Source organism: Miscanthus floridulus, chromosome 1 (assembly GCF_019320115.1).
Source record: "Miscanthus floridulus cultivar M001 chromosome 1, ASM1932011v1, whole genome shotgun sequence".
Lineage (NCBI taxonomy): Eukaryota > Viridiplantae > Streptophyta > Magnoliopsida > Poales > Poaceae > Miscanthus > Miscanthus floridulus.
Window position 1 is genome coordinate 24,522,411 of NC_089580.1, and position 72,089 is coordinate 24,594,499.

Genomic DNA, 72,089 nt, shown 5'->3' on the forward strand with positions numbered 1-72,089 from the left:
CCTGATGAAGACATTCTAGCTTGGTCATCTCTAAGGATTTACTAGTACTCAGACTCACTAGGAAGCCTTACGTACCACTCGCCCTATATGGTGCGGGACGGCCGGACTACTTGGTAGGATATTGACACTACTGCTAGGTTGATAGCGGACAGTGCAAGGAGGTACGGGGCATGGAGGATTTCCCCCACACCCTTCCGAGACTTCATGGAGACCTTGTGGACCCAGCTCATGACTTACAGTTTCAGCCACCCCAGACTAGACTTGGGGTGTACTAGGGCTGAATGGTAGAGTGGCATTATCCTAGGCTAGCAAGCGGCCAGAATTAGCCCAGTTGACGACGGTCAGCGAAGAAGGCAGATCTTGTGGTTATGTAAAACCTCTGCAGAGTGTATGGTTGATTGATCGATACATATGCCGACTAGTCGGCTATGGACCTTTCTTGGGTTTTGCTTAAACTAGATAGCGAGATGAGTCCTTCTCTTCTTCCCCCGTGAGAGAGTGTCGGTCGTAGCCAGGGGCTATGGGCCATGAGACAGTGCCGAGAGGGAGTTGGCTTGTCGACTGAGCGATGGTATGGTGATGATATGGAGATGGTGGTATATCGATCCTAGGATCGAAACCTGGCTCTAGACAGAAATAGGGTGGAATGTGTGGGAATGGTGTTAAAACTTGACTATACAATTATATACTTGATATGCTAATACATAGGAAACCCCAGCCTTATAGGTTCCTTTTGATTATATCCAACTTGCATCCAATTTCCACAAAGCATAGCTCATAGGGTGGGAGTGGCCAGTACAAATTGTACTGATAAACTTTGGCACATAGGTTCTGCTGAGGAGTATAGCTCTGAGGAGTGTGACGGTTGAGGGGTTCGTTCCTACGCTCGAGTTTTGGCGATCTTATCTCCAAGCTATTCTGGATGAATGCTACTTTTGATTCCGCCGATGCGGCGATGTAATAATTTATGTAATTCCACACTTTATGTACTCTGATATTATCGTTGTATGAATGTGGTATTTGACTAGAATTTGGGTAATATGATCTACAACGGTCGTAATACACTTCGACTCTGTGGATTTCCCTTCGCCGAAATCAGGTCGTTTCACTGCGCCATAAGCTCCATGGCACAGGCTGACTCACGACGAGCAGCCATCAGATCTGCCATCGCCTCAGTGTGAGTCATTGGCGGTGGCGGTGGTGGAAAAGGATGAGGAGCCAGAGGTGGAACCTCCTGACCCCCCGCTGTCGTGCTCAATGGCCCGGCCACTCTCGCCCTGGCCCTCGCTAAGACCGTGAGCCGCCCTAGTACTGGTGCTTCCATGTACGGACCTTAGATTCATCTGTAGGAGATAGGAACCATCTATTAGAACACCTCCCCGATCAGAAGCAAGGGATTAGAGAATTGATGGCACATTTATTAAAGCATTCCTTTAGTTAGTCCTATCAATTTACTAACTCAATTATACATGAAGGGGGATTTCAGTTTAAGTAAGATGCTATTATCATGATGCATGCTTCGGCCTATACGCTCACTCAAGCTGAAATATAGCGGCATTCGTAAAATTTTTGGCACATCGCACACTCACTTTCCGTATACTAAACGATTTCTTACGCGACGTAAGTTAGTGTACCTGCAGAAAACTGCTTAGATTAGACCAGTGCCGCTATCCTAGATAGACCATATTGCTAGGGCTTATATTTATTTACATAATGTAATCGCATCCTACTTTTCGCAAAGCTTTTGTTGGTCAAATTTTTAAGTTTTACAAAAAAAGTGATGAAACTCATAATCATTATTGGCTCTGATACCAACTGTGGCAGAACCGCCCAAATAGCACACTTACGCAGGCACTCGTCTTCTACCAGACACTAAGCACCCCGAAAGCAAGCTACAGCGGGCGGTATCCATCGGGCACACCCTAAGGGAGAACCCGAAAGATCCACATTTTTCCCAAGGATCTAATAATAAGAACGAGTTACAATACTTATCCATTTCATACATCAGAGTTTCTTAAAAGTACATTATTACAATACTAAATGTCAGAGTGTGGAATGATAAACAACGGAATTTAAAATAAACATCTAGCGATAAGAACGAGGATCCGTCTGAGCCCACCAGAAGAATCCTCCACACAAAGGTACTTCTCATGCATCACCTGCAACAAGGGTAAATAAACCCTGAGTACACAATGTACTCGCAAGACTTATCCGACTAGTGGGAATAATTTCCCGACTCCAAGGAATATGAGAAGTTTTATGGTTTGCTGGTTTATTTTAGCAGAAAGCAATACTAATAGTGAGTCCTTATTTATGTTGTTATTATTGGCCGCATTAAGTTAGTATCTATCCAGTCTATATCTATCCAGTCTATATAAGCGCCTGTTCTACTTTCAAGCAAGAGTTAAGCAATCAGTTTCATTTCATCATCTTTCATCTTTCAGTTCTTACTAGGATGCTAGAGTTAAGACAAGTCCTACCGACTTGATGGCGATTCATGAACCAATGTGCCTAGCTGGGTGCCCCAAAAACACATACCCCACTTGTACCCCAGGCACAAGCAGGACCAACCCATCACTCTCCTGTCTCGGGTGTCCAGATCCCCGTCCAAACTTGGACTCCAAGCCCCCACTCCTGAGTCCCGGACTCAGTGTGGTGCAAGGACCTCCACCATCTCCACCTCCAATCAGTCGGTCCGGAAAGAGCCAGATCCGCGACAAGAGAGCAACAAGTCTTCCCTACGCCCATACCCAAGTATACGCTCGGAACAATAGATCTATGATTTGCCTAGCGTCCATTGCAACGACCGGTCCTTAATCGATACGGACAGGGAAAAAGTGTAACCAAGTCAGGCCCTGTTGGCCACAGGACACAACCCCTTACACCCACCAGTACCCAAACCATATCCCTGCTCGGTCACTATTTTCCTTTCCACCATTTTATCATGAGTGATCATATTTATCACCTATTTGCGAGTAACGGCAGGTTACTCACGCTACCGATATCCTAAGCATAGCAGCTACTCGACCTATACTAGTTGGACTCATAGGTAGATATATTTATGCATGTAGTTTTCATAAAATGCCTGTAACGTAAATGCACATCATAGATATATATTCAATGATCATTTAACATAGGGGTTATGCACCGGGGCTTGCCTTGGGCAGGCGACGGGTCAGCAAAGTCAGCACTAGTAGGCTCCAGGGCTCCCTCCTGCACGAGGATCTCCTCCTCGTACTCCTCGATGACCTCCTCGTACTCCTGTTCATCGACGGGCACAAACTCTACCAATTCGTGATCTACATGCATGAAATGATGATGCAACACTTAGTATTACGACAACAACTCTTAAAATAAGAATAAATCTATCAAACTAATAAGTGAGTTCTACCAACTAAACTGCTAAGCTACCTACTTTTACCATTAACATGTATGAAGCATGACATACATCATCACAACAACTAAAAGTATTCTTACTCCTAATACCGATTTAATCTATATACGATAAAACAAGAACGATAGCTACTCTATTTATCAACTTACTCTAAGTCTACAAAATTTATAGCAAGTACCTAATAATCTAGTGAGCCTTCTGTAAAAATTTTATGGCTATAGATATCATCAATTTACCATAAAAATTTCTACAAATATTCATCTACATAATTCTAAGCTCTCTAGTTTGAATTTATGAATCTATTATCATAATAGCTAACTATGAACTAACAACACTAATAGATATATGGCATTTTTGTGAACCTAACAAACTTGGTTTCACTATTTTTGGACATCTACAAAATTTACTATAATTTATCAAAGTTCAGCTAGAAACTATATTGAATAAACATTTACAATTTACTGGAAATTGGAAAACGCAATTCACAGCGTGGCCCAACACACGACGCGGCTAGGCCCAGCAAGGCAGGGCGCACGCGCGAGCGGCCCGCACACAACCGGCCTAGGCGGGAGTGGCGCATGGCCGGCCCAAGCGAGAGCGGCGGTGGCCCAACGTGGGGCAGACAGCCCGATCACGGTCGGGGCACGCGCGCGACCACAGGTGAGGCCGGCGGCCCACGTAGACGGCGCGCATGGCCTAGCACGGCGGCATGGATGCGAGCGGCCCAGCACGACGAGCTGGCCCAGCAGTGGTGGGCGGACGCTGCCCAACACTAAAGGTGGCGTATTTCTAATGTATTTAGGGATTTATTTTCCTACAAGAAAGCGGCCCTAAAATGGGTGTTACGCAGGAATGACATAGAGATGATGTCAACAAGCTAAGAGCAACAGCACGTACCGTCGGCTGCTAGCTTGCTTTGCTCGAGCGCGGCGTGGTGGTGGTCACCGGCAAACAGAGCACACCGGTGTGCTGGTCGCGGCGCTGCAACTGGCCCAGCGTAGAAGGGCGCGAGGGTGAGGATGAACCGGTAGACCCCACAGACCCCGTGCTGGAGGTCGCCCGGAGCCACGAGGAGAACGCCCCGCACAAGCTCACAGCAGGACGACGCTCGTCGGGACGACTTCCAAACGAAAGCTAACTATCCGAGCTCGCAGTGCGTATGATTAATTGGAAAGATGTGGAGTATTGTGGGACCAATTTGCCAAGGCGACGCCGTTTGAAACTTAAAGCGGCCGACGAGGATGAAAACTTGAATTGATGCCCCGACATCGTACTACCGCACAGTGGCAGGTTAGGCACCGAGCTGTACTCCCATCCGTCCTCCACACGTGCGCGATAACAAGGATGGGCCAGCTCAGTGGTTTGGCCATAGCGCGGAGCGGCCGGCCGGCCACCGTCCAAGACAACGTGACAACAAACTTTGCATAGCCTTGCGTGCAAACGTGAAAGCAAGAGCAAGTCCACACGCGTGCGGCGAACACGTGGTTTCAGCAGTGGCATACATGCAAGTTCGTAGCATGATAATCCAAGGCCGTGGTAAATACGGAAAGAAAGCAAATGAAGGCTACGGTACCATACAAGCCTGTACGTGCAAAGCCGACATATACACATGTCACAAGCTAGTTCAAAAGTATTGCTCGGCTAATTGATGGCCCAAAATGACTCTCGGCCCATTCACGCCACGGGCTCAAGAAGGCCCGAAATCCAAGTACAACACCAGCAAATAATTCTAAATCCCGTCAAAGCGCTCGAGTACACGCGAGTCGCGTGCCAGGCGCGACAACAGCGGTGTGATCTAGGCAGCGGTGCGTGTGGGCGTGCGTTCTATAGCCTTTTCGTTTAATAAAAATTCATTTAGGACACCAAGATACAACGTGACATGCAATGTAACATCCATTTCGTGTTTCAAATGAACATTTCAAGTTCCATATATTGATTTATACCCTATATTACATACATATACACACAAGTAAAATGTTCATGCAGTATTTTAGCAAAAAGCTATACAATGTAACACTGAGGGTGTTACATCGACCAATAGAAAGGTATGATTTTGGATCTTGTTTTGTTAATGCTCAGCGTTGTGAGACGTCTAGCTATGATGTGCAGCGCTGGAGATGGAGCTCGGTCTTTCTCAGGAGGCCGTCATGCAACTGACTGCGGGGAATGAGGAGGCAGAGGAGAAGGCTAAGAGGGTCGCTGAAGATCTTCAATGTGAGTGCTTGCCTCTTTATTTTTACTTGTGCAGCGTTGGACGCAAGCTTACCATACGGCTGCTTTTTTGCAGAGTATCGGCACCAGGCGTACACGCAGTTCAAGGTCTTTGGAGACTAGGTTAAAGTGCGGGATGACACCATTGAAGCGATGACTACAGGGATCAAGCCCGTGCTCGACTGCTTTGGCTTTGAACCATCTGAAGAGAGAGAGAGAGAGCAGTTGCTTGGAGACCCGCAACCCCGGTTAATCGTGGACCGGTGTCGGATAGCGTGGTCGGACTTCCAAGAGTTCACACATAGCGCTGCCCATGGATCCATCATCCACGCACTTGCACAGCTGCGGTCGCACAACCCTCGGTGGATCTCCAGCGGGTGGTGACTGGGTATGCCTGAGGGATGGATGTGACGAAGATCGCTAGGCTAGAGGACGAGGCAGAAGAAACAACGAAGAGGTTGGCTAGAGACGTCGACCTGTTTGGTGAAGGAGAGAACAGTACCCAGTAGGTTAGGAAAAACTAATGTTGCAAAGTTATGTAAAAGTGCTTAGTAGCTTTTGAAGAACACTTAGTGTTATGGTGGATTTTGTGTTTATATTTAATATAAACCATCCGAGCAGTTTGTGTGTAGCTGAGCCTCCAGCCTTAGTTAGCCTGTTAACCGTAACGTGGAGCGCGGAGCCCATGTGCGTGTAGGAAGAACAAAGCGTCATCAAGAAGCCACTGCCAGACACCCATAACGCAGAGGGCAGATGCTCATGCATGTGTAGGGAGAAGCTGGAGACATGGCCGTCTCAGGAAACATTCGAGCATCAACATGACTGTTCGGGGATTTGCCTTAGCCATAGTTTGCATGTCATCTTCAAGATGTTGTACGCAGAAAAAGATTCGCTTAGCGAAAAAGCATGGAGAAAACAATATGGAGAAACATCAGGGTACAAAACTTTACTGAATACTCAAATATGGAAGGTACATATCTTTGAAATGAATGCTTCAAGGGTAGAAACGCCTAAGCAGATTGATGTGCCAAGAGTTTGGGACATCTCTTTCGATCATGTCTCATAATCAATAGGATCCTGGTCGGGTGACCGCCTTGATGATGAAGGGGCCCTCCCTAGGTGAGGAAAGCTTGTGCATCCCGTCAGTCTTCTGCTTCTTGCGGAGTTCTAAGTCTCCAACCATGAAAAATCTATCGTTGATGTTGTAGTTATAGTACCTTCGCATGCTGTCTAGGTACTTCGCCATCTGAACACATGAAACCAGGTGCTCTTCTTCTAAGCTGTCCACTTCAATGAGCCAAGCTTCGTCAGAGTTCTCCTTGTTGTAGTTCTCTACCCTAGGTCTTGGAAGGCGATGTCGGTAGGTAAAATAGCCCTAGAGCCGAAAACCATGAAGTACAGAGAGACACCGATGTTGCGACTGGGCTAGGTCCTTAGTCCCAAGACCACAGCTGGCAGTTCCTTGAGCCTTTTGCTCCGGTGTTTCTGCTCCCTCTCATAGAGCCTCTTCTTCAACGCGTCTAAGATCATACCATTGGCGCGCTCGACCTGGCCATTAGCCCTAGGGTGTGCCACCGAGACGTACTTGACCGAGATGCACCTTTCATCATAGAAGTCCTAGAAATCAGCGTCGGTGAACATGGACCCTAGGTCGGTGATGATGTTGTTTGAAAGGCCGAAACGATGAATAATGTTGTCAAGCAGCTCGGCTGCCTTTTTTGTTGTAGCCTGGACTAGGGGTTTGTACTCGATCCACTTGAAAAATTTGTCGATGTAGACGTAGACCCAGCAGAATCCTCCTAGGGCGGGCTTGAAGGGCTCGATCATATCCAGTTCCCACCATGCAAAGGGACACGACGCTAGAATCATTTGCAAGGCCCGAGCCAGGACGTGGATTTGCTTAGCAAAAAACTGACAGTTCTCACACCGGCGAACAAGTGTGTCAGCGTCAGCGACAGCTGAAGGCCAATAGAAACTAAGCTCGGAAGGCTTTGCTGACTAGTGTTCTAGAGGCTGCGTGATTGCCACAAGTGCCGACGTGGATCTCCTTGAGTATCTTCTTGCCCTCTTCCATGGAGACATACTTCTGGAATAGCTCCCCATTGGCGTTCTTACGATATAGCTTTCCTTCAACTAGGACGTAATGCTTGCTGTGGTGGGTGACGCGTTCTCTCTATGTTGTCATCCAAGACATTTGTAGTGGTGAGGTATTTGATGAAGGGTTCCCTCCAATCACTGTTTGGCCCAAGAACCGCTGCGATTAACTGCTCGGTAGGTGGCTTTTCTTCAATGCCTTCTTGCCCCTGCTTGATGGATGGTGTCACAAGATCCTAGACGAACACTCCGGCCAGAACTTCGGCCCAGGTTGACCCTAACTTTGACAGCTCATCGGCTGCTTGGTTGTCAGTTGGGACCACGTGGTGGTACTCGATGTCGTAGGAGTAAGCGTCCATCTTCTCGTTGGTGCAGTTCCAATCCCTGTTGAGCTAATTGATTATGAGTGTGGAGTAACCATACACCTAGAGGCGTTTAACGCCAAGCTCGACAGCTATATGGAGACCATGAAGTGCCGCCTCGTATTCAGCGGTATTATTGGATGCTCGGAAGTGTAAGCGAAGGACATAGCGAAGCTTATCCCCTGACATAGAGATGAAATATACGCCTGCCCCAGTGCCATCGAGATTGAGAGACCCGTCAAAGTACATGGTCCAGTGCTCGGGGTGGTCGACTAGGATGGGAGTCTACATATCTGTCCACTCAGCGATGAAATCGGCGAGCGCCAGCGACTTGATCGTGTGGCGAGGCCTGAAGTGGATGGTATAGGTGCCGAGCTCGACCGTCCATTTAATGATGCGACCGTTGGCTTCCATGTTGCGAAGGATGTCGCTGAGTGGGTACTCAGTGACTACTACTATGTGGTAGGCATCGGCGTAATGATATAGCTTCCGGGATGTGATCAGGATGGCATACAGCAGCTTCTAGATCTGGGGGTAGCGAGTCTTAGACTCATTTAGGACCTTGGCGTAATGACAGAGCTTCTGGGATGTGATCAGGATGGCGTACAACAGCTTCTGGATCTAGGGGTAGCAAGTCTTAGACTCGTTTAGGACCTCACTGATGAAGTAGACTAGGCGCTAGACTTTGTATGCTTGTCTAGTCTCTTCACGTTCAACAATGATGGCGGTGCTAACTACCTGGTTGGTCGCTACGATGTAGATTAGCAGGGTTTCATCCTTTTGGGGAGCGGTCATGATTGAAGGTGTGGTGAGGAACCGCTTGAGCTCGGTGAATGCCTTGTCAGCGTCCTCCGACCAGATGAATTTCTCTTGAGCCTTAAGTAGCTTGAAGAAGGGGAGTCCCTTTTCGCCTAGACGGATATGAAACGACTTAAAGCCGCCATGCACCATGTTTCCTTCTAGATGTCCTTAACGTAGGTCAGCGGCTTCATGTTGGTCATCGCCACTATCTTCTCTGGGTTGGCTTCGATGCCACGGTGGCTGACGATGTTGCTTAGGAGGATACTGGAGGGAACGCCGAAAATGCACATAGTAGGATTCAGCTTCCATCAATATACTTCTAGGGCTTTAAAAACTTCAGTGAGGTCGACGATGAGGGTGTCAGTAGTCTTAGACTTAACCACCACGTCATCGACATAAGCCTCGATGTTCTTCCCAATCTGGTCCTTGAGGCAACGCTGGATGGCTCTTTGATGAGTCTCACCCGCGTTCTTAAGCCCGAAGGACATGGTCATGTAGCAGTAGGCGCCGCAGGGCGTGATGAACGACGTCTTGATCTAATCTTCTTCCTTCAGCGCGGTCTGGTGATATCCAGAGTAGCAATCTAAAAAGCACAGGAGCTCATAATCGGTTTTGGAATCTATGACCTCATCAATGCGAGGTAGGCCGAAGGGATCTTTAGGGCAGTGTTTGTTGAGATCGGTGTAATCAACACACATTCTCCATTCTTTATTCTTTATTCTTATAAGAACTGGGTTGGCTAACCACTCCGGATGATACACCTCTTTGATAAAACTGGCAGCTAAGAGCCAGGTTATTTCTACCCTAATGACCTCCTTTTTTTCCTGCACGAATCATCGAAGCTTTTGCTTGATTGACTTGGTGGTCGCCAAGACATTCAAGGAGTGCTCGATTAGCTCCCAAGGCACGCCGGGCATGTCAGTAGGTTTCCATGAGAACACGTCAGCATGCCCCCTTATGAAGCAGACGAGCATGCCTTCCTATTTAGGATCAAGGTCGGCCCCAATTCGAGCAGTCTTAGACTGGTCGCCGGGGACGAGGACCACTTCCTTTACCTCCTTGGAGTTGGTTGATGCTCGAGCGACCTCCATGGTTGGGATCTCCAGGTCTTCCGTGAAAATCTGCTACGAAGTCACGAGGAAGTCCTGCATGTGGATGGAGATGTCGATAGCCTCGGCGAGCATGAAGCTTTCCTTCTCGTAGGAGTAGACGATGTTGAGGTTGGCGCGTAGGGAGAGGACCCCCTGCTTCGTCGGCATCTTCAGCACCAGGTTCATGTAGTCCGGCATGGCCATAAACTTAGTGAGCGCTGGTCAGCCAAGGATGGCATCATACGCCGTGTTGAAGTCGGCAACCAGGAAGTTGACGTAGTCGATGCGAAAGTGCTTGGCAGTGCCGAACTGTACCGGCAGTGTAATCTAATCCAAAGGTAGGGACGCTTTTCTGGGAACGATCCCCTAGAACGAAGAGTCCATGGGGGTGAGATCTTCCTTCTTGAGTCCTAACCCCTCTAGGGACCCGATGAACAGGATGTTAAGGGCGCTCCCACCGTCGATGAGGACCTTGTGGAAGCGCACGTCCTTGATGATGGGATCTAGGATGAGCGGGAAATGATCTGGATATGGGATGTCTGACCACTGGTCAGCCCTAGAGAAGGTGATCGGGTGTTCCGACCAGTTGAGGTACTTGGGATTAGCAATGGGGTTGTCATATGTAGCGACCGACATGATGCATCGGGCTACAAGCTTTTGCTCATGCTTGTCCTTGGAGATAGCTCTCCCACCAAAGATTGTGGCGACAGTCTTGGTGGGGTCCTAGTAGACAGGGCCTTTGCACTTATCTCGATCTCCGCGTTAGTGGTCTTCGGTCTCGTTGTCGTTGCACCGTGGCCTTTTCGATGGTTCGTCGCGGAACGCTTTATTTAGGCCTCTACACTCCCCCATGGTGTGCTTAGCGTCCTTGTGAATAGGACATAGACCATCCATGAGCTTGGCGTAGTCAACGTCATAGGTGCGATTAGCGCGGGCGTTGACGGAGTTGTCAGGTCGATGGCGGCGATGTTGCCTGTCTCTCGAGCCGTCTAGGCAGTCGTCACGTCGGTGCTCAGGGTCATCTTGGCGACATTCACGATCATCATGGCGGTAGTCACGATCGTCGTAGCGCCTCTCGTCGCGTCGATCATCGTTGCGGCGTTGGTGGCGATCAGGACGAGTAGCCCGTTTGGCTTCCTCGGCATCGGCATAGCTGTTAGCTATTTATATAAGTTCACCGATGGTCATGGCCTCTTGCGATACAGCTTTCCGTGGAGCTTTTCATGCTAGAGCCCTTTGGTGAATGTGGCGATGGCCTCGGCGTCGCTGATATTGGGGACGGAGTTCCTTGTCTCTAAGAAGCGCCTGATGAAGTTGCATAGGGATTGTGGCAGATCCGCCTAAAATAACATACCTTCAGAGGCGCTCGTCTTCCACCACACACTAAGCACCTCGAAAGCAGGCCACATCAGACGGATTTCATCGAGCATACCCTAAGGGAGAACTCGAAAGAATCCACGTTTTTCCTTCAGGATCCAATAATGAGAACGAGTTTACAATACTTAGTCCATTTCATACAACCAGAGTTCTTAGAAATACATTATTACAGTACTAAGTTCAGAGTACGGAATTTAAACAACGGAATTACAATAAACATCTAACGGTAAAATACAAGGATCCGTCTATGCCCACCAGAAGAATCCTCCACACAACAGCTACCCTTCAAGCAGCACCTACAACAGGGGTAAATAAACCCTGAGTACACAAGGTACTCGCAAGACTTACCCGACTAGTGGGAAATAATTTTCTGACTCCAAAGGAGATGACAAGCTTTATGGTTTACTGGGTTTCTTTTTTACGAAAAGCAATACTAGTAGTGAATCCTTATGTATGTTTCTTATTACCAGTCATGATTAGTTCATTATCTAACCTTTCTAGGTAAGCACATGTTCTACTTTCAAGCAAGAGTTGAGCAAACAGATCCATTTCACCATCTTTCATCTTCAAGTTCTTACTGTGGTGCTAGATTATAGACAAGTCGTACCGGATTACCCGGCGATTCATGAATCAATGTGCCCAGCTGGGTACCTCGAAACACATGCCCCGCTTGAACTCCAGGCACAAGCAGGACCAACCCACCACTCTCCTATCAAGGGGTCTATGTCCCCGTCCAAACTTGGACTCCGAGCCCCCACACCTGAGTCCTAGACTCAGTGTGGTGCTTAGACCTCCACCACCCCCGCCTCTAATTAGTCGGTCCGAAAAGAGCCGAAACCCACGACAAGAGAGCAATGAGCCTTCCCTACTTCCATAAACAAGTATGTGCTCAAGATAATAAGTCTATGACCAGACTAGAATCCAATGCAACGGTCGGTCCTTAACCGACACGGACAAGAAAAACAGTGTAACCAAGCTATGCCCCGTTGGCCGTGGGACACAACCCCCTACACCCACCAATACCTGTACCATATCCCTGCCCGGTCTCTATTTCTTTTCACCATTTTATCATGAGGGATACTAATAATCACCTATTGTGAGTAACAGCAAGTTACTCACGCTACCGATAGACTAAGCATAGCAGCTACTCGACCTATGCTAGTAGGACTCATAGGTAGGTTATCTATGTATGTAGTTTCCATAAAATGTTTGTAACGTAAATGCACATCATATATATATATCCAGTGATTATTCAAAACAAGGGGTATGCACCGAGGCTTGCCTTGAGTAGGAGCGGTGTTAGCTCAGTCAGTCCATGGTGGCGGGTAGGGCAGCGGGTGAGCAATGACAACTCATCAGTGACCTTACCAAGAAGCTGGCTTGGCCGGAGACGACCCGAGTGAGGCTGGCCACGTGCGCACAGCGAGGCGAACAGTGGACCGCTAAGGCACGGCCGCGTCAGCGGCGAGGAGGCGGCAAAAAAGCTACGACTAGCGTGCACACGATGAAGAGGAAGCCAAGACGAGCTAACGGTGCAAAGGAATTGTCGTGGGGTAAAGGGGTGGAGACTGGCCACGACGCGGGCGGCGACGAACCTTAATGGCACGACGGCAGCAAGATTCCAAAATTAGAGCTTGGCGTGACGCAAGTCAAGGCGGGGTGGGGTTGGATGGAGAGGGGGCGTGAAGGCGGAGACGCGAGCATGAGGAATTGATGAGAGGTGCTCGCTCTCTGGCTTCACCGTGACGCGACACGACGACGGTGGAAAGCAGAGGGAGGGAGAGACGAGCGCGGCAGTGGGTTTAGCTTGTCCACGCCTTGGCGGGACACGAGCGGTGGGACCGGGAGGCCCCCGCGCCGGCGCTAGCCGATGGGTGTGCGCTCCCGACCGACGTGGCCCACGCGACCGTAGTGCCATAAATGGCAAAGCGATGGCGGCGCGCACGGCCACATGCGGACGGCACCCAACCGGGCCAGGGAGGGGCAACGCAATGCAGCACGCATACTGGAGCGACACGACGGTAGTGGCAGCGTCGCGACGCGAGTCAGCAGTGGCAAACGCGACTACAGCGCAGCGCGGGATGGGGCAGGGCAACAACAGCGTGACGGCGCATGGCTAGGAGCTAGCGGCGGGGTAGTAGCGTGGTAGTGAGGTGGGGCAACCGTGTGCCAGGGTTGTTGGCCACAGCGGCCAGCCGAGCACAGCCAGGCACCACGCGAGGCGACCGACGCATTGACAGTCCTTGCTTAGGGGCGCGGATGACCGCGCCTATGCGAGGAAACAGGACCGAGGACGTGTCATGCACGCTTTTTAAAGCGTCCAAAACAACTAATCGGTTGGCCAAACACCCAAACCATCTTCACCATACTTTATAGGGTACATTAAGCTACTAAAACAGGGCCATGACACTACTCTGCTTCTTAACTAAATTTTTCTACAAAAATTGATGCAGCAAAGCAATGTCTACCCTTTCCCAAGTTCTAGAAAATTTGTAAGTTTTGAGTTGAACTCTATTTCAATTGCATTTCTAAACTATTGGAAATCTTAGCTAGTATATAATTTTCGACCGTAGGTATTTCATTATGCATCTATAAAGTTTGTACTTCAAACTTTATTCAAGTATCATATATGTTCTATAGCATTTTTGCTTAATAAAAATTGATTCTAAACCCTAAGTGATATAACATGACTATTGAATTAACTTTCATTTTGTATTTTCGTTGATCATTTTGAGTTACGAAAAATGATCTACACTCTTTATTACATGCATTAACACATAAACATGATGCTTATGACATATTTTAGTAAATGATTTACAGTGTAACACCGAAGGTGTTACAAATCTACCCCCTTAAAGAAAATCTCGTCCCGAGATTTTCATGTGCCTAGTGTGAAAAAAGAGATAAGAAATAAACCCACTGTCACTGTAGCAAACCCCGTTGTTACTGTAGCAAACCCGCTGTTACTGTAGTAAAACCGCCTCTGAAAACCGCCCAGGGGGTAAAATAGACGGTTTTGGAAAGTTCAGGGGGTAAAACAGACGGTTTCATAGTTGGGGGGTGAATTAGACTAAGTATGAAAGGTGGGGGGCGATGTAGACTTTTTCCAGTCGGAGCGCGACCAGTGGCTTCTTAGACTTTTTCGGTCGACGAGAGGACTAACACGAACCACTTGTGTTGTAGCCCATCAACAACAATACAGCCCTGTTGCAAAAAAAAAAAATACAGCCCAAGTCCAGTTAGCCTGCGTTTATCATCAACTCAATCCCGTCTCAGGAGCCAGGAACGCTGCCTACCCCTGTCCTATCCTATCCCCAGTTCGGCCACTCCCCCAGTCCGCGCAAGGGTGCCGGACGGCGAGGCCAGTGTGCGAGGTGCTCGGCAAGACGGCGGCAACCCCGTCGATTCGAGGCGCGGGCACCGGCAAGTGCCACTCGACGAGGCACGAACGCCAGCAGGGCTGACGCGGTTTCCACAGCCGCCGCCAGCCTTCAGAGAGCTCAGAGTCCAAAATCCAAGCTCTAAACAGGCTCGTCCATGAGCAGATAAGGCGCGCGCCACGCCACGCCACGCCGCGGCCACCGCGAGTACGTAAGGAGTCCCAACCCCCCACGTAAACTCCCATCGGCGGGCGGGCATGGGGGCGCTACCCGTCGCCCACAAGCTCGCTCTCACGGCCCCATTCTTCCCGTGCCACCGCCGGCCCGCGGCCCACGGCCGGCGCGGCCGGCGCCGGCGGTACGGGGCTGTGGTGGCGTACATGGAGCCGAACCCCAACTCGCCGGCGGCCATCGCGGGGCGGCTCATCGGCGCCCTCCCCGTCGTGGGCCTCGTGGCGCGCATCCTCAGCGACGAGGGCGGCGTCGGCGGCGACATCATCGACTTCGCCGAGTTCCGCCGCCGCGTCAGCAAGAAGTGCACCGTCATGGACTCCAAGGCCTTCTACGACTTCAACCAGCGCCGCGGGAAGGTACCTTTGCTCCGTTGCTCTGGTTATGTATCTATAGTGCGCACAGCTTCTGAATGGAATGGAATGATAAAATCTTTTCGTCGCGTCGTTGGGCAGCCGGGAGATCCGTTCTACGTTCTACTATGCTGCTGGCTGGCCGCCATTGGCGCCGGGCTGCTCAAAACGGAGGAGATCTTGGAAGGCGTGGCGCGGCTCCGCATCTCCAACGATATCGAGTTCGAGGAGGAGACGTTCATCGACATGATGAGGGCGGCAAGGGAGGTATGTAAACAGCTACCCTCCTGCTCTTGCTCTTGCTCTTGCTGACGATGTAACATTATATTATTCTACTATCTGCAAATTGCAACGGTGTATGCTAGAATCAGAGAAGATGAATCGTGTGTGATGATTGATTGATGCAGAAAAGGGCGAAGCTGAAGGCTCCAGCTCCGCAGATACCGATGGAAACGCGGGCGGAGAAGGCCCTGGAAGCCATCTACGTGTGCTGCTTCGGGCAGGACATGGTGGAGGAAGAGGACGAGAAGCTTCTCCGGACGATACTGAACGCGGTCTTCCCCTCCGTCGGGAGGCCGGCGGTCGAGAGGATGGTGGCGTCCATGGCCAAGCAGGTGGCCTCCGGTGAGAGGAAGCGGGACGAGAGGACCGTGTCCAAGGAAGTGCAGCAGCGGCAGCTCAAGGACCTGGAGTTTCTCAAACAGAATAAGCTGGAGTCATCGTGAAGCAGCCGCGAGCAGAAACTTGTCGTGGACACTGTGTAGTCCAACAAACATAAATCACGAGACGTGCTTCGCCGGTTGTAGCCTTGCTCGGTTCCTTTTGGAACAACGGATTCATGAAGGAATTTTGTAGCATTAGAATGGAATTCTATATATATGAATTTGTCCTTTGGAAGTTGGAACAAGGAAGTGGCCATACTGAAATCCTACAGGTCCTACGAAATGCCTCAATCCGTAGAAATTTGTGCGCTAATCTAACATGACATCCAACCTCCTTTGTGGTTGTGGCTCTCTCCCTCTTGCAATTCCTGTACTGTTCTTTTTTCCTATATTGCTTCCAAACACTATATTAGAAACTTCCCTAGTTTCTTAATCTCTGCAGGACAATTGACATTCAACTATAATCCTATGTTTTTCCTATAGTATGTTCTATAAATCGTGCGCTCTAATTCATGAGGTGTGCCAAGTGCGATAGGGAAGCAAGTGGAGTCGATGCAGCTCACTGTCACATTGTGAATGGTAATTCTAAAAACAAGATCTACAACGAAGCAACAGGCGTTTCCGTTTTACTATGCATCTATATATAATAATATGTCTAGATACATAGCATAATGGATGAACTAAAAAAAAGTCAAAACAACTTATAATTTGGAACAGAGAGTAGAAATTAAGAGCATGAAAAAAAGTATACAAGCTTGCTGATTGCAGAAAGTGGCAACTGGTAGTATTTGTTTTGTGTACGAGCGACAAGTGTCTGTTCACGATTGCAGAGAGGACAGAAAGAGAGGCAAGGGTATGAAGTATGTATGCGCAGCGCACCTGAATGCCGTACTGGTTGTGACTGTCTATGCACCTGAATGCGCAGCGCACCGCACCTGAATGCCGATCGATGTGCCCAAAGGGAAAAAGTGAAACTGTCACAGCATGATCTAACCATCATTCGCAAGCCTCGCGCAGCAACCCACACCATGACATGTGTGTTCCACTCCATGGTGGATGCCCGCCGCCCGCCCATATGGAAATCCAGCAAGCGAAGCTTTGCCGCTGTCTTCTCCATGGAGACAAGCACAGGGCGCTACACGAGGAGCAATGCCGTCGTTAGATCATGCTGGCAGCTTCACTCTTTCTCTTGCGCACTCAACTCACACAATTCCTCCGATCCGGTCGGGTCCAATCCGCCGTGCAGACTGCAGAGGGCTCGCGCTCACGGCCCCCATGCCCCATGGCGCGGCAGCTCAACACACCACATGGCCACCCCACCGCTGCTTATATAGACGGACCGACGGACGGACGGATCGCCGGGCAGAGAGCCAGAGACCGGCCCGGTTGGGGGTCACATGGGGACGGCTGCCGGTCAAGGTGGCGCCCGTGCATAAACAATCCCCGCCCTGTCGCTGACCCGGCGAGCGCGAAGGGGATCCGATTCCGAGGCCGGCGAACTGCCAATCAGCGCCGAGTCAAACGCGGGGGCAGCACATGCGCGTCGCGGCGCGTCGCGCGGAGGAGGCGAACGTGGCCTCGTCGCCCTTGCGCTGCCGCCGCGGGAATTAACTGCACGCCCCCGCCCTGTCCTCGCACGCAAACAAATTCCGTCTCGAGAATGCAAACCCTCGACTTTTAAAAACGGTTTTTTTTGGACGAAATAGAACTATAGAAGTGCAGAGGCTGGTCCATTCAGTTCAGAGATGCAGGATAGTCAAACATATCCGAGTGCGTTGCTTAAAATATTCAACCAACCAAACAAAAATATGTAGTAAGGTTGATAGGTCGGAGTAATATACACAAAGCCAAGTTTTCCAGATCCGTGCAGAATGCTACAAGTTTTCCAGATCTGTGCAGCATGCTTACAAGAATCAGCAGGAGATCGAGCATAGCCCAGCTCACATTTACCTCTGGAAGATGCCAAAGGCAACGGTCTAAATACGACGATCAGTGACAATGAAATCACGACACGATACTGCATTACTGCACACAATACGAAGAGCCAGCTGCCTAATTGTTCTGCAGTCTCTGACTGTCAAGAAATGGCACACGATACAGGTTTCCGAAGAGCCCATGCCCCAAAAACCTCTGGTGAAATCAGCATAAATAACCTCACGAAAACACAACTCAAATGTCATCAATTGTTACAAGTACACGGGCGACAGTCTCTAGCTGGCTCAGTTTTTCTAATAAAAAATAAAATAAATAATACAATACACGTACAGAAGCGAATGCAGCGGTCTAGCAGACAAATGCCTTGGGGCACCAATGACCTAAGTTGATAACTTAAACCCCCATCAAGTGATGATGGCAACAATGAAAAGGGGAAAAGGGGGATGGGGTTAACACATACATGATCAGATGACAACTACTACAAGTGGAAGGACCCAGATGCGGTGCCGCTACAAAACTGACTGACTCAGGAGGAGCTCTGGCGACCAAAGCCGCTAGCCTTGGTCCCACTTCTCATGTTCTGCCTGGCTGCACCTGAAGACCAACTTGCTGAGAGCTGTGAAAAGGTTGGGTTAGAGCATCAAACCTCTGAGGCCGGCCAGATGTCATGCCTGCAGAAACCACCTGCCTTGGCCTTCCAATGCGCTTTACTAATGTCGGTCACGACTTCACCACCAAGTTCCTCGTTCATTCAGTATCCAAATGTTCATCTCATGTCGTAACATGTGGGTAAGGAGCACAGTGAGTTGTAAATTTGCTCAGCTTTGGGCCGCTTGGATGCATGTCCTCTGGTACACTGGTAGAAGAGATCTATCAGATGTCTCAGTTTATCTGCATGAGCATCAGATGTGATCCCTAAGTTTAGCCTCGTAGCTGGCTCATCCATTGTCCAGAATGCTTCTAATTCCTGAGTTAGCCTTGGCCTCTGTTTCTTCCTCTGAAGAGACGGGATTAGGAAGATGGTTATACATTCATATGTAACCACTAGAGCAACTACAAAAACAGTTATTTGCTTCTGGTATGACAGGGTCTTACCAGTATCAGATCATATATTTCTGAGTCAGGAAGTCCCTGGTAAGGCATCCGAAGCGTAAGCATCTCCAATAGAAAACATCCAAATGACCAGATATCTACTTCCTGCATCCAAGAAACATCTAATCAGACAACCGAACCTCTTGGGGATTTGGTTGGGACAGGGTAGATCTGTAGATGTTTGACTAAATAGTTTTGTACAGTGTACTCCCTCCATGTTGGTAAAAGAAGTCGTTTTGAACAAGGCTTGGGTCAAACATTGGGAATATAAATCATGAATAACTTTTAAGTTGTTGAGTGACATATATCACTTTCAATAAATATTTTTATAAACATTAGAAGTCAAAGTTATGCTTTGGTGACCGTGTCGCTGTCCAAAACGGCTTCTTTTAGCAACCTGGAGGGAGTACATACCTAGGGGGGCTAAGTATTAATACTAACACAGTTCTTCAGTTCAAATGGATCTCAATTTACTAAAATCGAAGTGGATTTGCAATGTGAATCCAACAGACATGCATTCACACAGGTTGCATGATAGTTACAGTGGTCAGAGTAATGTTTGAAGTATGTCTCCACAAGATCAGGGCTAAATTTGTTACTGCAATATAATTGATTCCCAGATCAGAACATATTTCAAATAGATGCCACATTCAAAACATTGGTGTACATATATACTTAACGAAACCATATAATATTTCACAATGCAGGTTGCTGAGAACAAAATAACCACCAAACTCACCAACAAGCATGCACAATAACTGAACAAATATAATAATGAATAAACAACAAAACAATAATTATCTAACAAATTCTTACCAGTCCATAGTGGTGTTTTTCATGCATGGCCTTAACAATCTCTGGAGCCATCCAACAAGGTGTTCCAACACAAACATTGGGTGGGTGTGTACCAAGGTGAGATATACAGCATGTATGGGATAAAGAATGCAAAGGAACGGATCTGTCAAAATCAGAGAGTTTGACAATGGGTGCACCAGCATTCCTCTTGGAATCCAGATCAACCAAAACATTCTCACTTTTTATGTCCCTGTGAATAACGAGCTTCTTGTGCATCTCCAACAATGCACAAACAACTTCCCGAGCAATGTAAACTGCCAGATCAATGGGGACACACTTCTTGCCCTCCTTCAGTAGCTTTGTCAAATATCCCTGACGAGTAATTAACAGGTACGGTACCAAAAATGAACATCTGAATTAATGTTGAAACAATACAGGAGAAAGTCATAAACATGATAAATGATTTTTACCTTAAGAGAACCTCCATTTACATATTCCATTAAAATTATAGACTGCAATATCCTATATTCTTTATCACCTTCGACTTGAACCCATTTAGATGAAAGTTGGTGTCCATATATGTCCACTATGGATCTGTGCTTCCTTAACAGCACCCAGCATTCTTACTTCTCCCAGAAGCTTGTATTCAAAAAGTTTAACTTCATCATTTGAGGCACTGCGAGTATCCAGATATCGTATCTGCAATTGCAACAAAGTCAAGCACATACACCCAAAAATACCACACAGAAGGCACAAAGAATAAAAGGTAAAAGAACAAAAACCTTTGCAGCAGCATCAACAGCACCAATTTTACAGTGATAAACAGAATTAGAAGCTGTAACTTCAATTTCTTTGCATGATGAGACAGATGGGAAGGAACACCGAGGAGTATAGTCCTCATCATCAAGTGCAATTTGAAGTCGACTGAGCGGTACATACCTGAAACAGCACGGAGATAATGGGTTAATCAAGCATAAGATGATGATCTTGGATTCAGAAATAAACTGTATGTAGCATGTAATACTTGTGTCAGCGCCTCCCTGAAACAGCAAGACTAATGTGCATGGAACACTAGATCAGCAGACAAGATCCCCTACCATCAGGTGAACAAAATAATAAAGGATTAAAAGAGTATCTACCAGCAATAACCAAATCAAGAATTGAAAATATAAAAATGGGCTCAATCCCTGCCACAAAGTGACGATATTTTCTTAACTGTCATAAATTTTCCAAATGAAAATTGTACCAGGCAGACGAACAGCTGCACAGGAGAAATTTGTAAAGATAGGACTGCCAACTTGTTGGCAGCATCATGGACCATCTCATAAATAGAATGTGACAAAAGGTAGTGAATACAATACAATGTTTTACAATACTGTTCTTTTCAGAATATGATATAAACAGAACCTAAAAACTGGAAATTAGCTGTTTAAGAAATGTGTGATGTGGCATTTTGTAGGTCCTTTATGCCAGACACAATATTAGCATCCGACGAAACAGTGCTAACGCAATATTGACCATAATAGGGGCAAGCATGGTACAGTTTTTATTGCAGGTGCTCTCCATGTAAATGTAAGACATAATCTGCTGCTCCCGTTTCTCCATTGTTGGAGAATGGTCGGCTCGGCCTACCACTCCATGTTGGGAGTTGAAAACTGATCGGCTCTGCCGACCAGCTCCTGTAGCTGTAGCAGTAAGGCAGTAGACCATAATAGTAGTGGCTTACTTCAGCCATGTAGGGTGGAAATGGCTGAGCTAAGCTTTGTACCTTAGGAGTAGGTAGTTGGTGTACCCTTGTACCTTAGGAGTAGGTAGTTGGTGTACCCTTGTACCTTAGGAGTAGGAAGTTGGTGTACCCTGTACCTTAGGAGTAGGTAGTTGGTGCTCTTGTACTCCGGTAGTAGGTAGTTGGTGTACTCACCAACAACTATGTACCTGGTAGAGGTACAGCTAGAGTTGTATATATTCTATCCAAAGGCAATACAGCAAATCAGTTCAGTTTGCCACATCCAGAGGCAGAGCTTTCGGCCAACGCTGGGCTTGTGTGTGTGAGCTGTTCTCAATATCTTCTTCTACCGCGCAAAGAAGGCGACGGACCAGCTGCTGAAACAGGAGTACGCCAACCTCAAGTTCAAGGATGGTGAGTCGGTGGAGGACTTCTCCCTCCGCCTACAAACGCTCATCAGCAAGCTGAGGAGCCACGGTGTCACCATCGACGAAGAAGAGGCGGTCGCCATGTACCTCCACTCTGTGCCGGCGAAGTACATCCAGATTGCTCTCTCCATAGAAACGATGTTGGACTTGTCCACCCTCACCATTGAGGATGTGACAGGCCGTCTGCGGGCGGTGGACTGAGCGCATGGAGCAGGCCACAACAACGACGGACAACGGCAAGCTGCTGCTGACAGAGGAGTTGGCTGCCCAGATGAAGGAGAAGTCCGGGGAAGCCTCCTCCAGCCGCGGTGGCAATGGCAAGCGCCGTGGCAAGGCTTCTTCGGAGACGACGAAGAAGGTCGACCCCAACGCCTGTCGATGCTACGAGAAGACGGGCCATTGGGCAAAGGAATGCCCAAATCACAAGCAAGAGAAGAAGGTTGAGGCTCATCTGGCGCAGGTTGATGATGATGATGAGGCCACTCTCCTGATGGCGACGTTCTGTGCACTGCACAACGTTGAGGCCAAGGAGAAGGGAGAGGTGATAGCAGTGGAAGGGCCTGTAAGGCCCTGAAGGCTGTCAACCTCGACGAACTACGCGCCGAAGTCCACCTCGGACGTGTGGGCGGCTGAGGAGCGACGGTGGTACCTGGATTCCGGCGCCAGCAACCACATGACGGGCTCCACGGAAGCCTTCTCCGAGCTCGACAGCAATGTGACCGGCACGGTGAAGTTCGGTGACGGCTCAAGGGTGACGATCCAAGGGCGCGGCACCATCATCTTCAGGTGCCAGAACGGCGAGCACCGAGCGCTGACGGATGTATATTACATCCCGCAGCTGCGTTTAAGCATCATCAGCATTGGCCAGCTAGATGAGCGCGGCAGCAAGACACTGATCAAGGACGGCGACCTCAGGATCAAGGACCAGGGGCAGCGGCTTCTTGCCAAGGTAAAGAGGTCCCGGAACCGGTTGTACCTGCTCGACCTGAAGGTGGAGCAACCCATCTGCCTGGCTGCACGGCGCACAGAGGAGCCGTGGCTATGGCATGCCCGGTATGGACACCTCAGCTTCAACGCTCTTGGTCGGCTGGAGAAGATGGTGCTGGGCTGCCTCACATCGAGCACGCAGGCTAGCTGTGTGACAGCTGCCTGGCCGGGAAGCAAAGAAGACTGCCGTTCCCGAGGACGGCGAAGTACCGCGCGGCAGAGGCCCTCGAGCTAGTCCATGGTGACCTCTGCGGGCCGATAGCGCCGTCGACGCCCGGCGGGCGCAAGTACTTCATCTTGCTGGTAGATGACTGTAGCCGGTACATGTGGCTGCAGCTTCTGACCAGCAAGACCGAGGCGGCAAAAGCGGTCAAGAAGTTCAATGCGCGCGCGGAGGCGGAGAGCGGCAAGAAGTTGCGCGTGCTGCGGACTGATCACGGCAGCGAATTCACTTCGATGGAATTCGTTGCGTACTGCACGGATCAAGACGTGGTGCGACATCACACCGCGCCGTACTCGCTACAGCAGAATGGCGTGGTGGAGCGGCGGAACCAGACGGTGGTCGGCATGGCTCAATCCATGATGAAGGCCAAGAAGATGTTGGTGGAGTTCTGGGGAGAGGCGGTGACCACGGGGGTGTTTATCCTCAACCGCGCGCCCACCAAGGCCCTGAAGGGCAAGACGTCGTTCGAGGCTTGGCATGGACGCAAGCCAAATGTGTCCTTCCTCAGGACATTTGGCTACGTCGGCCATGTGAAGAACACCAAGCCTCACCTCGGCAAGCTGGAAGACAGGAGCACATCCGATGGTGCTCCTGGGCTACGAGGACGGCAGCAAGGCCTATCGGCTTTATGATCCCAAGAGAGGCAAGGTGGTGATCTCTAGGGATGTGGTGTTCGATGAGATGGCGGCCTGGGACTGGGAGGGTCCGAGGCACGGGGGAAGCTGGCAGCTTGAGCAGCACCTTCGTCGTCGAACACTTAGTCATCCACGGTGGTGGAGACGCTAGAGAAGAGGTGCCGACCACCCTAGAAGTGGTGCCGAGCGGTCCAGCAGCAATGCCGACCACTCCTAGAGGGGGCTGCCGAGCACTTCAGCAGCAGTGCCGAGCACTCCAGCAGTGGAGCCGAACCACTCCAGGAGTGGTGCCGACCGCTCCGGCAGTGGATCCGACCACTCCGGCAGTGGTGACGAGCTGTCCAGCAGCGAAGCCGGCCACTCCGGCAGAACAAGGAGGCAAGGGGACACCACTCGAGTTCACCTCCCCTCCGAGCGACATCAGCGAGTTCGTGGATGCCTTCCACTATGGCAAAGAGGTGCGGTTTCGCAGGTTGGACAACATCGTCGGCAATGCAGGGGCCTCAGGCCTGGCGAGTCAGCTGCTCAACAACCCAGAGCTGCTCCTTGTTAGTGTCGAGGAGCCACCGACGTTTGCAGTGGCTGAACACGACGCCAATTGGCGACGGACGATGTTGGAAGAGATGAAGGCCATCGAGGACAATGGCACATGGGAGCTGGTAGATCCACCGGTGGGCTACAGGCCAATCGGTTTGAAGTGGGTCTACAAGGTAAAGCGGGACGAGCGCAGCGCCATTGTCAAGTACAAGGCTCGGCTCGTCGCCCGCGGCTTCGTGCAGCGTGAGAGCATCAACTTCGAGGAAGTCTTTGCTCCGGTGGCACGAATGGAGTCCGTTCGCTTGCTGTTGGCCATGGCAGCAACGAAGGATTGGCGCGTCCACCACGTCGACGTCAAGTCAGCATTCCTCAACGGCGAGCTCACGGAGACGGTCTTCGTCAAGCAAGCTCCGGGCTTCGCCGTCAAGGGCGCTGAGCACAAGGCGCTCTACGGGATGCGGCAGGCCCCTCGGGCGTGGAACGCCAAGCTCGATGCCACCTTAGGCAAGCTTGGGTTCATTCGCTGCGCTATAAAGCACGCGCTCTACACGCGGCGACGGGGAAGGAGGAGCTCGTCATCATCGTGTACGTGGATGACTTAATCGTCATCGGAGCGTGAGCAGAGGACGTCGACGGTTTCAAGCGCGAGATGACGGCTCGTTTCAAGATGAGCGATCTCGGCGCACTCTCCTACTACCTCGGCATCGAGGTGAGGCAAGGGAAGCAAAGCATCTCCCTGGGTCAGCGCGCCTATGCAGAGAAGCTGCTGGAGCGCGACGGCATGGCAGGAGTGCAAGCCGTGCGCGACTCCGATGGAGGAGCAGGCTGAAGCTGAGCAAGCACAGCACTGCTGCGAAGGTGGACGCGACGCGCTACCGGAGCATCATCGGCAGGGCTGCGCTACCTCACTCATACCCTGACCGGACATTGCGTTCGCGATTAGGGTACGTCAGCCGTTTCATGGAGGACCCGCGCGAAGATCACTAGTCGGCAGTGAAAAGATTGTTGCGCTACGTCAAGAGGACGCTCGATCAAGCGATCATCTTCCCCAAGAGTGGCGTCAAGGGTGGGTTGCGGCTCACGGTCTTCAGTGAGGCACCCCCCAAGGCAAAGGAAGGTGAGCCAGGAGCTCACTGTCTTCAGCGATGCGGACATGGCGGGCGACATTGTTGGGCGACGGAAGCACCTCCGGCCGTGCTCATCTTTGGAGCAGCCCCAATTGCTTGGCAGTCGCTGAAGCAAAAGATCGTGGCGCTGTCGACGTGTGAGGCGGAGTACGTCGCAGCGGCCACGACGGCGTGCCAAGCTGTCTGGCTGCACCGGCTGCTGGGCGACCTGACCGGCGAAGAAGCTCACCCGCCAGCTCTGATGGTGGACAACCAGCCCGCCATCGCCCTCGCCAAGAACCCTGTCCTCCACGACCGGAGCAAGCACATTGACATCGAGTTCCACTTCCTCTGGGACTGCATCGATAGAGAGCAGATCGTCATCGAGTTCGTTGAGACTGGCAGACAGCTCGCTGACATCCTCACCAAGTCACTCGGGCGCTTGCGGTTCATGGAGCTGAGGAAGATGACTGGCATGGATGAGGTCAAGGCATCAGGTTAGCAGCAGGATTAGGAGAAGAATTGTAAGACATAATATGCTGCTCTCGTTTCTCCATTGTTGGAGAATGGTCGGCTTGGCCGACCACTCCCTGTTGGGAGTTGGAAACTGATCGGCTCTGCCGACCAGCTCCTATAGCTGTAGCAGTAAGGCAGTAGGCCATAGTAGTAGTGGTTTACTTCGGCCATGTAGGGTGGAGATGGTTGAGCTAAGCTTTGTACCTTAGGAGTAGGTAGTTAGTGTACCCTTGTACCTTAGAAGTAGGAAGTTGGTGTACTCTGTACCTTAGGAGTAGGTAGTTGGTGCTCTTGTACTCCGACAGTAGGTAGTTGGTGTACTCACCAACAACTATGTACCTGGTAGAGTTACAGCTAGAGTTGTATATATTCTATCCAAAGGCAATACAACAAATTAGTTAAGTTTGCCACATCCAGAGGCAGAGCTTTCGGCCAGCGCTGGACTTGTGTGTGTGAGCTGTTCTCAATATCTTCTTCTACCTCTAGCCATAGTGGGTGAGTGTGCCGGTAAGCTTACTGCTTGCTTGAGCAGGGCAGCCGAGGGACCAACAGTAAATACAACAGGGAAAAAGAATGGAACAAGGGAATTTACAATGATTTCTGCTTACAAAGAGTATAGGAATGTAAGATCACAAGCTGCTCACCTGCAGAAGTACTCTGGATCTGTCTCTTCCTTTATGTTGGTCGGGTAACAAGCATCAACAATCATCCTTACCCAGCCATTCCCTTTTCTAACAGGAACAACGTTCCAAGCATGAGGTGTATAGTCAAGATGGCCCCTCACAAGCTCACAAGGAATTGGAGGGTCCGCCCGGTCACACAAATACTGCAAAGCATATGGTTACAGTGTTCAAACTTCAAAGTACAAATACAGAATGTCAAAGTACAATACAGAACGGAAGCTGGTACAGGGAACAGGGTTACTACCTTCATTAGGACAGCTCGGTGCCTACAAACACCAATTTGCAGTGAACCTATAGGTACAATACCCGAATTTCTTCTTTCCTTGATGAGATGTATTGATCTATTACACAGACCAGTAAAATCAAAGTGCCCAGAAAGAGTATTGGTCTGCTTAGAAGCTTCATTGTTGTCACCTAAGTTCCCAGCAGAACAAGTACAAACAAAAGGCTGCTCCTTCCTCAAGCTAACAATAGCTCTCCGTGTTCTCCCAAGAGAAGCGCTTCGGTCACAACCACCAAAGCAGTCAGAAACAAACAAAGCGAGCACTGATGCCCTCAGTAAATCATGGCCTGCATCTTCCTCCATTTCAAAAGAGCTTGGCCTTGTCAAACTAGATAGCAGCAATTGTGCTGAAGAGGCAATTGTATCCAATTCTTCATCTTGTTCTCTAAGAAAAACAAAAGAATATTAGAACATACAGCGTGGAAAAAGAATGTAGACGGCCCCATATGGATAAGAATGGACACTAACCTGTCCAAGAGAATAACCTCCCGTGCATACAGCCCAAGACTCCTTTCGTACTCCTCTAATGACATGAAGGGCATATCTCGGCCTGCGTCATAAAAACCATCTGGTAGATGGTCATCTATGCTGCAAAATGATTCCACACTGTATTTATATGAAAGTTTTGAGCGTTCATCAATTGGTCGAGGGCATTTGCTTGGTTTAGGATTGCTGTCCATATCAGGGTGCCTTTTAGATTTTAAAGTACACTTGGATGTCACCTGAAGGATTGTCACGAGCAATCTCACCAACATCATGGGCAGATGAAGCAGTATCATCTAGTTCATTTTCAACACTGTAGATCCTGCCTCTGCTGAAACTAGCAGGCTCCCCACTGATACAAGAATTGTCATCATCGTAACCTCTCATATTGAATCCAGGTTTCTCCTCGTCATAGTGATCCTGTACCATCATGCCACTATCCTTTGTAAGCCCATCCAAATCATCATCGACTATTGAAGATACATCTTCAGATATAGAACTCGTTTCTTTCAACAAGTCCTGTACTGAGGTTTCTTCGTCAATTGTTCTGATGCCTAGCTTGTTTTCCATATCTTGCAAACTAGAAGGACAATCATCTTCAGCCATGGTCACGGCCATTTCATCTATGTATTTTTCATGGAGCTTGCTCCTGCTCGACTCCAAACGCTCCTGGCGAGCTCGTTGTTGCAGGCAATCCCGTCTCCTCCAGCCCTTCTTCATTTTCTGTGGGGTATGGTGTTTCAAATTTGGGGAAGCTTCTGGTTGTAAGCATAAAAGGGCACTGTCGCAAGCACGACTTGAAGTACTAGATTCTGCTAAACTACTCATGTCTGCTACACCTGTGTACTTCAGCTTGCAACCCTTCATAGCATTTTCAACATTTCCCCTCATATCACAGCATATCCATGAAGGAATTACATAGGAATGGGAGAGCCTATTAAACTTGAAACAGAAAACAAAATGTCAATGTATGATATTTAATATTTAAATTTATAAAAAGAGCATCCACGATATAAAAAAAATAGCACCAATGAGTAATAAGTTATAAAATCATTAGCACAAAACAAGTGACCCCTCCTGCCCCCCATAAAATCAACACATGCTTTATTTTTGGGCTAAATACATCCTAACACATCTGCCCTTAAATTTTCAACACATTTAAATGGAATACATACTGTTATATTGAACCACATGAAACAAATATAGCAGAAACACTAGTATAGACAGTGGAATAGAAGTTAGAACAATTCGAATATAGCAAATAAAGAAGAAACATGTAATTTTACTCATGAGAAGAGGCATAATAGATAGAGAAAATACCTGAAGGTTTAAATACTGCAGCGTAAGCATAGAAATAAGTTTAACCGAACCAATAGAAGTCAATCTGTTGTTTGATAAGTCAAGGCTTTCAAGACATCTCAAAGAGGAGATTCCTGAGGGTACATCTACCAACTTATTATTGGTCACTTTGAGGAACTTCAGCGCACTCAACTCAATTATACAGTTAGGCAAGTTCTTCAGTTTGTTGAAAGAGAGGTCAAGCTCTTGGAGCTTCCTGAGGGAACCAATCTCAGGAGGGAGGTACCTGTACATTGTGAGTTTGTGACAAGGATAACAATCAGTCAAAACTCAAAAGAGTAGCTCATACAACAAGGCAATTCAGTTAACTACTCCAATCATTAAAGCAGCACACATCTGACACAATCACGGTCCCCAAAGACATCAGCTATGTCCACTGATTTGTAACCTACAAAACTTTAATGCAGTGGAAGTAATTTCAAATTGAATCTACCAATAAAATTTTCATGTATCCATTCTAAATATTCATCAATGACCAAAGTTTGACTGAAGATATCACAAAATGGCACTATAGAAAGAAAAAAGGGGAAAACCTCAACAAAACTTGGTTCCAACAAAAAAAAGTATCAGAAAAGCTACATGTAAGTATAATGCATCACAGAATCAAAAGTTTAGCAAAAGCAATTCTACCATTGTGTTCATATCACATAGCACTGGTGCTCATTTAGTAAAGGTGCTGCCTAAATGGCCTGAAACATCAATGTGTTCATAAAACATATCACTGGCATTCAATTAGTAAGGTTGCATTTGTTTTGGGATGAGGTGGGACAGAACGGTGTCGCCCCAGTTTTCTGGGATGGGATGATCTCATCTCCATGTTTGGTTGTGGGGAAGGAGTCAACCATGTTTTGTGTTTGGTATGAGGGATGAAAAAGGTGGATGACCGTTTTGCATCCGTTCGCAACCGTCAAGGTGGGCCCACGTGTGATACTCATTTTCCCCTTTCTTCCTCCTTTCCTCTCTCAAAACAGAGCACATTCATATATATAAAAAAAACAGAGCAAATCCATGGCCGGAGCAGCATCTGTGCCCACCGCTGCCTGCCCTGCTTGGTGAGGCAGCTCCGCCTGGCCCAGCTGCCCTCCCTCACTGGCACGGAGGCATGGGTACCACAGAGGCCACCCTCCTTCGCAAGTGCGGCTTCGCCCACTGCGTCTGTCCCTGCGCTGTTGTCACAGCGGTGGGGACGTGCGTGCGCACGTGTGGAGGGGAGCATGGGGGTGGCGCACGGCTGGCCCACCGATGGTGTGCACGGAGGAAGAATGGCGCGAAGCAGGAGAGCAGCGTCGACAGGGAATGGATTGGTACCTCTGTTTTTGAGGGATGACGGTTGAGAAGAATAGTCTCTCCTGGGGAAGGCTCCCTGGACTGCCCCCCCCCCCCCCCCCCCCCCCCCCCCCCCCCCCCCCGCCACCCCCCACCCCCCCCCAAATAAAAAAAAAACACCAAACAAACCCTTATTAAAAGTTGTACCCAACTGGTCTGAAACATCAGCACATCAGTAATTACACTCCAGAAACTAAGAGAACCTATGTCCACATCCCACAGATGGATCAAATTCATGGAGCCATTTGATGACCCTAACAGTGATTCAGCAATTTAAAGGTTGCACACCGAACATGGTTGCCATTATATTTTCAGCAATAAGAGTTATGGTTATTCTACAGAAAGCAACCATCTTAATTAAACTCCAACGCAAAGCCAATGGGTGCACCACCACCACTGAAGCAATGAAGCACAATAAATAATAATGCACATGCATTCTAGTGTATTTGAAATACAAATAGCAGCTATCCACTATTCAGGAATTTTGTACTGTGATGGATTGAACAATAAACAAATGAATTAAAATCATGACAGAAGCAAAGTAAAAAAACATATACACGACAATATTCAGTCAACCTAAATTAACACTTGACAAAAGAAATCGCGGTTACCAGAAGCTACCTAGCACAGAGAAATTCAGCCTAACCAACAGGCATTGCTAATCATGGTTACCCATCCAAGCTTAGTGACACACACCATTTCCCCTACCGTCATGCTACCTGAATTGAATTGAATAATTAGTAGGAAAAAAAAACAGCTGAGAACACAATAAAGCAACCACATTTAAGCTTGAAAACGCCAAAAAAAAGAAGAAGGCAGGCACGGGGAATTGAATTTGCGGTTTTGCACAAACCTTATTGAGAAGTGGCAAATGGTGAGCTTCGTAAGGCACTTCAGCCCGGCAACCTCCGCCAGTATGGAGCACGAGGACGGCCTTGGCGGCACCATTGAGAGCTCGAGCTGCCTTGAGAGCCTGCATCCGACGGAGCGGCGCCCCTGAGACCCTGGGCGCGGACACCTTGACCTGGAGGCTCTCGAGCCCGTCCAGCTCGCCCCCGGCATCCGCGGGTAGCACCTCCACATCGTTGCCGAAGAACTTGAGCGACCTGAGGCCTCCGGCTCCACCGCCGATGGAGCGCGGGACGAGGTTAAACGTGTTGCGGTAGATGTATATATCGCGGCCGCCGCCGGCGGGGGGCGTGGGGAGGGTCGCGAGGTCCCAGACGTTGCCTGCGACGTCGGAGGCGTCGGATCTGCGGGCCGGGAGGTCTTCTGCGTCAGGGATGGAGAAGGCCGGGGCCATGGGGCGCCGCCGGACGGCGGCGCGGCGGCGAGGTTTTGGGCGGCGGAGCCTAGGGTTTCGTACGGGCGAGAGAAAGGGAGGAAGAGAGAGAGAGAGAACGGAGGTGGGAATAAAAAGTTTTTGTTTGTAAAAAGAAAAAAAAAAGGAAAGGAGAGGCGGAGCGCGTGGTGGGACGCGCCGACGCGGAGCCCGAGAAGGGGAAGACGAACCACGAAGACGAGCCTGGCGGGTTCGCGCTTCGCAGTCTTCAGACTTGGGACGCGTTTACTAGTTCGGCACCGCGGTCTGGTGTGCGCTGGACCGCTGGTCCGGTTCGGGAAGTGATACGGGCCGAGCAAACTGGCTGGGCCAGACTCTCAGCCCAAGTCCACTCTTAAGGGCTCCACGCTGTTGACACTCGAAAATACGTAGCTCAGAACAAAACTGAAAGAAGAGACATGAAGAACTGCTTGAACCAAGAGGAGGATGAAGCCAGACTATTGATTTGAGTTCACCGAGCTCTCAACCAAACGATCGAAATAGACATGGTTGGTCCGATTTAGAGCTCGGATGTGAATGTTACAATGAAAATTTTAAAGCAGCAGTCCATGTCAGACATGTAGATGTTCAGACTAGGAGGAATGAAACAGCTTAAAATGATGCATTTCTATACTAGGGTCGAGTTACATGCACCGGCTGACTGAAGCACCTCCCCCCAATACTTGAGTGTTTGCAACTTAGGGTGAATTTCTACTGTGTCTTTGGTTTGTTAGATATCTTTGAGCACATGCACATGCAAACAAGCTTACAAAGTAAACATACTACCTGGAAATTCAATTAATGAGCCGAGCCTAATATCCCCTAACTAGGCAGAGTCCATGCAGTATTGTCCAATGGTTGTCACGGACCGAGCTGATTCCAACAGTCGTATGCCCAGTGCCCCACGGTAACGGTAACCGCCAGGCGCCAGGCAGAGAGAGCCCAACGTGACGATTTCTGCCTTTCTGGTAATGAAATGCACTACAGGAGAACGAGAAGAAGAAGAAAAGGATGCGATAAAAAAACGACTCAAAAGTACTCTTATTAGCATCACAAATCCACAGAACGTCAGAACCAAATCGAGCCTCTTATTCAGCTTTATTGAAACACACGGGAGATAGATTCTGCAGTACATCTACCACCACCTGGAACACTCCGTATGATTAGTATACCAGTTACACGATAGCGTAGATAAACGCGATGTGAGAATCTCACGGCGTTCGACAAGTGTGCGAGAAACGTAGCAGAAATCGTATCATGGATTCATCAGATACACAGCTCGGCACCTCGTAGTAGGCAGCCGGGGTAATGGGTACCAAGAAGATGGTGAACAAAGCCAGACGATCAGAACTGGTTGGACCAGTCGGCGGCACTGCCGACGCGGGGGATGCTAGCGTCCTGCTTCTTCTTGCTCTCGCTGTCGACCTTGAAGGTGGAGCCGCACATCTGGCCTTGGCTGTCCACGCGTGGCACCGCCTTGACCTCGTGCAGTGGGTGCTCGAAGCTCTGCAGCCCACCGGAGGTGGTGTAGAAGCAACCTGAGGGGTGGACATGTATGAATTATGGTAAGTAGATGATTGTGCACAAAGGGTGGAAACTGGTGTTCTGTTGTTGTAGTTACCTTTGGGGAATGGCGCGTGCGAGTTGCCGCAGCCTGTCTTGAGGAGCCCTGCATCGTCAGAGAACACAAGGTGGTTCTCGGAGTCGACACCCCAGAAGAAAGGGATGCTACCATCAGCGTCCTGCATTTAAACATGGCATTGCAACTCAAGGCTCAAGCCAGTCAACAAGGTAAGGTTGAGGAAAGAAGTGATGGCTGAATTACAGTCGGTGAACTTACAGCAGCAACAAAGGTGGACTTCGACAGGGTGTCATACAGGATGAACGCAAACTTCCCACTGAGGTCTCTCACAACCTGGCTGGCTGGGACCGGACCCCTGTCCCTCAGGGTCCTGTAGGCCTCTATGAGGATAGTCACCTCGTTCGCAGTCTTGCTCAGGCCATAATGCTGCTTCAGGTTGGCAATGTTCTCAATGTGCCCTTGGAACAGGCAGAAGATGTCATTCACAGCACCAAACAACCTGGACAGGAGAACAAGGCACAGAGTCAGCTAAATGTAATTCGGTCACCTGTATGGATATACCAGATAATAAAAGAACTCTCAGGATCAATCATGATTCAAGGCGATACAAACAGCATGTAGAAGAAGGTGGCAACATAGGTTCGGAAGGTTGCTTCAGAGGTGCTTGGAGTGACCAAAGAGAGCGGATGCGACTCGAAAGACACTTGGTGGTGGAATGGAGATGTGCAAAAGGCTATTAAGGAAAAGGAGTGCTATAAGCGCTTGTATCATGACAGGTGTGCAAACAACATAGAGAAGTACAAGGTGGCAAAGAATACTGCAAAACAAGCGGTGAGTGAGGCAAAGGGGCGGGCCTATGAGGACCTTTACCGACGCTTAAGTACGAAGGAAGAAGAGAAGGATATTTATAGGATGACTAGGGCTCGCGATAGGAAGACAAGGGACTTCAACCAAGTCAAGTGCATAAACGATGAGAGGGAGAAGCTCTTAGTGAAGAAGGATGAGATCAGACATAGATGGCAAGAGTATTTTGATAAATTGTTCAATGGTGAGAACGAGAACACCACCGTTCAGCTGAACGACTCGTTTGATGACACTAACAGGCGCTTTGTGCGGAGAATTCAAGAATCGGAGGTCAGAGAAGCCTTAAAAAATATAAAAGTGAGCAAAGCGATAGGCCCTGATGTATCCCAATCAAGGTGTGGAGATGGCTCGGAGATATAGCTATAGTATGGCTAACCAAGATGTTCAACAATATCTTTCGATCGAACAAGATGCCTGAGGTAACCTCATCCATTACCAAAGCAAAGAGATACGGGCTTAAGGCTGACCCTTGATGAAGTCCAATTTTAATCGGGAAGTAATCTGTGTTACCATCGTTTGTTCGAACACTAGTCACAACATTGTTGTACATGTCCTTGATGAGAGTCACGTACTTTGATGGAAGACCACCACATAACATTTCTTGGTATCTTATCATAAGCATTCTCCAAGTCAATGAAAACTAAATGGAGGTCCTTCTTCTGCTCTCTAAACCGCCCCATAACATGTCTTATTAAGAAGATTGCTTCTGTGGTTGACCTTTCAGGCATGAAACCAAATTGGTTTGTTGATATCTGCGTCGTTCCTCGCAGGCGCTGCTCGATGGCTCTCTTCCATAACTTCATAGTGTGGCTCATCAACTTAATTCCCCGATAATTAGTACAACTTTGAATATCTCCCTTGTTCTTATAGATTGGTATCAATATGCTTCTTCTTCACTACTCAGGCATCTTGTTCGATCGAAAGATATTGTTGAACATCTTGGTTAGCCATACTATAGCTATATCCCCGAGACATGGCTCAGGATAAGGTTAAAAAACATTAATCCCTCGACAAATCTAAGAGAACCACAAACTAATAGAAGTACATGTACAACCTAAATATGTATAATGTGTAAATGACCGTGTCATGTGACTGTAAATGTACTGAGAACTAGGAATATGCTCTTTCTTCCTTCCCTAGTTGCTGTAGAGATAGATTGTCAAACACTCATTCTTCATTTTAGAACCAAAAGGCTACTGCAAATATTACCTGATAAACAGCACTACTGTAAATACAAGCAGACTTAAAAATGGAGGACACTAAATCAGGTGTGGCGTGCGGCCGTGTAGGTGGGTGTGAATCAATGCATTCATGAATCCACAAACTAAACTTGCAGAGAATTCGACTGATCAAATAGTTTATAGTCATGAACCAACAATACATCTAACAACCCCAATGTTCAAATTCGTACAAAGCACCGCGTTCATCACAAACATGTGTTGATTTGGCCCGGAAAAAAATCGCGAAGGTGCTGACTCCACAAACTTTTGGAGCAGATCTAGACAACTAGAAGAGCATGACCAACAAGTACGCCACAAAAACGCCCCAAGTTTATACCCACAAGACAAGACCATCACGAAAACAAAAATCTGTACATAAAAAATGGAAGAAATCTCTCCTCGAATCGGCGTGGAAAGCACCTGCAGCCCTGATCGAAGCCCACATCGTTCGCTAGCCTAAAAAAACTAAAGAAAAAATAAGATCACACATCGGGAACCTCAAAAAGTTTCACCCCGTTCCAATCCAACCTCCAGGAAGCGATCACATAACCGAATCTCAGCCCAAGCACACAAACACGAACCATTTTCGCATCACGCAGAGGCGTCACATCACACAAGCACATATTCGGCAAGCGAGCGAGCACGGGCCGGGGAGCGCAACAGCACCTTGGGACGAGGGGGTTCTGGTTGGCCGCCGAATAGGCCAGCGCCCCGGAGGGGCCCAGGCTGACGGTGACGGCGCCGTCGTGCGAGTCGGAGAAGCCCTTCATCAGCGCGCCCGCGCCGGCTCCGCCTGCGGCAGCGGCCGCTCCGGCGACCGGCGGGCTGCGGAGGCCCTCCGGACACTTGGCCACCGTGGGATCGAACACCGCCAGCATCTCGCCGCCGTCCGATGCGACCTCTCTGTCTCTCCTCTCCTCGCTTTCCGTGCGCTGTCCTCTTGCGCTAGTCTCCCCACTCTCCCTTGTCTGTTTGCTACGGCAAAGGAAACGCTCTGAATGCCACAAGCCCACACAAGTCAACATATATAGGCTTTTTCGTTTCCCATTTTACCCTTCGGTCGGTCGGTGGATAAAGCCATATTTGCGATTATTTATTTCCGGGGAGATTACGGAGGAATTTGGATAAGCTGCATCATAAAAGGCAACAGATGTTGTACGGTTTATGACTCGTCAAAAGAGATTCGACCGGCTATTGTGAACTAGAGGTGTATATGTATCACATGGAATATTTTTTTTTAATCAAAGTATCATGGAATATTTTGATGCAAGCCAACGCGTCCAGAATTCCAGATCTATCGTGGAAGAATTGTCATCGAGTTCTCAAACTAGACGACGTCCACTGGATTGATGCTTTACCTAGTTGATTATCTCTCCTAATCATCATGCTGGCGCTGTCCTTAATATATACTACTAGTAGTAGTTGCTAATCAGCGTTTGTTTGGAACCAGTAGTTTTGGATAAGTTTTGCTAAAATTTTGTATGATAATCATGCGATCTAAGAGAATTTGACCATGTTTCTAATAACGGGCCTAGTAATTTTCAAGTTTTTTAACAAATAAATTATACACAGTGAGAGCTTAGAAATACTAGAGGTGTGTACTGAACTATGATCCCTCGGGTTACGAAATTACTAATTACGCATTGGATCACGGACGGATCGAGGTTTGATGAATCTAGTGGTAACATCCAGCGGATACAACTGCCGTTTTATTCTGTTTCAGAAAGTTGCTGTATGATTATTCGCTTTTTCACATGATTCATAAGCCACAAAAAGTCAGAAAATATCACAGGAGATTCGGGCGAGTTAGGTCTTGAGGAATCTGGATAAGATATAGCAATAGTCTTATCTGGTTTACGTTTAACGTTCCACCGCACGCTGACGTGTAAGAAGGGTAGGACTCGCGTATTATCATGTACGGAGTACACCAAACTACGCTACGCATAACAAGCTGTGCAAGTTTTAATAAGCAGATGCAGAGGGAAGTACTACTCGTATGTTATACTTAGTCAATGTCCGGACCGGACGCGTGTGGATGGCTGGAGGGCCTTTCATACTTTGACTGATCATGCCTTCTCAGGCAATCCAGATTCTGACTTTAGGCATGCCCGATGCCGTCCGTTCACGATCCGACGACTGCTGGACATCTCTGCTCTCCTAGTAGAAGCCTCGACAGCCCAGACGAGAACAGCCCAGCTGAGGCCCATTTATGGACGGGAAAGTAACACATTTTAGCGCTTGGTGCTTGGTTTTGTCGGGGGATGTGCGGGCCGCAGGAATATTTTGGCGCCGATTGTGTCGCTGCGCGCCGCCGCCGTCAGGTCGCGCTCGCGGCGCAGCTAGGTCACGCTCGCGCCGCCTGCAGTCGTCGTGCAATGCATTGTCGTCCTCGTCCGAGAGAGCAACGCAATCGACGTCCTCGTCCGAGATGCAAGGCAACCGGCTGCAGCCTGCAGTCCTCATGCACTGAAGTTCGTTCTTGCCGATGAGCTGCGAACTGTGTGATGATCAACGTATTATCTTCTTCTTTCTTCTCTATTTCGCTCTTATTTGTTCACAAGTGAAAGTTCACTCATATCTGCTTATTTGCCCTTTTCAGCTGGCTGGAAAAACGGTCGATGCTAATGCTGATTTGTTGCGAAAGAAAAACACTGTTATTTCGCTAAAACGGTATAACTGATAAGTTCAAGCGAACAGGGCAAATATTACGAATGAATCTCGGCTACACTTGTTGTGATCACAAAAATTACTTACAGGGTAGGCGCCAAAGGGAGTTGGCATATGGTCAGGCAGGAAGCATGTTAAAGTATTTTCAAGACAAGATGTCCGAGAACCCTTCTTTCCACTATGCAGTGCAATTGGATGCAGAAGAACACATAACCAATATATTTTGGGCTAATGCTAAGATGTTAATTGATTATGCTCATTTTGGTGATGTAGTGACATTTGACACTACTTTTGGCACAAACAAAGAATACATGCCTTTTGGTGCATTTGTTGGATTCAATCAGTTCAGGGAGACTGTCATTTTTTGAGCTGCTCTTCTATTTGATGAAACATGTGCCTCTTTCAAATGGCTATTTAAGCCTTCAATTTAGTAGTTGCTGTCTCATAGCAGGGCATTTTGTTCTTTTGAGATGATTGATGAGCATCTGCGTGCTAATTGAATGCTTGGGTGGAGATTATTTTGATTTTTATATGTTGTACTGGTGGTTATTGGTGGAGATTATCTATTAGCATGGAACTATTAAAAATACTTAAGTGAAATCCTCACAGCGACAGTATACTGCACTGCTCTGTAAAATGCATATGTGTTCTCTGTTCTATGTCCTCTGTCCATGAAGTGGGCCTGAGCTGGGCTGCAGTTTCTCGTTTGGGCTGTGCAATCTAGCACTAGGAGAGCAGAGATGTCCAGCCGCTGTCGGATCGTGAACGGACGGCATCGGGCATGCCTAAAGTCACCTGAAGAACTGCAGAGAATCTGGATTGCCTCTCCGGCTCTCACCGAAACGTGAAGCCCGGACCCGGTTGTCGGTTGAAGCGATGCTTTCAACAGCTGGCCATTGCACCTCGTGCCTCTCTAGCCTTTGCCACCTGTCCAGCTGAAAAACAGTGGCAGTGCGATTGGGATTTGGGACCTCCATCTCCACCTGTTTAACTGTTTTGGTGCGAAGAGCGAAGAACTGAGTCGAGACATCTGCGACTTTGTGCCAAGAACAGAGTTGAGACATCTGCGATTTTGTGCCTCGCAAGTCTTGTACCCCATCCGTTCCAAGTTCTAAATTATGTCTAGATAAGTAATAAAATCTATTTACCAAAAAAATCAAAGCGACTTAAAATCTAAAATGAAGAGAGTAGATGGCTACAAAATTATCACGGGATCATAGGCAAATTCTAGATACATTTACCAGTTACCAGTCAATGGAGAATCCTAGAGGCAACATCGAGAGGATACGACTGCCGGCGCAGTCAGTCAGATCCGAGGTGTCGGTCCTCAAAAGCGACGAAACGATTGGGAAGGTATCTTATCCGCTTGTTAATCTGTGATGAAAAAGGAGCGCGGCTACACTTAATTAGTGTTGCATCACGAATGTGCGAAATGGTGGCTGGATGTACACACATTAAACCTTCCCCAAGTTCCAGACACTTGACTTCAAATAAGACTTCCAATCGAATCATGGAACTATGGAAGGTGGCTCGTCGCTTTGTTCAGCAAAACTCTTGCATGTATGTGCAAATAGACTTACTGAACACAAGGGTGCTCAAATTACACCCAGTCAAAGAATGAACAACACTTCTAGGGGGGGAGGAGAGAAAATGAACCTAACACCTCTTTCCTTACTTCCGCAACCCCAAACGAAACATCGAGACAGTACATCATCATCGTCCACCTCAACCGGCACCACCAAAATTACCCTGTACAGACTTTACAAACACTGGCACCTACAGCCCACATGAATCCTTTTCTCCTCAAAAAAACAAGAAGAGAAGGTACAACCATCTGATAATTCACAGTATAAGATTATGATGTCAGTGCAGCGACACCTCGATTGCCTCGTCCACTTCATCCTTTCAATGTGTCTGTTGTATTCTTTCTCCTGCCCGGACTGCTGTATGGCCCAGGCATGGGGCATCCAGGGAACATTTCATATACCATGTAGAAGCTTGCTGATCTGAGCTCTTGTCAATGCACGCCAATGCTCAGTTCTGGACGAGGAAGAAATCAGTGGTATAATTCAATCAGTGTTCTCTATATGTGCAGCTGAATCCCTATATTCCTCTGCGCTATGAACCCTTGAAACTGTCGTCTTTCAATGACCATGAGAGCAAGTGACCACTGGCATCCCCACTCAGAAGCTGCTTCAAGTCCGGTGGTATACAAAGCGCAGTGACAGGGTGTTTATGTGACTTGAGCACCTTCTGCAGAAGTAGCCTATACTCTGGTGTTTGGCCGTTCAGGCTAAGCCCACCAGAAGATACCGCAGGCGATTTGCTCTTGTTATTTACTGCTTCATCAGACGAGCAGTGCACCATCTTCCATACCTTTACTGCACCGCTTTGATGACCTGTCACGTACCAGTTTGTGTCCTGCCAGTCTGAGTGTATCGTGCTTGTCACAGACAAGATGAGGTCAGAAGGAAGCTGGGAGGTGTTCACCACAGCAAGGCAGTCCCCATTGATGCTCCAAACAGCAAAAAGAACACCAGCACCAGTCAGAATCTCACCAGTGAGGTTGTTCACATGTAGCGCAGATACTGAGGCTGGGAACCTTGGTAGCTGCTTCACAAAGACTAGGCTTGTCAGGTCCCACAAGATAACAGAACAGTCATCAGAGCCCGAGACAATTAGTGAGTAAGGTTGGCTGACAGAGACGCAAGTTATCTTGCCCGTGTGAGCACACAAAGCCTTCTCCATTCTCAGGAGACGGCGGATGCCATCCTTCACAAATCTCCACACTGCAACAACTCCATCATCACCACCAGTGGTGAGAATGTTGCCATCATGGCTCACTCCAGTGCACTGAATTTGACTACCACCATGAAGGTTTTCATGTGTAGACAAAAGTCTATCCTGATCATATGTTAATATTCTCAAGCTTCGGTCAGGGAATCCCCAGGAAATGTATTCATTGTAAGTTAGCGGCTTGAGCAAGCAGTTAACTGCAGCAATTAGGATTTTATCATTGTAGGAGACAATCTGGGACACCGAAGATGCAGTCTTGCGAATCTCCTGCTGTGTTAGATAGGGGCTGTACCGTAGAGGATGAGGAGGGACTTTCCTGTCAGTCCGCCTCTGTGGATGTGGTTTCTGGAATAACTGTTTTGGGGTCTGACCAAAATGGTTGATTTGTGCTAGTATTGAAGCCTTCATGGTAGGATCTGATACTGCGTCTATGTCAACATTGCCTTCGTATGTGTAGTGATAGAAAACATTGACGGCATCTTCAGCTGCCTACCATATATAATAAATAATAAAAGGAAATAAATATCAGAAATCACGTTAATAAATGAGAGATACTACCAAACGAAGTACTCCCTCCATTCAAAAGTATAAGTCACTTTGACTTTTTCGGTACATCAATTTTGTTATGTATCTAGATATAACATATGTGATACATAGCAAAATCTATGTACCAAAAAAGTCAAAGCGACTTATAATTTGGAACTTAGGGAGCTCACAAAAGCTAAAAAAATATTCCCAGCATAATATATAGAAATCGTTGGTCAAGATTACATCTGAGATGTGAAGTAAAATGGAGAACATAATAAGAAGCAGACTGGTTCATTAACTCATAATCCTGCTCTCCCAAGGATGAAAGCAAAACTATGCATTATTTAATAACTAGTCAGATGACACAAAATAATGAATCAGTAGAAGACTAGAAGAAACTTTAATAAAAAAGCAAATTAATAGCTCACTTTGTGCTCAGAAATCCTGTCTGTTCAAGAGTAAAAAGAAGACACTATCCTTATTTCAAACCGAAACATATTTGTGCTATGATGATTACACATTACAGCAACACTGCTAGGGATAAAATGCAAATGTAGAGATAGAGAAATGCTTAATACCTTTCCTCTCTGCTTATATCCAAAAATAAGATCAATCCAATGATGCAGATTCTCAGATACGTAATCTGATTCCAGTGCTTCCCGATGCTTCCTAATGAATTCTCTGGCACTGCCTTTAGCCCAAGGTGGCAAAACAACATCACCAACCTGAAAGCATCATTTAAAGAAGTTACATGTTTGCCCCCAACTGAAGACTTTCTAGACTAGTGCAAAGATTTGCACGCAATTTAAAAGTATACCTTCTCTCCTGATTGTTTCTCGCCCAGGTCCAGATTAAAACGGTTCTCCAAAAATTCAGGCAAATAATAGAACTCAGGAATTAGTTCTTTCACATCTGATGTGTTACTTTTGCCCGCAGCGCTTGCCCATGTATCCCCCACACTGTTGAATAAACGGTCTGCATGGTCAAATTGTCCACCCTGCAATTTCTGATTTTCTGTGCTAAAAGGAGGCAACCTTAAGAGATAGAAAAGGACAATTCCAGCACTTGAATAATGAGAGCCATAATGGAACTTTGGTACATCAGGGTCATCCCAGCTATCGTATCTGAAAGGAACAAAACAAAGAATTCCAACTCAGTTATATGGACCCTAGCGTTTAGCAAAACTAAAGATGTTAGTTTTTCTAGTTGAAAGTTGAAAGAGAAACAAAAGCATACAAATGGATGCTAAATGAACCAACCTCTTACGGAATTCCTCTTCTCCTTCCTCCGTTTGGCATCCCATGGGTTTATCAAGCCTGCGAAATGTCTGTGGATTCCTCAGATCTAAAGCATCGCTCTCATAATCTGCGAGAACCCATGGAAATACTGGGTACTGTGTGAGATCACTGTACCCTCGACCGGCAAGTGTATTTAGATGCATGAGATATTGGAAGTTCGTAATTTCTCCACTTTGCCATCTTTTAGAAAATGATTTTGCCATGCCTTTAAAAAGACGGCTCCCCTCACCACTCTCCTGTTTAGAGGATGCTGATATGGTTGTGTCCAACCTGTGGAAAGGCATATTTTCTTCAATTGTTAACAAAGGCACAAAGCTCCTATGCCAAATCTAATGATAAGTAATAGCAAGAAAATGCCAGGTCCTACAAGTTCAAATAGTTCATAGAATGCACAAGATAAAGAAAACATCCTAAACTATTAACTGAACGAGGCAAGAAGGAAGAATAGATAGCAAACGTAACAATACAGCGCTAGTAAAAAGGCATAATCGATATCTTAGTTTCTCGTGAAAATAGACAGCTCTTCCCAGCAATATCAAGCTTGATAATTCTAGTAAAAAAACTACCAGGCAAAGAAAAAAAAGGTGTGAGACATGAACCTTCTGGGAATTAGGACAATATACTTGTGGTTTCGAAACTATAGATCCTAAATACCAGAACTTATGACAATAAAAAATTGACAGTCGCATGTTTAACATGCAATCTGCTGACAAAAAAGTAACTTCCCTCAGAATGAAACACGAATGTTAATTCCACTGAAGCACAAAGTCATGAATTGGTACATATTACTCCCTCCATTCCAAATTATAAGACGTTTTGGCTTTTCTAGCTACATAGATTTTGCTATGCACTTAGATTTACACTATGTCTAGATACATAGTAAAAGAAGTGTATCTAGAAAAGGCAAAACGTCTTATCATTTGGAATGGAGGGAGTACCTTTCATGACACGATAATTATATAGACAGGTAGTTAAGTGTTTTGAATTCATTTTAATTCTAGTAAGAAGTCTTAATGCTACGCATGCACATGGTAACTACGAGGCATCTAGAGTTGCAAAGGATTAAGAATCCATACATGCTATTCCGCGGGAGATTCATGGCGATCAGATTTTTGAAAACTTCCTCTCTCTCCTTTTTGTGGAAAACTAGAAGCTCATTGCAACCATCCATGCTGAAAATTTCAATTGCAACAGGGCGGAGCTGGTAATCACGTTTCAGCAACTCATGAACACTATCAAGCTTCCACATATGCCATGGATGAGGCAGGTTGCTGCTGCTGCAAAGCTTCTCCTTTCCCCAAGCACCTCCGTTATATGCCCATGCTCTGCCACCAAGCAAGACCTTTGCTGTCCCACCCCAAGTGGAAGGTGATTTCAACTGAGATTCACTGCTTCCCATTATATCCTTGTTCACACCTAAAGCTTGATCGATGACAGAGAGCTCATCTTCACTGCCCTTTTCACAAATGCAATTGGAATCATCAATGTAGAAGTTCTCGATAATGTATAAGCAAAGTTCTCCAATTAGAAATATTCCATCGAGCTTATCAAGACCAGCAACCCGTTCACAGTTGTATTTATGCCTTATTTTCTCATAGGGCTCCAGATAAGGCCTGATAAGATACTCACCATTGTCAAGCAATTCCTTTTCTGATTTATCCTCTGAGGTTCTTGCATCAGTACCTTTGACTGAAGGTGCCCTCCTTGGTGAACTAAGTTCAGATTTACCCTGGTGACTCTCGGTCATGTGAAAAGAAAGGGAACTTGATTTTGCTCCAAATTCCGTCGCAGAATGAAGGCTTTGTTCATTAATGCTGCTTTTATCATCAGTCCAGCCAATTGGAGCTGAAATTGTGCTTCCTCCTTTGAATATGTCATCTTCATCTTTGAATGACGAAAACTCAACAGCATCAAGATCCTTCTGCTCAGTGTCATAGGTCAAAAGATTCAAGCCTGACATTGTATCTGACCCAGATGTCATCAACAATTCTCCATCCTCTTTATTGATCATCTTAGCACCATTTGATCCAAGGTTGCTGGTTAGAACATTCTGAATAGTATCTATCTTAAATTTGGAGTGCTCAAGTTTCTTCCTCATTCTATATGGTCCTTCAACAGCACACAGCTGCCACTCAGGTTCTGTGGATGATTGCCGCATGGGAAAAATACCTCTCTCATGAACAAGTTCTTGGAGCTGGCTTTGCCACTCACTTTCTCCGTGCAGTATCCATCCATATTTGTCTTGACGAATTGCTCTTAGCTCTGTAGACATCACATCACGAACCAAATCAAGATTATACCTCCGCTCATTTATCTGCTCCCAGTGCCTGGCATCTAGTTTTGCAGATTCGCGAAATTTCCGTCCCATCTCTTTCTTGCGCCTGACCTCCATTCCTTTTATTCTCACGCCAGGAAATTTTGCTGAGCCGGTAATATATTGAACCCACATTATTAGAGCACACTGGTCCAACACTTTACTTATTGTTTGCTGGGAACTTTGGAGCCATTCAAAAAACACTGATGTACTTCCAGTGAGCAATTTATCAAGTCCTCCATGCAGGATGTCCAGTTGCTGTCCTTGATTAGGCTTGCAAACTAGCAGGTCCTCAAGAGATTGGCGACGATGCACTACCAAGTATTTAAGTAAATCAACCACCAAGTTTTGAGCAGTTACTCTCTTGTCATGGAGAAGTGCCATTAAATTTATGCAGAAACAACACATTAGATCTGTATCAACATTGCTTGGGCAGAGCACCAATCTCTTGTTAGCAATTAGTAGCTGGAGAACTGTACAAATATCAATAGAATAATCTTCCTGATAAGGTTTAGAAGCTAAACTCCTCCCAGTTTCCGTCAGGAATGCAAGATTTGCAAGTAGATCATCTTCCCCCATACTTTTAAGGAATGTTGGGAGGAAGCAGTACATTATCATCCGGTTTGTGTTCTTCAATATTGCGTGGATGTAAGGATCAAGTTGCTTGCTTCCTCGAGCAATGGACAAGATACCTTTACCTGGAGGCACAGCATCTTCAACACGGCCATCTTTATTAGCAAGCTGTAACATGGACATTAAGAATTCTAGTGTTTGTAGTACCCTGAGTGGGGTTGGAAAGCAGCCCATGTACACACGATCAACAATCATCCAGCAAAGTGGGTCCAAATTGACAGACCAGCGGCTCTTGTCAAGTTTCTTCCCATCTTCTTCATCGTCAAGCAAGAGCTTTCTTTCAAGGAAGTTCATCAATCTGCTTAGGCACAAGCCTTGAAAAACCAGAGCAGAGTCAATATCAACAAACAAAGGCACGGACTCCAAAATGTTCTCAACAAAGAGTGCTGCTTTAAGCTGATCTGAGATAGTGTCAGCAAGGATTTGAGCAACAAAATCTAGAACAGCAGTAGCTCCTGCAGAGCATGGGCCACCCCCATAACCTAAATCATCTATGTCAAGCAAAAGCTTGGAATTGATTGGGAAAAGGGTATTCGCAGCAGATGATCCCTGAATATTTGTCCTCAGATCAGGGGACGAGTCCAGGTCTATCCCAGATATAGATGAAGCCATGGATGGAGAAGCTGTCAGGTGTCTACCATCACTATACGATCCTGCACTGCCAGGCCAAGATGTGAATGGGGCCATTGGAGATGCGGTAGGGGTACTAGCTGCTCTGTGGGTTGACCTCTCGGATAAAACAGGAGATCCAGCATTATTCATAGCAACCGAGTTGGGTGAATCAGTTGCATGGTGGGATTCAGCAATGCCATTTGCACTGGAAGCTGTGATCCGCCCTTGATCATGAGCATTATTAAACATTTGGTTTGCTTCTCCATTTAAAATCTTAGTGCTGAGCTCCTGATTCGAAAGAATCATCTGCTTTGGCTTCAGCAGTTTCAAAAGAGTTTGGCATGCCAGTACTTTCTGAACTGGAACTTTTCTGCTCCTGAGGAAAACTTGTGACACTCAACGTTTTGGTAGATTGCTCCTGATCATGTGGTAAACTTGAAAAGGCATCCTTTGAACTTCCATTATCATCATCATGTACATTCCTCTCATCAGTTGTAGCAGTTGTAAGATCTTTTGCCATCCTCAGGGCACAATCAGACCTACATAACCAAAACAAGGTTTAATATAAACATTTAACGCACCAAGTAACATGATATATGCACATTGATACATTGTACAAACCTCACACAAGAGAAATAGAGATCAACACAGCTCTCTAGGAAATCATGCCGCCTGCAAACAGCAGAGAATGGTGGGCACATCTTTGCCAGATCAACCATGAACCTCAATATTGAAGTAGCAACAGCAGGTGCTGCTGCTTCACCACCCATTAACCTTGCTGCATATGTCTTATGCATCAGAGCTTCTCCTTGAAGATCACCTCCCATGTCCGATGTCGCCTCAACGAGATCCGCGACCAAGGTGCCGTTAAGATGTGAAAGATTGTTATTCTCATGTGCAAGCATAGATTTCATAATCAAGGAATCAAATGTAGCTTTTGCCATTGCAATTATAGTATCCAATAGATCCACAAACTTCAATTCTCCATAGTTTCCATCGCTAGGCATGAGAGCATGGAAATCAAGCATGCGGACCTCTGGCACTCGAGGATAAACAGGCTTCCCAAACACCAAACAGAACAATATATAGTATATTTCTGGAGAATCGTGAAAGCTTGGAAGCACATGATTCAATCCTTGAAAACCTCCACTTGTACGGAACTTCAATGCAAATGTAGTTGATGACGTAAGGCAAACTCCTAAAAGAGTCGTGATCCATCTCATACTAGTTGGATGTACCGCTTCATCAAGGAAATATGTGACTAATCTGGATGAAACAACTTTATGCCATTGTTCCAGCAATTCTTCAGCATTTATGGTTACTTGTAGATCAATAAGCATTTCCAATAACATGTTCCTCACAATAACATGCTTTCCCATAGCCTCCCGCACAATCTGGCGGTTCGGTGTAAGCTCTGGAGGATCAAATGTCATGATTATGAATCTTACAACAAGCTCCAGCTCAGAAGCTAGAAAACCATCCTCCAGGATGACACCTAGAAGCACAACTAGCTTCTCCAGCACGGGAATTTCAACATCACCACGTTGTAAAGTAACAAGAAGATGTTGAACAAGATTAATTCGGCGCAGTATTGTAAGGTTGTGATTTCTGAACCAATGCATGGACACCATCCTCTCAAGAAACCCAAGAAGAGTTATTTGCACTGATATAGGAGCAGCAACCCATATAGTCCAGTCCAAAAGAATGTGTTCAACCATATCGGCATTTGACAAGACTATAAATTCAGAAGTCTCACCAGCTAGGTCAGCATTCTCCAGCTCAGACAAGTGGCTAAATGAATCCTTTTGAGCTGAAAAGTCATCTAGATCCCCATGTGATCCCCCAGAAGACATATCATCGCCAAACTTGGGTAAGGTAAGATCATCAAGGCTGGCCTCTGGGGACATTCCAGATGCATAGCTTGCTGTTCGATTTATCTTTGATTTCTGTGGCTCAGGAAAGGAAGCCTCACAGGCAGCAATACGAAAGAAAATGTCAAGAGATTGCATATCAAATAGTGACATTCTCCTATGAAGAAAAAGCGCAAGAAGATGATAACCCCTCAAGGCCTGCATGTTTTTTACATTTTGATGACTCTGCTGAAGAGATAGTGCAAGCAGCTCCAGTGCCATATGCAGCATATCCCTACTTTCAGCAGCTTCAACAAGGGCAAGTACAACAGGCATCCCACCGACTGTTTGAACAGTGTCACCAATTGTGCATTGATTACAAATGTAAACATCACCGCTTAGACGCCCATATCTTGGTATACCTGTTAACATAACTAGTTGAATTCTGGCATATCCAATTCAAAAACAGAAAATGTAAATTCAATAGCTAGATGACATTACACACCTCCTATAGGGGATGCAGCAGCAGAAGTTGGATCGACAAGGTTCAGCAGCGAAAGAGTCCCAGATGCTCGAAAAGCATCTGATGAAGTCCCATCAAATGCAAATATAAGCTTCTTCCCAGACAATTGTAAGGAGAGATTTCTTAAGCGTTCCATGTCCCAAACAATTCCACTGCTCTCAAGTCTAGAGCTCCCTTGTTTCATTGAACTGTCAACACGCTGGCTGCTTGAAGGTGCAGGAACTTCCACTTCTAATGAATCCAGAATTGCCATTACCTCCCCACCACAGGCCCAGTTTGGGACAAATCTCAGAAGGTCAGTGTCCTGGAACAACCCCCGATACCCTTGTCCAAGAATGTACATAAAACAAATGCTCCCTGGTGTCAAGACCTCTTCAAAAAGATAGCAACACCGGAGCCGCCATGACAAGTCAGAAACTTTCCCACGGATAGTAGGCGTACCAAGTGTTACTTGCAAAGATTTACCAAATGGGGATGGCGAGTATCCAAGCTTGCCAGTGTGCCTCAGCTTTCCATCAAGATACAGGCTAGCCACACTTGCTTGGAAAAGGCCAGCTAGTGCATTTGGCTTACTATGAACAACAGCAAGATGATGCCATTTTCCTTCTTCCATTTCAATGCCTGGAAATGACAATGAACTTGAACTGCCCGTAGATATAGTAAAAACACCATTGTCATGGAGATAAAGTTCAGCAAACAGAGTGTTAGCATCGTCCACTGCACCCACAGAAAATATGCGCAAAACATGCCCACTCTTCTTGCTATATGCCCCTTTTGATGCTTTTTCTGCTTCCTTTGGTTGGCATTTAAAGAAGTCCTGAAATTGGAACCAGCAAACAAAGGAGTACCCAGAAACAGGCGGCCATGTTCTTTCTCCTAATGAAACCTGAATAGATGCATGACCGGCTTTGCTCATGTCCATCTCAATGAAAGGAGCTAGAGAAACATGTCCTTGTCTGACATCTTCCATTTGAATTAACTTGTCCATCATATTAACAAAAAGATGACCTGAACGCTTCACTTTCAGCTGAAGAATATATCTCACAAGAAGCCTTAGCTCAGATGAAGACAACCTGGACAGGACAAGAGTAACCATGTACTGTGAAACAATGAAACAAAATTGTTGCAACGGAACGCATGGAATTTTATGAGATATGACGAACCTGTAAGAACCTAGCAGTTCAACAATTCTCAAGGCATAATTAAGAATAGGAGAGGAACCCTCCAAAAATGGGCTGATTGTCTCAAGTAGAAGGCCAACACATCCTATGTAATAAAAGAGTAACAAAAACATAAAGTGCCATGTCAAAATAAGTCAAAAGAAAAGAGTAGCAAGAATATCTTTTGCCCATACCAACAGAAGTTAAATTCTCCTGGTTGAAGGGACCAGCAATTGCTAGCTTCTCAATGAATCTCAGCAACTCAAGTTGAACTTTAGGTGTAAATACCAGCAAAGAACGGATCAGCACAACAACTGCACTAGCATTGTACACACGCTCCTTGTCAAGCCTTGAAAGTCCAAACGATGTTGCAGACAAGAAGCTCGATTCATCCTCTGAGGTTTCAGAACAAATGCTCTCTACCTGCAGGTTACTAGTGGGCGGGAGAACAATCTCAAGTGCAAGCTCAAGCAAAAGCAAGATAACTTGTTTTTCACAATCCACACAAAGCAACCCAGACTCAGAGAGGAGATCATAGAAAGTGTTCGACGACAGGATTGTATGCAGCCTTATCCTATTGACAGAATTGTTGCATACTGCAGCTGTCATTGCTCGCAATAGAAAACCAAAGATCTTCATATGAGTATGCAAAGATGATTCAGTCCCTTCATTTTCACTGTCATTCTGGAAACTATGCAGCGTCGTCAGCAGCAGGGAAAATCCAGTGGCTTCTCCAAATATTCTTTGTGCTGAGCTGTTTGCCCCAAGAATCCGCCACAAAGCACCAAATGTATCACACTTTGCATCATTTTCAAGCTTAAATTGAGAACCAGATGAGGTTGATACCATCCCACTCTTCAAGATTTCAATCAATGACCCTATTTCTTCTGGATGAGCCTGAAAACAGTACTCATGTCAAAATTAAGTCAAGTTCGCAAGCATGACAATAGTTCGTATTTACAGAAGAAAAATGGTTTGTATTTTCATGGAATAGTCAGCTACAAACACAAACCTGAAGAGAATCTTCAATTATTAGGCATGACAATAGTCGCAATACACCAGATCTGTGGCTTTCAGATACCAAGAAAGGAAGAATGATGTTGACACCATTGGATGATCGAAATGATTGTTGGTTAGGCTCAGCTCTTTTCAGCAGATAAAAAAGACAATCCCAAGCATCAGTAATTGTCCCTTCATCTTCAAACATGGGAAATTTTGCAGAACTAGAAGCCATTAACTTTGGCGAAAGAATTGCATCTTTGTTGTCCGCCGTCCTCTGAAAGTTAGTTGCATTAGACATCCTCTCTGTAGAGTCAAAGGCCTTATTTTGCTGCTCATCTCCAAAGAAAAGCTTGTTTTGCTTCAAGTCATCTAACAATACCCCCAGGACACCAACTTCTCTAAGAACTTTCTTGTACTGCTGATCAAAGGAAAGTAGCTTTACAAAGAACGAAAGCACTGTATGCTTAAGACTGGTAGAAATTGGTTGTTGCAATAAGCAACAAAGTGACAACAACTCCTGCTCTGGAATGCAGTTTACTACAGTGACAGCATATTCCAATATTTTTAAGATGACCTCTTGTAGTGCTGCAGGGAAGCTGCCCATGTTTAGGATAAAAAGAGGAACAGTACGTAGTTGTTGGCATAGCTTGTAATTTTCAAGATGGCTCGAGAAAATCTTGAACATTCTATTGAGAACTTCGGCTTGCACTTCCAAATTGTCTGCCTTCAGAAAAATATCTTGTAGCATCTGAATGGCGTCAAGATCTTTTACCTTGGGGCTACTAACTTCCATCATGTCGTCAAATTTGTCAGCAGAAGGAGTTCGGCTTCTGCTGTGCCCCATTCCTTTCGCATGAGAAGATTTTAAACTCTTACCACCACCATTTTCTGAGGGGCCAATTTGTGACAAATTTACAAGAACATCAAGCAACCTAGACAACTGAGGTGAAAGGTCACATGAGAATATATCCTGTTCTAATCTGTGAGAAGGAACGGATGCATCCTCTTCAGATGCTAACTTGGATGAGGATTGGAGAGTCTGATTTTTGTGTAAGCTACAAAGCGTAAGAGCAAACTGAACAAGGAACTGGTAACCATGAGCATTATGCATGTCTTCCCTGAGCCTTATGGACCCAGACTCTGTAAAGTAAAGTAAACCAGATATTAAGATATTAGGCGCACGACAATAGTGATCATTCAATTTGTATGGCAACAAAGTATTTAATCCCAAGCAAGAATAAGCTAGAGGTGGAAACACGACCAGAACCACACAAACAAAGGAAGTTATTTAATAATTTGTAAACATTGAAAAATATTGAATCAAAGCATCTTACTCAGAAGAAATACATGAGTGGCAAAGGTCATCAATACTAACCAGGCCTGTAAGACAGCTCAACACATTCCAGTAATAAATCCACAATGCCCATGGTGTAAGCAGCATCACCACTCTGAGGATTGAAATCTTTCACAGCCATAAGGAGTACTTTAATCTAAAAGACATGGTGGAGAAAGGGTTAACAAGATTGAATAGAAATATATGCAAAAGAATAGGTGTTCCAGTAAATAATACAAGGAAACTGCTACAAGATGCCCAACACCCCAGCAGGATGGGGTTGAACCCTGCATGCCACCAGTGACTCTTCTAAAAAAAGATGAGCAAAGGGAGAGAAAACAGAACTTTGGTAAATGGTAGCACAGTTACCAGGATTTAGCTGGGGCCCAAAAAGGATGTCTATGTCAGAAGAAAATGCCTAAATGAAATACCAAGATGCTTCAGTGAAGATTTTCCCACTCTTCAAAAGTTTATGTTCTAAACTTCTAATGTTAGCCAAGTGAAAGCAGATATTCTTTGTGAAGATTGAATAACTAAGAACACGTTGCTATGTGCTGTTTAGTACTTCAGTGTGACGAAATCCTAACTAGACCCAAGAACAGGACAACATTTCATCCACAATAAAGAACAGATAGTAATGTACCAGCTGGTGCTTCCTGATGTACTTTGCAGAAGTCCCATTGTCATTTGCAAGAAGAAGACCAAGGACCTGTTCAGTAATGAACTCAATATATTTAGCAACTATTGGTGCAGCAGAAACATGACCCTCCAAAACATAATGTTACATAGTTTCAAATTACCTGCATCGCATGGCGATGGAGCTGAATTGTGTGAAGGGGAACAATACCATCCCTGAACTGTGAAAACACAGATAGTGAACCATTTGCAACCATGTGGAAAAGAACTTGTAAGGCATCATCTTCAATTAAACTTGGTGCAGCAGATTGATGGCTCGCCAGTGCTTTCATTATATGTATTACGCTTCCCTCAATCTCCATAGAACAGAAAAAAGAATAAAAATCAAAACCAAGTTGACCAAGAGAAAATGAAGGGAAGAAATATAGTCACCATATAACATATATGAACAAAAAGAAAAATACATGTAATAATACAGACAAAGCAGCAACCCTATGTTAAACAATTTCCAATTTTGTGTATGTCAACAGTAGTCTTGCAAATAAGGCCCTGTTTCTATGAGAACCAGAAGATTGAGATTACCTCAAGCCGTCGTGATTGAATAGGATCCAAATTTTTGTTTTTCTCAATTCTGGATCCTTCTTGGTGAGCAGGCGAGGTATTTGTGGAGTTCTCATTGGGACTCAATAGAGAATTGAGGATATATATCAGGCAGCACAAAATACCAGAGTCCAACAGAGGCTGCTTATCATTTGTCTGTAACCATGAAATTAAACATGACAAGAGATGCATGTTAGTTTAAACATTTGGCAAACTGTGTAATTGTGTTTCATATTGGATACGAAATATAATATCAGCAAGCAAGTCCATAGCTAAGTAAATTTTTATCGATGAACCACCCGACACCCCCAATACACTTGGATATTAATTGTGTAGAACTCAGAAAATAGATGCCTCTTGCTTCTTTGTACTATTAGTTGCATGTTTTAATAAACGTTGCAATAACAGACAGTATACTGCATGAAAAATACTCCTTTTTGTCATATCATAGCAATTTCACTAACCTCTGTCACAAGAACTTCGACTGCGTACAACAAATTTGATCCTGGACATATACCAAGCTGGATCATGGAACCAATGAGTCAAGAGAGTGTATGGCCACCTGGAATCCAGAAATTGCACTAGATAAACAATATAAGAACAAACCTCTGTGATATCTGAAAAGAAGCCAATAACATCAGCCACATGCAGTGATCTTCCTTTGCTGTGGATTCTTAGTTTCTCCACATCAGTAACAAAAGCTCTTCCAATAACAAAAGAAAAAACATGTCCTTCTACTAACCTGTAGAAATTATGAAGGGAAGAAACAGAAGACCATTATTCAGTTTTCTAAAATAGAGAGTAGACATGAACTCACTGAAATAAATGCAATGTAACAGCATAATTTACTGAAAGTAGTGTGTGCAATTGTAAAGAGTCATACTTTGTAACTAATTGAGCTACACTAGAATATTGCTTCACTAGGCTACAGAAGACATCTACAGCCAAATTTAAGGCCCTTTCTTTCTCCTGCAGAGGGAAAAAAACAGAATACAATGTCAAGGCAAGAACCAGCTCACAATGTCTTACTATTGATTTGCGGTGAAAAAAATAAAACAAGTGTCAGGGTACCTTTTCAGAGCTGGAAGAGCGAAATTCTTCCCATAATCTCCTAAAGTCCGACTCCAATTCATTTTTCCCCCTGAGTACAAGAGAAATAATGTTAAGATTAGGGATGTAAGTCCCACATGTTTTGGGTCATTGGGTTAACCCAAACTTGCTAAAATGAACTAGAATCGCATGCCACATAATTAATTTAAGGGGAGACATGAACTCAGCTAGCTGACCCACAAAACATCATTGGAGACCCACTTGCATCCTTGGTTAAGATGGAGAACATGAAGATTTTTTGCAGAAGCATATATCATTCACTTAAACTAGCAGAACCAAATTCCCAATCAATATTTGAAATGGACATAAATTCTTGATTTAATTGTTCAAAGCTAGAATACAGGAACTTAACCTGTGGTGCATATACTACCATGTGACTATGTGAGAATGCAATCCATACACGTACATTAGTTAGCTTGAAGAGATTGGCAGAAAAAAAAAGTAAATAGAAACTTATAAGAGGTACAGACTCTTGTTATCAGGTCCCAGTGCTATACAGTGTTAAAGAAAAGATAGCTGGTAACATACTTAACGAACAATCATGACCATAGTATTTGTTCCTTTACCAAGTGATTATATAGTTAGTTAGGCAAAGGATAGTATAATGGCAAGTGCATGAATAAGTCACTGTTCTTTCATGGTGCTGTAATGCTATTTAACAAACACTGCAGCAATGGCAAACCTTAATTTCCAGACCAAAAGCTAAGCATGTATGGCTTACAAGTCTCCATTCCCCAGTAAACTAGATATCTTCTCTTTTATATATAGAATCTCTGCGATAAGGGTCCAAAAGCGCTAAATCATGTTTAATCACAGATTGATGACATAGCAACCCTCTTCAGCTACTGTCCAGCCAATACGAGTGACTGTGCAGCAGAAGGGGGGTCACAGAGAATATGACAGTAGTAGTAGCAACCATCATTAGAAGTATCTAACACAGGAAATCTAACCAAAAAAAATCAATGAAGGAGCATATCCCTAGCAGCGCGGTAACAGTCAACCGAACTTCACACCACCTTAGAATGGCATGTGCCACAATAATCTTACAACATCCGAGTTCAAACATAAACCGACAAACTAAGCAAACCAGACTATAAGTTAACCCCAATAAAGATTCTACGAGAAATGCAAAAACACATTAGCCCCGTTGTTCTACAGAAGCACAACAAACAAAAGGACAAGGGCCGTAGCCTTCAGGCATGGCATACAGATCATAAAATTGACTATGCAGCTACCGACTCGCCCAACCACCGTCCTAGTCCGGCATCATTTCTCTGCAAGGCACCACCATCCTAGTCCAGCATCATTTCCTCTGAAGACACCGTCGTCGTCTATGATCAACATAAGAGCAAAACCAAAATAACTGCAGCACTATCACCAAGCTCGAGCTAAAAAAAACATTCACTGATATCAGCCCTATGAGTCAAAACGTTAATACAACACATAGTCCCGCATCTTGCCAACTAAATCACCAAACAGCCAAAGACGGGAAGATGAAACGGAAAAGCAAGCATCTACGATCGAAACCTCTCCGAATCTAAATCCGATTGTCATTGCTAAACCCGGAAAACGGGAGTAACGGGATCACATCGGAGCTAGCCATGCATCACCAGACACGGGATTTGATTCAGGCAACGCGAGACCAGTAGAGAGGCGTTTGACTCGGCTGGGGGACCCACCTGGCAGGAGACGCGGCGGCAGAGGGCGAGCTCCCGGCCGCCGCGTCGAAGCCGCCCTCGTCCCCGCCGGTGGAGGCGGAGCTGAGCCTCGGGGTGGCGAGGTCCTGGACCGCCTGCTGGCGGTGGAACGGCGACCCCGGCGGCGGCGGCGGCGGGGGCGGCGGCTGCTGCTCCTGCTGCTGGCCGGCGGCGAAGACGACCTTACTGAGCAATGTGGACCATTTCATGGTGCCGACCCCTCATCCGGCGCGCAGATCCCGGCCGGATCCCGCCGATTCGCCGGAATTCCGACGCGATTCCCCGGCTTCCCTTGTTTCTCCGAATAAAATTTTATTCACGTTGTTCCTCGCCTCCGCCTCCCGCTCGTCGCCTCCGACCTCCTATTTTTGTTGTCGTCTGTTTGCTTGTGTTTTCTCTGCCTCGCTCGTTTTCTTTTTTGTTTCCTCTTTTTTACCCACGCACCTTCACCCCCCGGTCCCTCTCTCCTCTCTTCCACCTCGCCGCGACGCCGCCTCTCTCCTCTAGCTGCTCTGCTGCGTCTATGCGGCCTTGCGCCTGTGAGTGTGTCCTCTGCTCTCTCGATTCGGTTGTTGGCTTGAGCCCCTCTTGCCTGGTTGCTTGCTACGCTTCCCTAGTATTTTCTTTTTCTCCTTTTTATCTTTATTTTTTTGTTTCTGGTAGGTAACAATACTATGACCTTGTCTTTGTTCGTGCGTGTTTATATTCTATCTTTACGACTTTTGACAGAGGAGAGCTGCTGGTTATTTGGTTCCTGTCTCTAAGGTCTTGTTTAGTTTAAAAAAATTTCTTAAAAAGTGCTACAATAGCTATCATATCGAATCTTGCGATACGTGCATAGAGCATTAAATGTAGACGAAAAAAAACTAATTGCACAGTTTGGTTGAAAATCGCGAGACGAACATTTTGAGCCTAATTAGTCCATAATTGAATACTAATTGCCAAATAAAAACGAAAGTGCTACAGTAGCCAAATTCCTAAAAACCGCCCAACTAAACAAGGCCTAAAGCGTGATGAAATTTCCCTTTTAGTCGGGATGCCTATTTGGTCTTTGGTGAATGACAATTGAGGGGAACTTTCGATGGACAAGATAGTTTATTTCCCTTTTGCTCTTCTATATATTATAAGGACTTCCTCACGAATAAATGTCATGTTTAGTATATATGGTCGAAATAGATAAATATTTATTTACAAAATAAATAGACTTTTGGAGGGTGATTCAATTATACCTTTTTGTCGGGTCCAATCATAGCAAAATAATCTGGCTGTAATGCCAAAAAAGAGGCAAGATCGTAGAGACCTTACATTTTCACCATCGTCTTAAACCTTAGATCAGTAGAGGGTTGTCAAACATGGACGGTAGAAAAGCAAGACATTCGTTACCTAGCCTTGTACTAGCGCTCTTTCAACATTAGATCTAGATTGGCTAGAATTGCTCTTTGATCTTAAACCTAGTTGGGGATTCAGTCACCTAAGACAAGAATTGAGTAATAGTAGCACCGTAAATCACAAGAGGAAAGGAGTTGTTTGATGGTACTCCAAGACAGGAATCATATATTAGATTGTTGTAGATCCATGAGGCATGAAGTGGAGTTGAAGCAATAAGGTCGGCGTTTAACATTGGCATAGGAATATATGGAGCTCGGTAGCAAAGATGGGAAATGATTGACGTCAAACCCTAGCATAGTAAGGCACATGTATAGGAAAGGGTTTCAAAAGTTACGTAAGATGACGTGGTACATGATAGATATTGATGCTAGGAGACATAAGGTAGTGGTGTGATTAGGTAAATATAAGATTGATGATCTACGCATATTCCTAGAAAATATGAAAGAGTAGCATTGTACGCCTATTAGGACAAGAGACGTCATACAAATAGACAAGCACGCTTGTTTCCTTGGGTTGCCTAAAAATACAGTTACAAATATGACACTATTCATGTATGATTCTTGAGTGACCATTCTTAATATTATTATTCAAATAATGTTATTACAAAGACTTTGAAGAAAGCTTTCCCACGTAGATGGTTGATCTTGAGATTAACAAAGTTAGCATAGATGTTTGTTGTTGACAACTGTTTACACCAAAATTTGGAAAGAAGAACGTGGGAACTCGAAGCTTCTAGGATTGTATCATCAAGAAATCGATCAGGTGTGAATCGATATCGGCTGGTTTTGATGCAGTGTCGGAATCGATTATTTTATAGATGACGTCAACAGATAACGTCAATGGACTACGTACAGATGGCGTCAGAGAAAAATGTGTCGGACTCTACAAAAAAAGATTAGGGTCCAAGTTATTTTTAAGTTAAGAATGTTTTCTTTTATTCCAAGAATTGTAATGAGTCGTATTTAAGTAGAATTCATGTTTAGGTTCCGGATATAAATATTAGACCCCGGTTATTGTAAGAATCAATCAATACAATTACTTTTTTCGGCTTCACGCCAACCCTTAGGATTAGAAGTACTGTAGATCTCGACGAGTTCTTCAACAAGCAGGGCCGCATCGACTGATCGACCTCCAGCTTGTCTATGAGTACCGTCACGACTTGTATCATACTTGTAAAGCTACATCAGCCGATTAATCTTTTATGAGTATAATATAAGTTAGTTATCGATTTGTATCATTATTTGTAAGGCTGCATCAGTTGATTGATCTCTTACGAATCATAATATAGATCAAAGTTATCGATCTTGTGTTAAATAACTTGTTGTTTAATACAATATCACCTGTTATCGAATCTGCTAAGATTAGTAAGATTTTCCTTACTGTTTTTTGTCGATTCAACAACTATCGATCTTGTTATAATTAATGTTTTATTAATTATAACAAATCATCTGATTGATATAGAGATAGATCAGCATCATATCATCTTAATTAGTCATCCTTTGATCTGGTCACGCTTTAAATCTCATAATTGACTACTTAATTCTGCTAGATCGGCTGTTTTATCTCTATTCCAATCAAATATAGTATGCATCTAAAGGCATGTTTCAATCTTGAATAAACTCACTAGTTAATGAGATCTAATCTAATGACACTACCATATCTACATCAATCCGGTCGAACCTCACTGGTAAGACTTTAGATTAAAAATTATCAATTAGTGGTTTTGTTCGTGATCGAGATATGTACTCTGTTTGTTTGCTATGCATGCATTGTCTATTTTAGCCGATTCGCCTGTGTGTTCACACATATAGCATGTTTTCATGAACCTGTCAATATATAGATGGTTTTATATATTCTTTGACTTTAGTTTATTACTATTATCATAGTTGTATCAATTCAGTCAAACCTCACTGTTGATGGTAACAGATTAGATCCAGAGCGTTTGTAGATTCATTTGTATTAGACAGTCGATTTATTCGTATGTTATATTTTTTTCTCGTTAAACTTATCGGCTCAATGCTTTACACTGGTTTTATCTATCTAGCTGATGATGCTTTCTTTATACTACTTATATCTGGGTGCGTCGTACTTGCTATCATAAATCAATCATGACCCACGAGCATCACAGTCCTTAACAGTCGATCCCCCTATTTGGCTACTCTCGAAGCAGCATACTTGAAATTGTTGGGGCAATACCGGTATATTCCATCCTAAATTACTGATAAGCTTTCTCTTCTTGTCAATTGTAAATTAAATTGACTGGCACGTCTTCGAGATTTTCAAGATCGACTGGTCCTGTGTTGAAGCCAAGCAAGATATACGGGTTGACCTTGCTCAGATCGTCCAGCTTGCAGTGTGTCAGGCGCATTCGCCATGTTTTTATGCCGACAACAACAATATCCACTGCAAATCTACAATTAATATTGGCATTGATGTCCTTAATCATCGTCTATTGAAATATATCTTCATGTGCCACAGTTTAAGATAAGTTATTTTTCATCATACATGCGTTGTTTTGTCTTGACCGTTGAAGTTAACTCCCTTAAAAGGCAATGGCACACATGGAATGAACGACCATGGAATGAACGAATAAAATTTATAGGGCATGAGGGATGAGAAAAATTTTCGATGACAAAGAGTAATAATCTTGGTAACTTTCAAGGACATATAGGAAGCTCACCCAAATATTTAGTGGAGCCCGCGTTGTCTCCCTCAGGGGTGACTCGGGGGCGACACCAGCCGCCGCCGCTGGAGGCTTCTCGCAGAAGAACTCCATGGCCGCCGCCGCTACTTGTCCACAAGTGGTGGCGGTGTCCCATGGTCAAAGGCTCAAAAAGGTTGCTCCTGCAATATAGCTCTCGTCCTCCTCACCTCCTCTCCTCTTCCCCAAACTGCCCCTCTGTTCCCTTGCTCCATTGGTGGCCGGAGAGCTATAGGGAAGCCAGATCCGCGAACTCCAAGGCCGGATCTGGTGCCTCTCGACCTAGATAGGCTGGGGCTACAGTTGAAAGCATCGACACTGAGGCTACAACTGGTGGTGGTTGGGTAGCACGGCGCGCGCTAGCTCCTGCAGGTTACGACAACAACGTCGTTCTTCTAGCAGCAGCACGACTCGGCGTCGTCGGTGCCGATGCCAGTTCTAGCACCAGTGGCGCTGCCGCAGAGCACCTGCTGTAGCTCACCACAGAGCGAGCTAGGTCACATGACGCCTATGCCTCGCGTGTAGAGGCTCACTAATGCATCCTGCAGTGGCAACTAGGTCCCCACGTCGGCGTACTTGCCTCCTACAGCAGCAACCGGTCGCTTGGGTGTGCGGGGCAACTACCGATCGGGCTAGTTCAGCCTGCGGCCGTGGGTGCTACAGCAGCGCCCTATCCCTACCCCTGGCTCACGTGCTGGCAAGGCGAGGCTAGGCAGCGCCTGGCTGTGACCTATGGTCACTGCGATGGCAGCGGTTGTGTAGCAACGATCCATCGGGCTACGAACTTGGCCAGACCACGGCTAGCCGGGGCCAGCCCATAGTCACTAGCACGTGCATGCCTAACCACTATCGCTGGAGCTACTGCTCTAGAACTATGCCAGGACACGGTGGGCGCCAACGGCACGGTAGGCAAGGGCGAGCTATATCCAGCGGTTGCTGCTGTAGGCTGCTGCTCCTAGTGGTCCTCCCCCTCATACTATCACGAATGATGCAGGCTAGATCTGGCGGATACGGCGTCTTCAAGGCTGGTAGCGTGTCTACAAAGCTCTACCGCCGCTGGTCGACTTCGGCTTCGACTCATCGTGTACAGGTTTGGTTTGGCGTGTTGTGCTCTGGATGGGCTTATGCAGGCATTTGGAATATGGGTGAAAACCCTGCCTGGTTGTTGCTCTAGGCCAGCATCGATGGCGCAAACGGTGTCATATTCCTCCCTAGAGGCTGTAACACCTCTAGTGTTACGAACTTGCTTAGCGCCTAGGTTAAGGCCTCGAAGAAATCAAGCCAAACGAGTTTTCAAACTTTAAAAAGTTAAAACACACATGAAACAATTTCTGCAAAGAAAAACAAGATATAACTTGTGTATAGTGTTTATGTAAAAATGGTGAGCAAATAGTGTACATAAGAATACAACTTTAATTTTGGGAAAGTGGGTATTGTTAACCAGGGTTTTTGGGAGCTAAAAAATCAAATCTAAAATTCAAACTAGAACATTTCGTTGAATCGATGAGAAATTGAACTTATGTTTCAAATGCCATTTTTGGTGATTTATATTAAGCAAAATAGTAAAAGGGTGCTTAAATGTTTTGCTCCTATGGTTTAGTATAAAGTATGGACTATTGCGTGAAATGTTTATTGGATGAAATTAATAAGGTTTAGACATATTAAAAATTATGACAAAAGCATAAATGGTTGTTAGTCCTAACCGGGCCTTGCCCTTTTCTAAATCTAAAAATGATAGTAGACAATGCCGTTTTGATATTCAAAATCTAACAAAATTGTTTAAACACCGACTTCGTGTTCTTATACTGTTGGCTGCCTCTAGGAGAGTACTTGAGCATGGATTAAGTGGTAGTGGTGTTGGGTGTCACAATACCTTCGTAAAATTTCCCAAACTTTGTTAAAACATGTCAAAGTTGTGTCGTTGGCGCTCTGTTCGCGAACTGACGTTCAACACGATGAGCTCATGTTGGCATTCCTCTCACTCCCTCTCTGGTTGCTACCTGGTTATGACGATTGATTTGCTAGCTAGCTGGTAGTGTTGACCTTAGGTTCATGGAATTGGTTGAGCCTTCGTCGAATCAGTGAGCAGTTTTTGGCCCACTGTAAAAAGCGTGTGTGGCATCATTCCCAGTTTCTTGACCTGAGGCAGCGGTCATGACACGTGCGAGTGTGCTGCCGGTGATGAGCTCGGGTCATGGTCGGGTGGCTATCGCTGATCAGTCCGCGTGTCGCTTGGTGCTGCGCAACACCTTAGCCTCATAGTAGTCGAGTCCCGTGGGCTAGCCCTAGTGGTCGGCCGGTTGCACGCCAGGCTAGGCTATGTAAGGCTATCTGGCTTGTGGGTTATTATATCTATAGGAAGCATTACTAAACGTGTGTCCTTATATTCTATTTTATTAGCAGTCATCATTAGTTCATTAACTAACCATTCTATATAAGCACATATGCTACTTTTCAAGCATGTGGTAAGCAATCAGAACTATTTTATCATCTTTCATATTCTAGTTCTTACTATGGTGCTAGACCATAGCCAAGTCGTACTATCTCATAGAAATGACGATTCATGAATCAATATATCATAGCTGGGTACCCCAAAACACACGTCTCGCTTGTACCCTAGGCACAAACAAGACCAACCCGTTCCACTCCTATCAAGGGTCTAGGTCCCCGTCCAAACTTGATCTCCAAGCCCCCAACACCTAAGACCCAATCTCAATATGCTGCTTAGACCTCCACCTAATACCCACCCCTAAACATCAGTCCGGAAAGAGCCAAAACCCATGGTAAGAGAGTAACAAGTCTTCTCGCTCCCATAAGCAAGTATGTGCTCATGATAATAAGTCTGTGACCTGACTACCATCCAGAGCAACATACACTCCTTAATCGACACAGGCGGAACGAGTGCAACTAGAGCCACGCTCGATTGCCCAACTGAAAGCTCTAGTTTGGTTTTGGTTAATTGATGAAACCCTAAGTGCTAACCTAGTTTATCAAGATGATTATGAGATAGGTAGCACTACTCCAAGTGATGAAGCAATGGTGAAGATCATGACAATGGTGATGGCATGGTGATGGTCAAATGCTTAAACTTGGAAAAGAAGAAAGAGAAAAACAAAAGGCTCAAGGCAAAGGTATAAAATGTAGGAGTCATTTTGTTTTGGTGATCAAGACACTTAGCGAGTGTGATCACATTTAGGATTGATAGCCATACTATTAAGAGGGGTGAAACTTGTATCGGAATGCAGTTATCAAAGTGCCACTAGATGCTCTAATTCATTGCATATGCATTTAGGATCTAGTGGAGTACTAACACCTTTGTAAATGTTTGTTAAAAAATGCTAACACATGTGCACAAAGTGATACACTTGGTGGTTGGCACATTGGAGCAAGGGTGAAGAAGTTAGAAGTGAAAATGAGTTGGTCGCGAAGACGCTGGCGTCGGTCAACTAACCGGACGCTGGGTCTGAAAGCACCGGACACTGGTAGCATGCGTCTGGTCGAGCTGGTCGGTCAGCACAGTACCTAGGGTACTACACCAGATGCTGGTCTGGGTCTGGTCAAGGTGGACCGGATGCGTCCGGTCGAAGAAATATGCCTCGGGGAGCTTACTGGAAATGACCAGACGCTAAGGCTTCAGCGTCCGGTCAGTTTAGCCAGAGCGTCCGGTCAAGTACGTAGCTGTTGAAATCTAACGAACAGCGTTTGAAGCTAGAGACACGTGGCATGAATCAGTGGACCGGACGCTGAGTCCAGGGTCCGGTCAGTATAACCGGAACATCCGATCAGAGCGCGTTTTTGCCTAGTGAAGGGGTATAACGACTCTATTTGATTGGGGCTCTATTTATAGCCTCATGGCCGGCTCAAGGGGGCTCTCTTACACATTTTCATTGATATAGCAACCTTGTGAGCTTAGCCAAAGTTCTCCCACTCATCTCCATCATTGATCCATCATCATTGTGAGATTGGGAGAGAATCCAAGTGCATTGCTTGAGTGATTGCATCTAGTGGCACTTGATATTCATGTTGCGCTGCGGATTTCGCTTGTTTCTCTTGGTGGTTGCCACCACCTAGATGGCTCGGTGCAGCGGTGGAGGATCGGCATGAGTTGGTGATTGTTCGTGGCCATCTCCGGTGATTGTAAGGGGAGTTGTACCTTCCCCGGCAGAGTGCCGAAATGTAACTCTAGTAAATTGCTCGTGTCATTGAGTTACCTCACTTGTGGGTCGGTTCTTGCGGTGTCCTATCGTGTGGATGAGGTTTGTGAAACACCTCTTAGCCGCCGAACCACCAAGTGTTGGTCGACACAACAGGGACGTAGCGTGTTGGCAAGCACGTGAACCTCGGAAAAAATCGATTGTCTCTTGTCATTTGCATTCTCCCGATTATTGGCTTGATCTTCATCTTGTGATTGGTTCATCCCCTACATGGTGGTATAATCACCCTACTTACTTGATTACATTCTTGCAAACTAGTTGATACAAGCTCTTTAGTGTAATTAGAATTGAGAGCTTGCTTTATTGTTTACATTCATCTAGTTGAGCTCTTTAGAGTAGCAAGTTTGTGTGCCTAAGTAATCATTACAACTAGAATTGTTGGATAGGTGGCTTGTGACCCTTGTAGAGCTAGAGCAAGTTTGCATTACACTATTTATCATACTAATCAAATTGCTCTAGTTGATTTATAGATTTTTAAATAGGCTATTCACCCCCCCCTCTAGCCATATTAGGACCTTTCAAGTGGTATCAGAGCCATGGTCATCATTTGATTGAAGGCTTAACAACCTCGGTGTCAAATTATGGCTCAAGTTGTGTTCAACCATGTGGGGGCGAACCACCGTTCTTTGATGGCACATGCTATGATTATTAGAAGAGAAAGATGAGGATGTATCTTGGTTCAATCAATGATAAGTATGGGAAGTGACCGAGAATGACTATGCTATCATTGATCCTGATGATCCCACCAACCAAGATAAGATCAACAAGCAATGCAATACAATGGCTCTCAACACTATATACAATGCCATTGATTTCAAGGTGTTTGAGCAAATAAAGGATTGTGAAAGAGTAAATAAGGTGTGGAAGAGATTGGAGGAAACATATGAGGGCACACCGGCGATGAAGAGTGCCAAGTTGTATATCCTCAAGGACAAATTGACAAGCTTCAAGATGAAGGAAGATGAGAGCATTCCAGAGATGTTCCATCGATTGCAAGTAATTGTCAATGACTTAAAGGCTTTGGGAGAGAAGATCAAGGATGATGACGTCTCTCATCGGTTCTTGATGTGCCTACCTCCAAGATTTGAGATGTTAAGATTGCTAATCATAAGAGAAGGATTGAAGGATATTACCCCCAACCAAGTACTAGGTAATATCATGACACAAGAGACATACCGTGTGGAAAGGGAGGGGGATGACAAGGATGACAAGAAGGAAGAAGAAGACAAGAAGAAGAAAAGCATAGCATTCAAGGCTAGCTCATCATCATCAAAGAACAAGGGCAAGTCCAAGAAAGACTCAAGTGATGATGATCTTAGTGATATTGATGATGAAGGTATGGCTCTCTTTGTGCGCAAGATGGGAAAATTCATGAAGAAGAAGGGCTATGGTGCAAGAAAGAGAAGAGATCACACCAAAAAGAAAGAGTATGTGAGAAGATACTACAATTGAAAAGGCCCCGATCATGTAGTAGCAAATTGTCCATACAATAGTGATAATGATGAGGATGAGAAGAAGAAGCACAAGGAGGATAAGAAAGAAAAGAAGGAGAAGAAGGAGAAGAGAATGACCTTCCAAAAGAAGAAGAAGGGTGGAGGCTATGTGGTCACATGGGATAGTGATGGCTCTTCGGATAGTGATAGCTCTAGTGATGATGACAAGAAATCTATCAAGAGAGCACTAGCAAGCATTGCCATCAACAACAAGCCCTCCATCTTCGACACTCCATCGACGTGCCTCATGGCAAAACCTACCAAGGTAAAATATGATGTGAGTGGTGATGATGAATGTGAAAGTGATGCTTGTAGGAGTGATGATGATGATGAGGAGGAGTACTCCAAGGAGGAGATCATGGACATGTGTGAGCAAGTACATACTTGCTTTGAGATGAAGAGAAAGGAGTGCAAGGAATTGAACAAGAAAGTCAAATTTCTTGAGCAATCCCTTGATGAGCTAAATGCAACTCATGAGAGGCTAATGGAAGCCCATGAGAAGCTTGGCAAAGCTTACTCTAAGCTTGAAAAGGCTCACTCCTCTCTCATTGAGCAAGTCAAAGTGGAGGAAGCCAAGAAGGAGCAAGTGATCATAACATGTGATGTGGGACTAACATGTGATCTTATTGATGAATCTTTTCATGAACCCATTATTGTTGCTCCTACTAACACTTCTTGTAGCACTACTACTTCCACTTCACCCTTGAGTGATGGTCTCACTTGTGATGCCTCACTTATGGTGGAAAATGAAACCCTCAAGAAGGAGGTAAATGAGCTCACTCGTGCCTTAGGAAATGCCTATGGTGGAGAAGCCCACTTGCTAAAGTGCTTGGGTAGCCAAAGATTTTCTCTCAACAAAGAGGGATTAGGCTATACCCCCAAGAAAGGTAAGGTGGCCTTTGTCACTCCCAAAGCTAGCTTTGTGAAGGGCAATGGTCGATTTTGCAATATGTGTAAGCAAGTTGGGCATATAGAGCAAAATTGCAAGACTAACAAGAATAAGCTACCTATTGTATCCTCAATCAAATTTGATTCTTGTTATATGCTTTACAAGGGTACTAATGGTGTGAAGGCTAAGTTTGTTGGTACACCAATTATGGGCCTAAAGAAGAAGGCCATTTAGGTACCAAAGATCTTGGTGACTAACCTACAAGGACCCAAGCAAGTTTGGGTACCTAAAAGGAATTGATCTTCTTTTATAGATAAATTATAAAGCCGGAGGAAGGCATTGGGTGCTTGATAGTGGGTGCACACAACACATGACCGGTGATCCAAGAATGTTCAATTCAATCAATAAAAGCAAGAGCAATGGGATTGATAGTATAACATTTGGTGACAATGGCAAAGGTAAGGTCAAAGGGCTTGGTAAGATTGCAATATCCAATGATTTGAGCATTTCCAATGTGCTACTAGTAGAGAGCTTGAACTTCAACCTATTGTCGGTAGCTCAATTGTATGATCTTGGTTTCAAGTGCATATTTGGTGTGGATGATGTAGAGATCATAAGTGTAGATGGCTCTAACTTGATATTCAAAGGATTTAGATATGAGAATTTATATTTAGTTGATTTCAATGCTAGAGAAGCTCAATTATCAACATGTTTAATCACTAAGTCTAGCATGGGTTGGTTATGGCATAGAAGGCTTGATCATGTTGGAATGAAACAATTGAATAAGTTGATTAAGCATGACTTAGTTAGAGGCTTGAAAGATGTCACATTTGAAAAGGATAAGCTATGTAGTGCATGTCAAGCCGGAAAATAAGTTGGTAACACACATCCTAAGAAGAGCATGATGAGCACATCCAAGGCATTTGAGTTGATGCATATGGACTTGTTTGGACCAACCACATACACTAGCATTGGTGAAAACAAATATAGATTTGTGATTGTGGATGATTTCACTAGATACACATGGGTGTTCTTTCTTGGTGACAAGAGTGATGTGTTTGCAACATTCAAATCATTTGTCAAGGACATTCACAATGAGTTTGAAACAATAATCAAGAAAGTTAGAAGTGACAATGGTAGTGAATTCAAGAACATTAGAATTAATGAGTTGTGTGATGAATTTGGAATTAGACATCAATTCTCGGCCAAGTATACTCCTCAATCAAATGGGCTAGTTGAAAGAAAGAATAGAACCTTGATTGATATGGCAAGATCAATGTTGAGTGAGTACAATGTGAGTCATTCATTTTGGGCCGAAGCAATCAACCCAGCTTGCTACTATAGCAACCGACTCTATTGTCACCCCATGATGGAAAAGACACCTTATGAGCTATTGAATGGAAGAAAGCCCAACATAGCATACTTCCGGATTTTTTGTTGTAAATGCTATATATTAAAGAAAGGCACTAGATTAAACAAGTTTGAAAAGAAATGTGATGAAGGTTTCTTGCTTGGTTACTCCACTACTAGCAAGGCTTATAGAATTTGGAATTTGGCTAGTGGTACTCTTGAGGAGGTTCATGATGTGGAATTTGATGAAACAAATGGTTCCCAAGAGGAAGATGAGAACCTAGATGATGTAAAAGGCACTCAATTGGTCAATGCAATGAAGAACATGGACATTGGTGAGTTAAGGCCTAGAGAGGTGATTGATGTTGAAGATGACAAGAATCAAGTGCTCTCTAACTCAAATGTGCAAGCTAGTGGTTCTCATGATCAAATCCAAGCAAGCACCAGTGATGGCAATGTGCAAGATCAACAAATAGCTAGTTCATCATCTCAACCAAGTGATCAATCAAATACTAGCAATCAAGTGCAAGTGCTTCAACCAACCAATGTTGCAAGAGATCATCCATTGGACACTATCATTGGTGATATTTCAAGAGGTGTGCAAACAAGATCAAGATTGGCTTCATTTTGTGAGCATTTCTCATTTGTGTCATCTATTGAACCTAAGAAGATAGATGAAGCTTTGAGGGATGTTGATTGGATCAATGCTATGCATGAAGAGCTAAACAACTTCACAAGAAACCAAGTATAGGACTTAGTTGAGAGGCCTAAGGATCATAATGAGATTGGAACCAAGTGTGTCTTTCAGAACAAGCAAGATCAAGATGGGATAGTAATAAGAAACAAAGCAAGATTAGTGGCTCAAGGTTACACTCAAGTTGAAGGTCTTGACTTTGGAGAAACATATGCCCCGGTTGCAAGATTGGAAGCAATTAGGATCTTGCTAGCTTATGCTTGTGCCCACAACATCAAATTGTACCAAATGGATGTGAAAAGTGCATTTCTAAATGGGTACATCAATGAGCTTATGTATGTTGAGCAACCTCCCAGTTTTGAAGATGAGAAGAAACCCAACCATATCTACAAGTTGAGAAAAGCTTTGTATGGATTGAAACAAGCACCTAGAGCATGGCATGAGAGATCAAGGGATTTCCTACTCTCTAAGGGATTCAAGATGGGAAAGGTTGACACCACTCTCTTCACCAAAAAGCTTGGGAATAACTTATTTGTAATGCAAATCTATGTTGATGATATCATCTTTGGGTCAACAAATCAAGAATTTTGTGAGGAGTTTGGCAAAATGATGGCAAGTGAGTTTGAGATGTCTATGATTGGAGAGCTTAGTTACTTCCTTGGTCTTCAAATCAAGCAAATGAAGAATGACACATTTGTGAGTCAAGGCAAGTATATCAAGGACATGCTCAAGAAGTTTGAAATGGATGAGAGTAAAGCTATTAGTACACCAATAGAGACAAGTGGAAGCTTGAATAGTGATGCTAGTGGCAACATGGTGGATCAAAAGATGTATCGGTCTATGATTGGAAGCCTACTCTATGTGACTGCATCAAGGCCGGATGTGATGTTTAGTGTATGCATGTGTGCTAGATTTCAAGCCTTACCAAGAGAAAGTCATTTAAAGGTAACTAAGAGAATATTGAGGTACTTGAAGCATACATAACATGTTGGATTATGGTATCCCAAAGGAGCAAGATTTGAGTTGATTGGATATTCAGATTCCGATTATGCAGGATGCAAAGTTGAGAGAAAGAGCACATCAGGCACATATCAACTATTGGGAAGATCACTTGTATCTTGGTCATCAAAGAAGCAAAATAGTGTAGCACTTTCAACCGCCGAAGCGGAGTATATTTCGGCCGGTAGTTGTTGTGCATAATTACTTTGGATGAAGGCCACTTTGAGTGATTTTGGAATCAAGTTCAAGCAAGTGCCATTGCTATGTGACAATAAAAGTGCCGTAAAACGCACCAACAACCTGGTTCAACACTCAAGAACAAAGCATATTGATGTTCGCCATATTTGGTGTGGATGATGTAGAGATCATAAGTGTAGATGGCTCTAACTTGATATTCAAAGGATTTAGATATGAGAATCTATACTTAGTTGATTTCAATACTAGAGAAGCTCAATTGTCAACATGTTTGATCACTAAGTCTAGCATGGGTTGGTTATGGCATAGAATTCTTGGTCATGTTGGAATGAAACAATTAAATAAGTTAATCAAGCATGACTTAGAGGCTTGAAAGATGTCACTTTTGAGAAAGATAAACTATGTAGTGCATGTCAAGCCAGAAAGCAAGTTGGTAACACACATCCTAAGAAGAGCATGATGAGCACATCTAAGGCATTTGAGTTGATGCACATGGACTTGTTTGGACCAACCACATACACTAGCATTGGTGGAAATAAATATGGATTTGTGATTGTGGATGATTTCACTAGATACACATGGGTGTTCTTTCTTGTTGATAAGAGTGATGTGTTTGCTACATTCAAATCATTTGTCAAAGGCATTCATAATGAGTTTGAAACAACAATCAAGAAAGTTAGAAGTGACAATGGTAGTGAATTTAAGAGCACTAGAGTTGATGAGTTATGTGATGAATTTGGAATTAGACATCAATTCTCGGCCAAGTATACTCCTCAATTAAATGAGCTAGTTGAAAGAAAGAATAGAACCTTAATTGATATGGCAAGATCAATGCTGAGTGAGTACAATGTGAGTCATTCATTTTGGGCCAAAGCAATCAACACGGCTTACTACTATAGCAACCGACTCTATTGTCACCCCATGATGGAGAAGACACCTTATGAGCTATTGAATGGAAGAAAGCCCAACATAGCATACTTCTGGGTTTTTGGTTGTAAATGCTATATATTGAAGAAATACACTAGATTGAGCAAGTTTGAAAAGAAATGTGATGAAGGGTTCTTACTTGGTTACTCCACTACTAGCAAGGCTTATAGAGTATGGAATTTGGCTAGTGGTTCTCTAGAGGAGGTTCATGATGTGGAATTTGATGAAACAAATGGTTTCCAAGAGGAAGAAGAGAATCTAGATGATGTAAGAGGCATTTAATTGGTCAATGTAATGAAGAACATGGACATTGGTGAGTTAAGGCCTAGAGAGGTGATTGATATTGAAGATGATAAAAATCAAGTGCTCTCTAACTCAAATATGCAAGCTAGTGGTTCTCATGATCAAATACAAGCAAGCACTAGTAATGGCAATGTGCAAGATCAACAAATGGCTAGTTCATTATCTCAATCAAGTGATCAATCAAATGCTAGCAATCAAGTGCAAGTGCTTCAACCAACCAATGTTGCAAGAGATCATCCATTGCACACTATCATTGGTGATATTTTAAGAGGTGTGCAAACAAGATTAAAATTGGCTTCATTTTGTGAGCATTTCTCATTTGTGTCATCCATTGAACCTAAGAAAATAGATGAAGCTTTGAGGGATATTGATTGGATCAATGCTATGCATGAAGAGCTAAACAACTTCACAAGAAATCATGTATGGGATTTAGTTGAGAGGCCTAAGGATCATAATGTGATTAGAACTAAGTGGGTCTTTCGGAACAAGAAAGATCAAGATGGGATAGTAATAAGGAACAAAGCAAGATTAGTGGCTCAAGGTTACACTCAAGTTGAAGGTCTTGACTTTGGAGAAACATATGCCCCGGTTGCAAGATTGGAAGCAATTAGGATCTTGCTAGCTTATGCTTATGCCCACAACATCAAGTTATACCAAATGGATGTGAAAAGTGCATTTCTAAATGGGTACATCAATGAGCTTATGTATGTTGAGCAACCTCCTGGTTTTGAAGATGAGAAGAAACCCAACCATGTCTACAAGTTGAGAAAGGCTTTACATGGATTGAAACAAGCACCTAGAGCATGGTATGAGAGATTGAGGGATTTCCTACTCTCTAAGGGATTCAAGATGGGAAAGGTTGACACCACTCTCTTCACCAAGAAGCTTGGAAATGACTTGTTTGTAATGCAAATCTATATTGATGATATTATCTTTGGATCAACAAATCAAGAATTTTGTGAGGAGTTTGGCAAGATGATGGCAAGTGAGTTTGAGATGTCTATGATTGGAGAACTTAGTTACTTCCTTGGTCTTCAAATCAAGCAAATGAAGAATGGCATATTTGTGAGTCAAGGCAAGTATATCAAGGACATGCTCAAGAAGTTTGAAATGGATGAG

General features: G+C 45.3%; 3 protein-coding genes and 1 pseudogene across 3 annotated transcripts; 1 reads left to right on the plus strand and 3 right to left on the minus strand.

The window, feature by feature from the left end:
* The first annotated feature begins 14,600 nt into the window (after nucleotides 1-14,600).
* On the plus strand, nucleotides 14,601-16,201 carry LOC136476326 (photosystem I assembly factor PSA3, chloroplastic). The gene is made up of 3 exons (XM_066474117.1): nucleotides 14,601-15,300; nucleotides 15,397-15,561; nucleotides 15,702-16,201. Exons 1-3 carry the CDS (start codon nucleotides 14,968-14,970, stop codon nucleotides 16,017-16,019), a joined length of 816 nt encoding a protein of 271 aa, XP_066330214.1. The 5' UTR covers nucleotides 14,601-14,967; the 3' UTR covers nucleotides 16,020-16,201.
* Nucleotides 16,202-17,711: 1,510 nt separating this feature from the next.
* LOC136460596 (uncharacterized) lies at nucleotides 17,712-31,552 on the minus strand (annotated as a pseudogene).
* A 902-nt stretch (nucleotides 31,553-32,454) lies between these two features.
* On the minus strand, nucleotides 32,455-36,053 carry LOC136460773 (stem-specific protein TSJT1-like). The gene is made up of 4 exons (XM_066460370.1): nucleotides 35,724-36,053; nucleotides 33,232-33,472; nucleotides 33,013-33,133; nucleotides 32,455-32,929 (listed from the first exon to the last, which is right to left on the minus strand). Exons 1-4 carry the CDS (start codon nucleotides 35,933-35,935, stop codon nucleotides 32,736-32,738), a joined length of 768 nt encoding a protein of 255 aa, XP_066316467.1. The 5' UTR covers nucleotides 35,936-36,053; the 3' UTR covers nucleotides 32,455-32,735.
* A 3,208-nt stretch (nucleotides 36,054-39,261) lies between these two features.
* On the minus strand, nucleotides 39,262-56,472 carry LOC136460684 (protein SPIRRIG-like). Its single transcript, XM_066460308.1, is given in 20 exon segments — nucleotides 39,262-41,009; nucleotides 41,627-41,773; nucleotides 41,866-42,172; nucleotides 42,308-42,616; nucleotides 43,423-46,199; nucleotides 46,201-46,444; nucleotides 46,527-48,177; nucleotides 48,261-49,351; nucleotides 49,442-49,544; nucleotides 49,633-50,335; nucleotides 50,451-51,580; nucleotides 51,816-51,930; nucleotides 52,417-52,482; nucleotides 52,574-52,765; nucleotides 52,992-53,165; nucleotides 53,474-53,530; nucleotides 53,616-53,751; nucleotides 53,893-53,978; nucleotides 54,081-54,150; nucleotides 55,799-56,472. Coding segments are annotated over 20 exon segments (10,752 nt in total). The 5' UTR covers nucleotides 56,026-56,472; the 3' UTR covers nucleotides 39,262-39,842.
* Between the last annotated feature and the right edge of the window lie 15,617 nt (nucleotides 56,473-72,089).

Bases quoted from the DNA above. Each gene is read 5' to 3' on its own strand.
- LOC136460773 (XM_066460370.1), bottom strand. From the start codon at position 35,935: ATGCTGGCGGTGTTCGATCCCACGGTGGCCAAGTGTCCGGAGGGCCTC. The intron at 33,134-33,231 runs GTAAGTTCACCG...GTTTAAATGCAG, and splicing joins AGTCCACCTTTGTTGCTGCT to GACGCTGATGGTAGCATCCC. The intron at 32,930-33,012 runs GTAACTACAACA...TCCACCCCTCAG, and splicing joins GCACGCGCCATTCCCCAAAG to GTTGCTTCTACACCACCTCC.
- LOC136476326 (XM_066474117.1), top strand. From the start codon at position 14,968: ATGGGGGCGCTACCCGTCGCCCACAAGCTCGCTCTCACGGCCCCATTC. The intron at 15,301-15,396 runs GTACCTTTGCTC...GTCGTTGGGCAG, and splicing joins TCAACCAGCGCCGCGGGAAG to CCGGGAGATCCGTTCTACGT. The intron at 15,562-15,701 runs GTATGTAAACAG...TGATTGATGCAG, and splicing joins TGATGAGGGCGGCAAGGGAG to AAAAGGGCGAAGCTGAAGGC.